The following is a 72,089-nucleotide window of genomic DNA, read 5'->3' on the forward strand; positions in this document are numbered from 1 at the left end:
CCTTTCTGTGGCCAGCAAGTGTTCACAACCATGGAAAAGTGCTGGCAAGCACCAGTACCATGCAAACAAAATGGATTGCATATAGGCAATGGCCAGTTATGAGCAGATGCTATAGGCCAGAGATATTAAGGGCAAGTATAGAAAAGCAACAGAACAAGGGGAAGTGAAGTGGGGAATTGTTACACAAAAATGCGCTATATTGAGTTACTAATGAGGGAAAATGTTTAAAGTGTACTCATATCCCCATAGGCAAATGTGACAAAAGTATATTAGAATCATTTCTGGCATAAAACCCACAATACTAATGTAATGACAATTAATTAATTAACTAATTTATTTATTATTAATTTGACATTTCTTCATCGGGAAAGTCCAACTGGGACAGAAAGTTTCCATTTTTAGCAGATGCCCCGGGAGAAAAGCTCCACAATTACAATCTTTCAAAAATCAATTACAGATATTTTAAATCAGAAAGTATCATGTTACACAAAGAAACATATGCGTGAAAAAATGTTGTAATGAGAAAAACATAGAACATGTGTTTCATAGTAGAGTGCAATGAAAAACAATAACAGGATCAGGAGAAAATATGTCAGGAAATACTCATTATTCATATTATTTGCTACATGGATTAGTATGAGATAAATGAGACCTGAGATAATTCTAATAAGATATTTAAGAGAAATACTAGCGATTGTATGATTAGACACAGTGAGGTGAAACTGAGTGATGCCTTTATATGAGTGATGGTGCTCATATTATGGTTATAGAAGGAAGAAGGATGGAGAGAAGGTGATTATAAGAAGAATGCAGGGTAGGGTATTCAGGTAGTTTAGGTGAGCAGGGGAGGAAAGAGAAAGCGGTAGAGGAAAGGTCTGCAGAGATGAAGTGGATAAGGTACGGTAGTGGGAAAAACAAAAGAAAGGAGTGGAGTAGGAGGCTGGAGAGGGTTGCAAAGTGTGACTTAGCTTGATGGGGGGTGAGAGAAGTGCAATGAGTAAGTTCAGCCAGGATTGGCACAGGAGCAAGTCTAAGATTTTGTAAAGTATTCTTTTAGGGAGCAATTAAAGGTGAGTAGTTTAAATGTAGTTCTGGTGGTTAGAGGTAGGGAATTCCTTTTTTTTTTTTTGCTACGGCTTTGACAATGGGATTTATTTGTTTTTTATGTTGAGAAGTTGTTTGCCTTCTGATATGAGAGTTCTTTTAGGAAATATATGTTAATTAAAGGGGTAAGAGCAGGGCAGGCTAATGGTTTGTGTATGATTCTATGTACTGTTGTAAGTTGAATGTAAGAGAGGTGGATGGGGAGTTCCAGCTAGCTAAGGGTATGCAGAGATGTACAGTTATAGGTAAAGGAGGATGAATTAGTGGCAAACTTGGCAATTTTGTTGTATCAGCTTTAAAGTTTGTTTTTCATGGAGGAGTGTAAAGTGGTTAGAATTGGGGCTCCATAAAGTAGACAGGGAAGAAGGTAGTGTAATTAGTGTGAACAGCAGTCCTGCAGTTTATATAATGGATATGCTAATAAAATATGTGATAGGGGCATAAAGCTGTAGTGTAACAAAAAAGGGGAGTAAAAATGTGATATACATGTTAATTAAATGCTGACTTGAGATAACAGTTATCAAGGGTAGAAGTTATACATTATGGGATGAATGTACAGAATGCAGTTATCGTATATAAAGTAAGTGATGTATGCAAGTTGACAAAACCATTGCATTATCCATCTCACCATATGTATGCAACAACAATAGGACCATACAGTTGTAATGTCAGGTAACTCATAAATGTATATGCATATGGATATGCATCAGTCAAATAGAATAATCAAATTTGCAGATGACACCACAGTAATTGGCCTATCAAGAAGGAAGATAAGGGGGACCTACTAGGGAGGAAGTGAACCAACTCATTCATTGGTGCACTGACAACAACTTACCACTAAATGTTGGGAAAACCAAGGAAATCATCATTAATTTTAGGAAGAAGAAAAGGCCACATATCCCTATCATCATCAATGGTGCCGCAGTGGAGAGAGTAAATATCACCAAATTCCTAGGGGTATACATCTTGTAAGAGCTAAGTTGGGCCACAAACACTTCCTACCTTATAAAGAGAGCCCAACAATGTCTTCGCTTCCATAGGAGACTTCCTAGAGCTAACCTCTCCCCACAAGTCCTACTCACCTTCTACAGAGCCATGACTGAGAGTGTACTGACAATCATCATCATTGGCTGGTACAGAATTTGCTCTCAAGCTAATCGGAAGGCACAGGGTAAGATTGTTAAACAAGCAAAAAAAAAATCATCAGGTCCAACCTAAAATTCGTGTAGGACATATATTCAAACAGATGCTATGGCAGAGGCCAAATACTATTGAGGGATATACACCATCTGGCTCATGGACTGTTCAAATTCCTGCTAACAAGGAAGCACCACAGAAGCATTAGATGCAAGACATCCAGATTTTATAACCACTTCTTCCCACATGCTGTCAGACTGCTGAATAACAAACCCATAGCCAAACGTGCTACATGGGTAAAACATTATTTGAGTGCAATACATCATTATTGTTTACATAAACTCACTGAATGCCTCACTTCATAGGTCTCTAGCTGTATTAGGAAAACTGTGAACGGTAATTTTATGGTATATATTGGTGGTGGGTAAGTTTACAAGTGTGCCTCTTATTTATTATAGCACTATTTTTTTGAATATCCTTATATTTCTACTGAGTATATTCCTGCTGTTGTATTCATTGTGTTTCTGGTGCAACTAGAGCTTTCAATTTTTTTTTACTTTATTTACTTTTCTGTATCTTTTTTATTTATTTTAATTTAATTCAATTTCATTTATTTATTAATTTAATCTATTTTTTATTTTTATTTAAGCTGTGAAGTGGATGAAGAATGGAAAGGTTGTTGGTCCAGATAACATACCTGTGGAATCATGGAGGTGTTTAGGTGAAATGGCAGTGGAGTTTTTAACTAGATTGTTTAATGAAATCTTGGAAAGTGAGAGGATGCCTGAGGAATAGAGAAAAAGTGTTTTGGTACCGATTTTTAAGAATAAGGGTGATGTGCAGAGTTGTAGTAACTATAGAGGGATTAAACTGATCAGTCACAGCATGAAGTTATGGGAAAGAGTAGTGGAAGCTAGGATAAGAAGGGAGGTGATGATTAGTGATCAGCAGTATGCTTTCATGCAGGAAAGAGCACTACAGATGCGATGTTTGCTCTGACAGTGTTGATGGAGAAGTACAGAGAAGGTCAGAAGGAGTTGCATTGTGCCTTTGTGGACTTAGAGAAAGCATATGACAGGATGCCTAGAGAGGAGTTGTGGTATTATATGAGGAAGTCGGGAGTGGCAGAGACATATGTAAGAGTGGTACATGATATGTACAAGGGTAGTGTGACAGCAGTGAGGTCTGCGGTGGGAGTGAGGGATGCGTTAAAGGTGGAGGTGGGATTAAATTAAGGATCAGTTCTGAGCCCTTTCTTATTTGCAATGATGTACAGGTTGACAGATGAGATTAGACAGGAGTCCCCATGGACTATGATGTTTGCAGATGACATTGTGATCTATAGTGAGAGTATGGAACAGGTGGAGGAAACCCTGGAGAGGTGGAGATATGCTCTAGAGAGAAGAAGAATGAATGTCAGCAGGACTAAGACAGAATATATGTGTGTGAATGAGAGGGAGGATAGAGGAATGGTGAGGATGCAGGGAGTAGAGGTGGCAAAGGTGGATGAGTTTAAATACTTGGGATCAACAGTTCAGAGTAATGGTGAGTGTGGAAGAGAGGTGAAGAAGAGAGTACAGGCAGGATGGAGTGGGTGGAGAAGAGCTTCAGGATTGATTTGTGACAGACGAGTACCAGTAAGAGTGAAAGTGAAGGTCTACAAGAGGGTAGTGAGACCAGCTATGTTAAATGGGTTGGAGACGGTGGCATTGACAAAAAGGATAGAGTCAGAGCTGGATGCGGCAGAGTTAAAGATGTGCTGAGGAGGGATGCAGAGTATATTGGGAAAAAGATGCTAAGGATGAAGCTGCCAGGTAACAGGAAAAGAGGAAGGCCTAAGATAAGGTTTATGGATGTGGTGAGAGAGGACATACAGGTGGTTGGTCTGACAGAGCAAGATGCAGGGGACAGGAGGAAATGGAAACAGATGATCCGCTGTGGCGACCCCTAACGGTAGCAGCTGAAAGAAGAAGAAAAATTTAATCTATCTTTCTTCTGTAATCTTTCATTCATATGATGCCAGCCAGAGTATCAACATTTTGTGCAGTAATATGCACTTTTTCCTCTGTGTTGATCTGTATGACAATAAAGTTTACTTTGACTTTGTCTTTATGTAAAGAAATGACAGTGGCACCACTAGGAAAGGGGTTCATCACCTACGAGCTTGTAATAGACAACCAAGTGTGGTATCATTATGTAAATGCAACATGCTAATCTAATAACAAATAGCATACATAAGTAACCAATAACAAGACAGACTGGATGACTTGTCAAGAGCCAGTTTTTCCCATTGCTGATATACAAACATGTCTGGCATAGTAATATTTGGCATGCTCATATGCAGTTACAGGGAACAGTAACATAACAGGAATTCAACAGCAGCAACACAATAGAAAGTGTTGTAACAGAGGACCAATCACAGTTTCTGATGGTCTCACTGCAACCCTTACAGTAAGCCATGTTTATGGAATCATACATCTGCCAGTAAGCTGTATGCTGTAATGGAAACAATGTCAGTATTAAACACATGTCTGAAGGAAGACTTGCAATACAGAGCACAATTATATTGTGAATAGGTAATGCATATGAGCAAGGAATGATCTAAGAAACATTTACATTATACCATTTCAGAATGCATGCCCCAACAGATATCAGAAAGATGATTTACAATCATGGGTGCTGCACATATATGCATATCGGTCATGTAATGAGAAATACCCTTGAAGAGTGTTCAGTATTGTCAAACCATATAAGGTGTATTGATGACCTACCGGATATAAAAATGCTTAAAAAGCATCCTCTTTTAAATGTGTGCAAGCCACTGTTGTCTGACAGACAGCTGTCACTAGATTCAGACCCCTGCCTATTATATAAGGCTATCACCTGATCCCTGTATTGGCAACATGTGCCACATCAGATAGCAATGGAGCTTCTGACAAATAACTGAACTGAATGTGTGTGTCAACAAAGGAGGTATGAATATAATATGAACAATATGATTTTTTCACAGTGTCAGAAAGGAGCTACACATATTGTCTTCACAGCACTGAACATTAAAAAATTACATCTTCTTTGACAAGGAAGCTGTTTCCACCATGTAAGACACACACTGTTGCAGAATTGTAGGGGTATGCTATAAAAAACAGTATTCAATGAATGTGCCACAGGACCACTGACAGCATGACATGCCCCAAATAAACATTTTGCTGCCATGCAGTCACAACCTCTGAATATATAGCATTGTCCCTCATAACAATGGATAACAATGGCTAGACGCAATGGTGTTTATACAATGACAGTACATTCATATCATGTTGCACCTTTTAGGAATCGAACAGCAGGCTGTGTGACTCTACTAACTAATGACACCAGGTTGAACTACAAGCAACATAACTGAAGTCTTACAATCACATGACAATCCACCTCTGCTAACTTATTACATCAGATGTATGTATGGTAAACAATCTCTAAGATGAAAGGGATGGAAGACTTTCACACTGTAAATGAACACATTATAAGTATGGTACATGTCATTCAGGCATTACAATATAAGGCCCCACAATGCTAAGAGGCACTGATTGTGGATGCTAAACACACGAACATTTGACAGCGGACAATGCATTATATTATAAAGGGTGAATGCACCATGGTAGAAATGCCAGTAGAATTGTGACATATGTACATGAAGCTTTTCTCCTGGGCCTCCATTGAAAAAGGGCTCATACTGGCCCAATCGACTTTACCGGTTAACAAACTGCAAAGAAATAATAAATAAATAAATAAATAAATATGTGGTTATGTGAAGGCATTATGTCACATTTTTTCTGCAAGGGATATGTGTGCCTGTAATTGTTGTACTACTTGAACAACAGACAGCAAAGTTTCATTCCCTCATGCCAGAGGATAACATATCCTACATCTGTTATGAAAGGAAGATGAACAACTGTCATCATGACTCTGAAAAAAATAATTGCTGAGTGACAAAATGTCCTAGCTTTTAGGAGAATGGATCAACATCTACATGTGTACACAGCAAATGTGCTTGGCAATAGTGTCCGTGACATATACAGTCACAATAAAACTTACACAATGAAGTCTGAGCATTAATGGATGGATTTCAAATAACTTCCCAACATTGCAAGCTAAATATCATTACCCGAATTACAAATGCCACATGACCATGTTTGGGTACAATTGAGAAAGTGCTGGGTTAAATGGATGACATCATCACTGTTTGTAAGCAGGAGTATTTGCTAAAAAGCATCTGAGGTGCACTGTAAAGTTACATATTACATATGTCTTAGCAGAATACTATGCACAGTATGAGGGTGAAAGACATATTCACATCTGGACTCAAACATCCTACATCTGTAGTTACACAATTTACAAAGCGCACTATCAAAGTCAATCAACACAGAAGAATGCACATTCCAAATATAACATAATGCATGTATGTTAGTATTATGTAATCATTATGTGGGCAAAAAGTTATTTTCTCTGTTGATGCTAGGATTTGCTATTATCACAGAGTGCCACTGTAATTCAGTCTCATAATTAAAAGGATACATAAAAGTGGTTGTGATGTGGCCAACAGTATATCATAGTAGTAACTGTCATGCTATTGAAGAATTGTTGGAGTCAAACAACCTAACTATCCACTTACATCTTGTATACAGCATATTAGCAAGCAGCCAGTGCCACAGAAGAACAATGACTACAATTGAGACATGGACCATTTATGAAGGGATGACATCAGCAGCATATTGTTAAGGAGATGTATCTGGCAGAATTATTACTATTGCAGTCACTCAGGGCTTGTAAAAGTTGTCACTGCAAATGTGCGTAAAACATTCTGGATTCCATTGTCAGCTACACTTGCAAGAGTTAAGCATGTCTGTATTTGAACATCTGACCTATATAGTAACAGATTATAAAGAATGGTGCAGGGCATGCAAGCACCACAGGACAAGTCTAACATTCAAATAGCTTTGGTTTACTTGCAAAACAATGACCTCATCAGCATGTTGAACCATGGATGTGGGCAGACAATATAATACTGCAATTGTGTGCTCTTACTGATGCCATACTAAACATCTACCATTTGAAGAAATGAATCAGTCTTCCCCACTCCACTTAACATGTTTGTATAATTTTCCCTATAAAAAACATTAAATGTATATTTTCCAGCCCATGGCACAATTATTCAAAGCATTAATTTACAAATGTGTGGACATAGTATTGCCTAAAAAGCAAAGTTTTCTTTAAGTAATGCATAGAAAAGTGTAATTATTACAGTGCAAACAGTATGCATAGCTACACCCTTGTGTTGCAATGTAGTTGTAGGAAAGGTGGTATTAGGGGATGTGGACATCTATAATATTAAAATATTTATCTAGAGTACAGGTTGATTGAGCACATGCTCACCTAACTTTAAATATCCACCAAACAAGTCTTCTGTGGTTAGTATTGAAACTCTTACTTATCTAATTGCATTATCCAGAAAGAATTGTACTACTCACAAGTGCCGCAGGAGAAGTCTGACTTTTAAAGAAAGAAATTGCACATTTGTCAGGATGACCTCATTAATGTGGTTCAGACTGGCTGTATATGTAAATATTGGTATAAGGCAGCTGTGTTCACATTTGAATGCATTATTTTCATGGGAAATGGAGTCAGAAACAAACATTACACACACACACACACACACACACACACACACACACACACACACACACACACACACACACACACACACACACACACACACACACACACACACACACACACTGTTCCATGCAGGACATTGAACCTCCTAACTATCTAGGTTAAACAATTTAGAAAACACTGCATTAGTCACAAGCAATAAATGCATATATGTGTGCAATGGACAATGTAACATCACTATGATTGTCACATCTAATGGCATACTTTTATAATGAAATTTAGATAGTTGTCCTTAGTCTACATTGTGTTACTGTAAGGGACATTGACATTTTCAACATAATGGACTGGCATACACATTGACTGTTGCACACCAGGGTATTATCGGTCAAGTTTGCTGTGACTTCATATTGAGGATGATTGCACAGTTGTGTCATAATTGTAATACGTGCATCGGTAAGACAAATATGCAAATCACACATAGGACAGTACATTGCAGAACGACATTGATCTAATCTGTGATAATAGTTTAACCAAGCTGGTAATACAGGGCAAGTGTAAACACTGTATAGCAGACATGTCACTTTAAACAAATGAATAAAGTGAGTCAACATCAGTCAGAAATCATGATCATCTTTACACAACAGTAATACAGACGTGCAAATGTTGTGCAACAGAAAACTATGCATCTTTTGATTTTCTCTCTCTTTTTGTATCATACTCTGAGTGCAGAGCTGCTAAGCTAATTTGCTCTGCTGAAGGTAGTGTTAGTACATGCACAATCATATCTTTAAGTACTGAACTTATCATGGTAATCCGCTGTACTCTGTGTTGCTCTGTGCAGACTAACGCCCAAAGTTCTTTACAAGACAGCCTTCACAACAGGCAGCAAGCAAATGAATGTAGCGGCAGGATAATGATGTGATAAGTAAAGGTGTAGCCAACACTTACAGATACAGTAGTCAGGCAAAACATCATGAAACATGTTGTCATATATATGTGTCTGAATATTTTCAGCATGCCAAGAAGAACATGTTGTTGTTGTGTCTTTCGGCTTTTCCCAGTTAGAGGTCGCCACAGTGGAACTCCGGTCCGCTAATGATTGGTGGCTGATTTTTACGTGCCAAGTTACCAGGCCTGATGCACAACCTTCAACGAAGGTACACCCATTCATACCTATCTCCATGCAGAAGACGCTCTAGCTGAGAATCGAACCAGACAGCGTCTGGCTGTGAGGCGACAATGCTACCACAGCACCACCACTGCGGATGCCAAGAATAACATGTACACCTGAACATTATCTTAGCAAAACACATAGAAATGCATCATTGTGATATGTAATATTCAACAGCAGAGCTCAGCAAAAGTGAATGTATGTATTCATCTTTGCTCCCCTACTGACCACAATAATCTGTATATCAAATTTTTCAACTTATTTAAAATTACATTAAACTGAATAAACATAGAATAGCACAGTGGCACAAAGTGAAATATATTAATGCAGCTGAAGGCAAACATATACAAATATATTGCCCTAAGCTGTGTACTTCCATTTAGCCTTCTTTACATATGTTTCTTGGCACCAGACATTACACACATGCAGAGATGGAAGAATAATCATACAGAAGGGACAAGGTACATTGTCAGGGTGACATATAGGCAGGGACAAAGCAGACTATCATGGAAGAAAGATAATGGTGGCTCACAACAATATGTAAACAACATATACACCTGAATTACAAAACTAAAATCATTTATTTACACTTCTCTAATGGCTGGACTAGAACCCTTGAAGTTATTCAAAAATCCTCCTACACATTTGAGTATAAGCACATCAGGCTACAAAAGAATTACTACTTCACAGCATTAATATAATACTGTTGAAGCACACTGGAAAATTATTGAAGAAGGACGGGTGAACAGAGACAGCATGAAACAGGTGCAGAGAGGGAAGGCAACCATATGTATTGTGGGACATGTAGGAACCTCTGTATGGTGTTTTCATCTTACTTTAAGTCCTCATTAATCTGTCATGCTCTGTACTATAAATAGATTGCTATGGGTACAAATAAGTGGTAGGAGAGAGCAATAAACATGAATACCTAACCAGGATAAGGTTTGCTTAATAAGTCTCCCTTTTGGGGCTGTAACCTCTTTCAAAATTATGTCTTACTGCACTATTCAAATGGTATGTTAAGGAAATGTGTTCTACTTTTATGTAGAAAAATGCAAATGTTTTTAATTAAATATATGATACTAATATGAACTGTCATGAAGTAATAAACTGATATACAGCTGTAATTGAACTCATAACACAATGCCAAAATGTCAGGCTACAAAATGAGTAATTATGTCAACATGCCAGAGAGGAACTCCTATTTTAATATATACTGTCTTTAGCATAGCTTTAATCGGTATTCCCATTTGCACAACCATAGCCATGCCACTGCAGATTCAACTGAAATCTTCAGCTTTTGAAATAAGAGGGTAAACATCATTCCCTGACACTCAGCATTGCAGTTCTGTGATAAACTCTGTGTAAATGCTGAGAACGTAAATTGAAGACTTTTCCATCAGCCATTTTTGGTTATGTCTGTTGTGTGTGTTTGTGTGTGAATTGATTTTTTGACCAGATTAAACATGTTAAAAAGGGGTAGATAGGTAAGTGGTGAAAATGGGGTTGGCAAGCAGAGTGTAGCACGCAGGGGAAAAGAATACAGGATTTTTCAGAAGGGTTGTGGTAGAGCACTATAGCAATCCATTTCTTCACAATGTCATTCACAACTGTACACACAATGTCATGACGTTGCAGAGTCACCACAACAGTGATGGGTGACAACATTGGAATAGGATTTTATGACTAAATGGACTGAATCAAATGTGTCAGGATGAGACAGGGAAAGTGTGTATAAGGCATATTTTTTTTGGTTGGCTTTGTTTTTGGGAGAGAGAGGAATTCTGGGAAAGGTGCTTAGGAATAAGATGGTAAGGTAAGTTATGAAGCATCCACAGACATACATGACATGCAAGACAGACAGGGATGGTGAAGGAGACAAAAGACTGGTGGAACACAATGATTGGAGCTAGGTATGTAGGGGACATTGAAGATGCACCCACATCCAGCTAGAGAACACTGTGAATATAGTCCCCACCCTCAGATTTGTTATCACTGTCTGCTGCAAACAGCTCCCTGGGCCAGTGCTGGATGTGGCTTCATCTTTGCAATGCCTTCACTACTTTTGATCCTAGGGGGCACCACTGCACCAGCAGCTGGGGCTGAGCTAACTGACATACTTTGAGCAGGTAGGGCAGTGATCGTGGAGGCAACACTAAGAGGTTGTGAACCTGAAGTGCTGGATGTCTGTGCTGCCATCTCTGGATGTATGGCAGGCTGAGATACAGTGGTCAGTGCACCTCTCTCTGCTGTTGATTTATTGTCATCAGTAAGTTATACAAACAGCAGATTGTTAAACAAAACAAATGGATGAAAAGGGGGTGGGATAAAAAAAGAATAATTATATAAATGGCATGTCACAGTACTGTGTACTTTAACAAAAATTTAGTTTGGCAATACATAAGCAATTATGATAATCTACTATTGCACACCTTTGCAACACCCATGTATGATGGAAAGGTATTTGTGTGTCACTAAATAAATAAATGTCACTGCTCTGACTTAAGAAACAACTGTTTTTATTTCACTATGACAAAACAGAATTATGCATTCTAAATTAGTAATTACAATTAACATGCAATTCTTCCTGACAAAGAGTTATTTCTGGGTACTGAACCCACACACAGTAAATCTGGTATTCTAATCACCTAATGCCAGCAGCAAGAGTTATTGGGGGGGTTGCATGCTTGAATGAAATACGCCTGCTTAAGATGGTCGTGCTTGAGGAAATGAAAATAACATTATGTTTTGAATTATTAAATAAATCATCCTTACCCCATGCCTCTCTGAGGCAATTTAATGCCTTCTGGTGCACCTCATAGTTTGCAGCTATCTCTTCTGCAACTGTATAGCACACAAAGAACTTAAGGATATATAAAGGTAAGAGTAACTATGTTGGCTGGATAGATAATTACTGCCATATCATAGTTAGGTTATGGGTCAGTATACTTACACAACTGGAAAGTGTTCCCAGCCCTAAATTCAGTCTCCCATCAGCTTAGGAGGTCCTGCTTGCATATTTTAGGGTCACTATAGTGTTGATGGCACTGTTTCCCATTGCATGGAATGCCAGTTGCCATGAAGGCAGTCTTGGGTGAGCAATTCCCAGTATAATTCTCCCTGCAGCAGCACTTCATGAGGAGTACCACAAATATCCTGAACTCTACAACACCCCACCTTTGTGTTCTAAATTTAGCAGCAATCTTTCACTCACCAGCCATTTCTACAAAAGACAAGCTAAGAAGATATGTCTAAATTAGCACCTATTTCATGTATCTCATATTATTAGTATTGTGCAAAGGTGCATGGCCTTGCCAACTGCATTTGCATAATCAAAAGCAGATGGACGTCTTGGAAGACACATTGATACTACTTATAGCACACAACTGCAAAGGTATGAAACACAACATCTATTTGTGCCATTTGTGATGCTTCACCCATTACAACAAATCCCAGTGATCAACAGTGGACTATCTACTGGCATGGCTTTTGAGGGTTGCACTTTGGAAGGTGAAAGATGCTGAATTCTTACATATTGTCATGTAGGGGCTTACCCAATATTAAAATATTATTGTAACAACTGGGAACTAAACCCATGAGATAAAGGACGCAAAAAATGCAACCTAATGCATTACCTGACATTGCCACAGGTTCCAGACATATAGTAATTTCTGAATGAATGGAGATACAATGCAGAGAGGCCTAAATGTGTGTGGTCATAATTATGTCTTGGAATGCATTCCTATGTAAACGTCATGCTTTCTGAAAGTAAATATGGTTCAGATTGATGTAGCTGAATGTGATGATTCAGGTCAGTTTATGTTACATCCATACTTCACAAGCCATAAGGGTCCTAAACACATAGTCAGGATATATGATGATTCATGATGACTACAACAAAAGTACTGTGGCCGCCATCCATATAGAAGTGAATTTTATGTGAAATATATTCATTGTGATGTCTAGAAAAATGGATATACAGTAGGTTGTGTTTATCTCAAACATTAAGTATATATGCTAAACAGCACAGATTAATTATGCGAGGCTTACTGATACATTAGTCGGTAACAAAGAGGTGACAAACACGGTGTTGGAACTACGAACTACAGTTTTATTACAAAATAATGAAACACGGTAAGCGCTTTCACGTCCAGTGATGACAGTTCATCAGACTTGGTCCTAAACGACACAATCATCATTAATATAGAGGAAATAAACTCTCTCATCATTCAATTAATAAATAAAATATGCAGAATCCTCATACATCATAGAGAAACATCATTTCCTGTTAGTCAAAAACTAAACAAAAAAACAAAATCTATACATTATCCTAGAACCTGCAGACATATAAAAAATGTATGCATAAAAATATGTACATATAAAAATACAAAAGCATAATGTTTGACTAATGTTAAATGAAACATAAGTGTAAAGGTAAAAATAAAAACTAATGAATGATCTTGTAGCAAATCACATTATCCAGCAGATGGCAACATATAACACCTTGTGTTCAAAAACTTATATTCTAATGAATGATACATATACAACAAATATAAAATCATGCCTGCATGAATGAACACCATATAGCTAGCTAGATAGATAGACAGACAGACAGATAGATATAAATGTACATATGTATATAGATATAAAAATACTGCTGTTGAACAAAACTGTAAAATGAATCATAAAGATAAATGACTACAGGCAGGATTCACGAAGCCTCCGTGTAAGAGTTACAAGGCTTACACGGAGGCTGCAGTTAAACGGTGTGACGTCAGCATGTCATGCATATGCATGAGGTCATGCTGAATCACACCTAAGGCTTACACGGTCAGTGGAAGACAGTAGGGGGCGTGTCCGTAGGCCGAGCCCTGCAAACGGACATGCCCCCAGAAGAGTAAAAGTCCCGAAAGTAAACCCCCACGACAGAGCCAGTGTAAATGTGAATAAATACAACACAACACATGCCCCCACAGACTACGAACATAAAATGTAGAAATGAACATCTTATAATTTTTTTTTAAATTGTAAAGATGTTTGCCCATGAGTGCGCTCGTTTATGTGGGCGTGCCCATAGCTTAGCTACAGTTAGCAGTCAGTGGAAAAGCATATAAGAACTAAATATGCAAAGTACACCAAGAAGCAATAGCGTAGTGGTAGAGACGTCGGCTGAAGAGCAGGCAGTCATGGTTCGAGCCCCCCCAACATCAATTTTTATTTTTAGTGAAATAAGCACGAAACAAGTCCCTGACATATATGTACACATATAAAATTATATTTTATGTAAAATGTAATGAAATGGGCCATATATTTTGAAGAAATTTGAGATAACAAAATAATAAAAAATGTCAGATGTGCCTATAGCTGAGCTACAGTTTAACAAGTTGAGTGCAACTGCCCGTAGGTAAGCAGTGGTTTAACAGGTATAAAATGAGTGCCCGTAGGTGAGCAATGGTTTAACATGCTGAAACTGTGTGCCCATAGCTGAGTTGAGCGTAACATGCATGCTGACAGCCAAACCATGTGTAAACCAGCGTGATCCATTTGTGCGGAGCTGCGCGCCGCGCAAACAAGCTAACCAACGGGCAACGTTGAGCAAGCTGTAACAAAACTGCCTTTACACAGACACACCTCCTAGCCTGTGTAGACAGTCATAAAATGTAAAGAGCAGTGGCCAGGTTCAAACTCAGGATACCATGCACCATAGTCAAGGTACTGAACCACTAAGTCATAACAGTTGCACTTAGAAATGCAGTAATAGCATATATATATATATATATATATATATATATATATATATATATATATATTATATATATATATATATATATAGGAATGAATAGAAAGAGGAGCATGACAAAGCAGGTTTTGTGAAGCTGATACAATTCCAAAATGGCTAATCACAGATAAGTGTGGGAAAAACGGCATATATAAGCCCCATAGGCGGGAATACACAGCATAACCGATTGTAGAACCGACTTGCAGTCAGAATGTCAGGTGTAGGTGAGGGTAATTGCTTTCGAGCACAGAGGTGGGGCATTGAGGAGTCCAAATATATGGTTTGGCTCCTTGTCCACAATCATGAGGCCCAACTCATGCAGGGCCAGGTCCTGTGGTGGGCATATAGGGCTGAGGCATGGGACCAGTTGGCTCATGATCTCACCAGTGCCACAAGGATACCAAGGACTGGTGAGCAGGTCCGTCACCACCATGCGGACCTGAAGAGATGCAAGCAGGACCAACTGAACCATTGGATCCAGGAGGCCCGGCAAATGCCCAACACCTCACTACTGAGTAAGTTGCATGTAATTATTTATGTAAGAAATTAACCTAGCTGATATTATGGAGATGTGTATTCCAATATTACTTTATTTATATTACAGTTGCAGGTGTCTGTTCTGCGAACCGTAGTGCCTATGGTGATAGGCTGGCGCGGTTGCGCCACCAGGCAGGTCAGTAATCCTCTCCCTGTAAGTGTAAATAAATATATAAGTATGACAGTTAGCAAAAGAATGCAGTTTAGTCACTAATTAATAAAATGTGCAAGTAACAGTGTAAGTGGGTTTGCAAGTATTGCTTGATTACAAAAGTGTGATGCAGTCTGTAATCCAAACAGAAAAATGAAACAACGAAATCCACCAATAAACGTCACCAACTATGAACAAAAACCACCTGGCTCCGTGGTAGGATGAAACAAAAGTCTTTATTAATTATAAAAAAGTTTACTCAAGGTAACCCAAAAGGTTTTACGTCACAGTAAGCCACCTTAGAAACTTGGTACTGCCTTGTTGTACTGGTAATACAGGTGAGCAAATGTCAAACGTTTCAAGTGTGATTTCAAACAACTTATATAAAACTAGCTGGTGTGTTTGCACACATTGTATAAATCCATCAAGTCAAAGCACACTCGGCCACAAAAAACACCTTTTCTTAAAAACACTAAGAGTGGCTGTACACATATAAAAGCCAAACAATATAAAAACTGGTGTATTTAAATAGTGCAGTACCTTTTCCTTGAGTAATACCAAGTTGAAACACAGTCTGCTTACACCAGAAGTGCACGCCCGTAGCAAGAACCACCAAAAAAATTGTCAAGTGGTTCCCTTAAACAAATGTTTAAAAATGTCAAAGTCCAAACCCACACTTGAAGTTCTTCAAGCAAAATCGCTGGTAAAAAGAAAAGTCTATTTCTCACCCCAAGCAAAAACTGTCAGCACAATTCCATGAAAGGTCCAATGGAGTGACTTGTTAAACTATTCTACCTGTGCTTAAGTTTTGCAGATTCCAACAAGACTGTTTTTTACAGTGGACTTTTTGTTTGGCTTTTATATGTGTACAGCCACTCTTAGTGTTTTTAAAAAAGGTGTTTTTTTGTGGCCGTGTGTGCTTTGACTTGATGGATTTATACAATGTGTGCAAACACACCAGCTAGTTTTATATAAGTTTTTTGAAATCACACTTGAAGCGTTTGACATTTGCTCACCTGTATTACCAGTACAACAAGGAAGTACTAAGTTTCTAAGGTGGCTTACTGTGACGTAAAACCTTTTGGGTTACCTTGAGTAAACTTTTTTATAATTAATAAAGACTTTTGTTTCATCCTACCACGGAGCCAGGTGGTTTTTGTTCATAGAAAAATGAAACAAGTCTGAAATAAAGATGTCCCACCTATAATATAATAGTACATAACCTGCAGCAGGCTGAAAAGTACAGCTGCAGAAGCTGAGTAAAACACATGTGTGAAATATATTCCTGTTGACATACAGAAACATGACAGAAGTGAGACTGTTGGAAAGGATTGATAGAACTTCAGGTAAAACATGTCAATAAAGCCTAGAATTAAGTACCATCCTGAACTGTAAAAATAAAACAAGTGAGAGAGTGTGAGAAAGAGTTATGAATCCACCAATAAAGTAGCAATAACTCATGAATAAAGTATACTGCAGTCAGTACAGAATGAAATGAATGTGATAAGCAGAACCAAACAGTAACATGTGTTGAAAATGTAACTGCAGCTGGAATGTGTATCCCAAAATCTGGATATGTTGCTCTCAGTCTGCAATATGCAGATAGTATGGTTGTCTGAAATACCAAACATCCACAGTTGTCTATAGCTATATAAAGCAAATGTAGCAGGATGATGTAGCTGAACAGAGCCAGATATGAATGTGTATGAATAAAAATGAAAATGTATATTGATGTAGCAGTAACATTCCTATCACCAACTTGAAGTAGTTATCACATAGGAAACTGTAGGAAGAACTGTAGTGTGTATATATCTGCAGCTATTAGAAATGTACAGCATATGTATTGGTATTTGAAGTTGTTAATTACATTTTCTTCACCCTACCCTATAACTACATATAATCCATTCCACGTGAAATTGGTATGTGCAATTACAATTAACACCCCTGGACATTTGTCCTGTTGGTTCATACATATTTGCATGTACGTTGAAACATCTGCCCTGTTCATACATCCAAACCTGATGGCCTGTTGCCATCAATCAACCCTGCATGTTGTTGGACCGTGTATTGCTGTTCAAAATATGCATGTGTTCAATGGTTTGAATATCTGGGTGTTTGGTTAATGGGAATACTAATGCATGTTGTTACAACTAATTGTGAATGGAATTGTATGTTACTAACCCAAACTGTCATGACATAATGCAAAACATAGGACGACAGGGAAGGCGGGTTCCAGCAGACCCACCTCTCCCTCCTCAGCTGGCGAGTGCACCTGGCAGTAGTGCCCAGGCCGGACCCTCCTCTGGTGGCCCTGTGCCACCTGCAGGTGGAAGCGCTGCAGGGGATGGGGCTCGTCCCCCCTCTGCAAGTGTGGCCAGAGGAGAACATCCACTCACCCTCTGTAGTGTCCGGACTGTGGTGCGTAGGGAGATCCAGGAAGCTGTTCTTGGGCCCCTACGCCGGCTTGAGGCACAGGTGGCACAACTAATGGGCGTGCCTGCTGCCTTGCCTAGACAGCCCCCAGCACAGCCCCGTCCTGGGCCGTGAAGGCATAGTGGAAACTGCCCATGGGTGGGGATATCAGTTCCACTGTTGCCATCTGTAGGCTCATGGGCTCTAGATATCCAAACATCCATCCCCGTCAATTGTGTAACCCCCCCATGTGTCATACACTGCCCCTGTATGCGTCTTGTTTGTCTTGTCTGTTAACCTACCCAACCTACCTCCCCAGCTATACCGACTTCCTGTACCTGACGTACCACTCTCACCTGAAAAAAAAAAAAAAAGGGCACTCTGTACCCACAAAAAAATTACGCCACATACATAGCTGCCCATTTCACACACATGTCTGATGGACATGGAAACTGTCAATTACAATTGGCTGTACAAGTATTATTGTTGTCCTTACACCTCTCTCAGGGGTGGAAGGTTTCAAATGTCACACCAAATTACAAACATATGCACAGCTGTTGCTGATGAAGAAATGGGCAGCTATGGGCCTTACCTACATCCCTCCTGCAAAACCCAAGCTTGTTTCCCTACTGTCTTACCCTCTTTGTGACCCCTTTTTCACCACTTTCCTATCTCCCCATTTTAATTTCTTTCAAAGAAATTAGCGCAGGTGTGCGCAAGAGTAAGCACTTTTAAGCGGTTGTAAGTGGGTGTGCGCGGAGATGAACACCAGTGCGCATGTGTGAGATCTGCGCAAACCAGCGCTAACCCGGTTACAACTGCTTAAAAGTGCCTTAGTCACTCTGAATGACAAGGCCTGTAGTCTGCTCAAAAGCGAAATAAAATCCTACTGTTAGTCCTTAACCCAGGACCTTGGAAACAGTAGTCTGCATGACTTATCACTAAGCCATGACTGTTATATAAGAAAATTGTGCTACAATAAATATATCATGCAATAGTAGGAATGAATGTAAAGGGAATATAGGATGTGTAGTACACAAAGCATGTCATGTATATTTACTGTCAAATGTAGTGGATTTCTAGAATAGTAGTGTGTGAACAGAAACAGCCATGCTAGTTGGTAGCTAGTAGGTAATAATGTCACTGTAGTACCTTGCAAGCCACACACATACTCACAGCAGGATAATCACTGCCCATACCCCACAACCTCTTACAGGAACACATCTGGACTAAGTAATAAAAAATGTGGAGCAAAGGCCCAAAAACAGGGACACATTCCAAATAATGCTCCAACAAACTTAGACAGTTGAGAGAGTAACAGGTTCTGCATTTTGTTGGATGTTTGGAAGGGTATGAAGTCTGAAACTGAAATGTTTGTCACTATAGTCTGACTTGAGCCCAGAGTGATTTGCCAGAAAAAGCTGTTTATGAGATATGGACCAAAATATGAGGCAAAAATGTGGACAACCTGCAAATATCTGTACACTTGAGAGGTCTGACACTGCCATATTTGAATAGTTAAGAGCCTAGACATAGCAACAGTGACTGAGTTACAGGGATGCCCCACAGACTCCCTGTGAAATGTACAAACAGTAGGCAGAAAGGTGTTGCAACACATGCAATGGTAACTATGAAGTACTGAAAGTATGCACCACTTGCATGTCGGAAATAGTGTAGTAATACATATGCTCATGCTAACCCACAGTCACAACTGCAGAATACCAGGCAATTTAATAGGTGTACCCCACTGATATGTATCATTCCATGAGGCAGATAAAAGATGCACCTGAGAGTCTCTGGGGCCAGCTCAGCAGCATACTCAAATACCCTAATAGATGTCAAGGCCCACACCATGGCCAGACCACACTGCATGCAGTAACACCCTAGCAGATATAGCAAGCATTCCAAGGTGTGAATGTACATGGAAAATAGGAAAGCCACAGCAACACACTACAGTCAAGACACCTAGCAGGCATGCAAGTAGTGAATGTAAAGGGCAAATATTGAAGCCATAGCAACAAAGTGCAAGAGCCACTGCTATATACCAGTTACACCACATGTCCCAGAGGAAAGCACACTCACCCACATTAACAGTAGTAGTAGTCTTAGGTGTCAGTGTACATACACACTTAGTACAGGAAACTGGAGAAATGAATGGAGAAATGTTAATCTACAACACAGCCAGAAATATGAGAGAGATACTAACCTTTACACTCACAGAACAGTGTCCACAGCATACCAGCATGGTCCCTGCCCTTAAACTCTGAAAGGGCTGTGCCTATCTCACATACCTTTTTATAGCACTGTCCTGGAATCACAGTGAGAACTGCAATCAGTACACAACTGACTGCATGCAATTAGCAAATGCTGGCTAACAATTGGTGCAGAGACCATAACATGGAAATATGCAGATACCTACAAAAGCATGCTGTACTCCCAGTCCACACATGCAATACTTTAATTGCACCCTGTGGAGGTAGGGAGAGACAGAGAGAGAGAGAGAGAGAGAGAGAGAGAGAGAGAAAACATACACAAACAAAACCAGTTATCAAAACCCACTCGAAAGCTGACAACTGCCAACTGGAGCAGCAGGACACCAAACCAAACGGCAACGCAAGCAGCTGTGACAAACACAGGTAATGTACTGTGAACCCTCCATATGTGTCATTGGTCTGTATCCATATGTATATGAAGATGTGCATAGGGCAGGGGACATACAGCAACTATCAGTGAAGGCTGTACATACATATGTATGTGAGGGCATCTATGTGCACATATCAATGTAGGTTGAATGTAGGTTGTAGTGCAATGTACAAAGTAGGTTTCACAGTTATGTATGTTTAGCAGTATGTTAGTGTGTGTATACAATTTTGTAAACAAACATGTTGATATACCTATCTATCATATGGATACGTATGTATGTCAATATATGTATGTATGTATATATATATATATATATATATATATATATATATATATATATATATATATGTATACTTACATAGAGAGGGATGTAGGAATACATAGACAGATGTAGATAGATAGAATATGTAGAAACGTATATATGTAATGCACACATACAGATATAGATATATGTAGATACATATACATAGACAGACAGATCTGACTATCTACAGATATGACTGTATATGACGATCTCACACTCCCCTGTCCCACCCCCTCTGTCACTCTCACCCCCTCTCTGTCACACCCACCCCTCTCCATATCTATAGCAATATATGTACATCGATATATATATGTGTATATGCATACAGACATATATATATATATATATATATATATATATATATATATATATATATATATATATATATATATATATATATATAGACATATATATATATATACATATATATATATATATATATATATATATATATATATATATATATATATATATATATATATATATATATATATATATATATATATATATATATATATATATATATATATATACATACATATATACATATATTTATATATACATATATATATATATATATGGTTCCATATCAGAAGCCTGAAACACTATAAGCCTGAAAATCAAAATCCTGAAAACTAAAGCCTGAAAATTCAAAATCCCGAAAACCCAAAATCCTGAAACTCAAAATCCTGAAAACACAAAATGGACATACTGACATCATTGTGGCTTTGCTATTGTTAGCCCTGTGGTGTTAGGTCATGCGTTGGGTTCAGGTAAGTGTGCGGTTGGCTTTATGTTAGGGTTAGGGGCAGTTTAAGTGAGTTAGGGTTAGGGCACAGGTTAGGCATGTATGCAATAGTGACAAATATTGGGGTTAGGGGCGGTTTAAGTGAGTTAGGGTTAGGGCGCGGGCCAGGTGAGTGTGCGATAGTGACGGACCTTAGGGTTAGGGTTAGGGTCAGGGTCAGTTGGTAGATATTAGTGTATTTATAGTGACATATTAGCATTATCTGTGTTTTCAGGATTTTGAGTTTCAGGATTTTGGGCTTTCGGGATTTTTAATTTTCAGGCTTTAGTTTTCAGGATTTTGATTTTCAGGCTTATAGTGTTTCAGGTTTCTGATAGGGAACCATATATATATATATATATATATATATATATATATATATATGTATAGACAGAGAGAGAGATGTATATATATTCTGAGTGAGGAACATGTGTACAGATGTATTGCAACAGGTGCCTGGTGACAAAGGCATGGAGTGAACACCAGTGTCGAAACTGGAGTACCATACCCCATTTCAAGTCACCTACACCAGTAACCACCAGATATGTGATTGGCTGCCCACCACTGCATGTGTCAGGGGTGAACAGGGTCATAAATGTGTACAATAGTCCACCCAGTGATAGTCACAGTGGCACACTATTCCTGGAATACCTGCACATGGTATGCGTCAGCAGACATGGTGTGTCAGCTATGGACATGTAGGTCAGTGTACCCCTCCACACCACACAATGGCTGCCATGATATGTACCTCACATGACAGCCACAGATATGGAGAAGGACACAGTGACATGTACGACCCTGTGACAATGCACTCAAACACATTACCAATGCACAGTGACTGACAACACCACAGAGTACACACATACTACCCACATAGAGGTTACCACTCCTGGATTTACATACTTAAGTCACACCCATGACAGATGTCCAACAACCATAGTAACACCTCACACCATCCAGAAACTAAATGACTGCTGTGTGTCGTCCGTGACACCGCAGTAGAGAGCACATGGTGGAGGTACAGGTTCCTACCCACAGATAAGACATACCCTACAATAAACCACACAGCATTAAGAAGCATGACTCCCCATGAGTACATGTCACACATACCCCTGCTGAATGTTAGTCAGATAGGTAATATGCCATATGAGTCACCCTGTGTAACTGTTTGACAGGAGCAGGTACCATCACATCACGTGTCACAATGGTCAGGGTAGCAGAACAGTATGCTGCTGTAGTCCCAGGGGCAATAGCATATTGTATTGTATTGTAATGTACTGTATTGTGTTGTATTGCATTGGTATGTAGAGGTGCCTCCTTCGTGGAGTGGAACCACTGCTGCTGTACGCTAGTGTACAGGTTCATATCCTGTAGTCAGGCTAGTGTTACATAGTACTTCTATATGTGTGTTTAGCTACTCTTGGAGTTCATGTAGCATGCAACCGGGGATACCATCAGGTCCCATTGATGCTGTGTTTTCTGCTTTTCTGAGGGCGGCTCTCACCTGGACATCTGTGATGACAGAGAGGTTACAGTCAGCTGGGATAAGTATGTCTTAGTTTGGGGGAGATGGAGGGGGGAAACTTGCACTGAACCTGTCTGCCACAATGTTGCCAATATCTGTGGGTTCAGTGAATTATTTGTTGTTGTGTACTAACTATGAGCATATTGGAGGGTTTCTGACCAGGTTACTAACATAACTGAAGAAGGCCTTATGGTTATCTCTAGTGTCCCCGTTGATTTCCCTCTCAAAGTTGCCCATGGATGTTTGTATGACAGAAAATAGATCTTTACTAGTGCTGATCAGACATGCCTTTCCTTTATGGAATTATGATCTGTCTTGCAGTAGCTTCCATCTTTTGTTATACAATCTGTCTATGGCTGGGGTCCACCAGACAAAAGTACGACACTGTGACAATGCACTCAAACACATTACCAATGCACAGTGACTGACAACACCACAGAGTGCACACATACTACCCACATAGAGGTTACCACTCCTGGATTTACATACTTAAGTCACACCCATGACAGATGTCCAACAACCATAGTAACACCTCACACCATCCACAACCTAAATGACTGCTGTGTGTCGTCCGTGACACCGCAGTAGAGAGCACATGGTGGGGGTACAGGTTCCTACCCACAGATAAGACATACCCTGCAATAAACCACACAGCATTAAGAAGCATGACTCCCCATGAGTACATGTCACACATACCCCTGCTGAATGTTAGTCATATAGGTAATATGCCATATGAGTCACCCTGTGTAACTGTTTGACAGGAGTAGGTACCATCACATCACATGTGTCACAATGGTCAGGGTAGCAGAACAGTATGCTGCTGTAGTCCCAGGGGCAATAGCATATTGTATTGTATTGTAATGTACTGTATTGTGTTGTATTGCATTGGTATGTAGAGGTGCCTCCTTCGTGGAGTGGAACCACTGCTGCTGTACGCTAGTGTACAGGTACATATCCTGTAGTCAGGCTAGTGTTACATAGTACTTCTATATGTGTGTTTAGCTACTCTTGGAGTTCATGTAGCATGCAACCAGGGATACCATCAGGTCCCATTGATGCTGTGTTTTCTGCTTTTCTGAGGGCGGCTCTCACCTGGACATCTGTGATGACAGAGAGGTTACAGTCAGCTGGGATAAGTATGTCTTAGTTTGGGGGAGACGGAGGGGGGAAACTTGCACTGAACCTGTCTGCCACAATGTTGCCAATATCTGTGGGTTCAGTGAATTATTTGTTGTTGTGTACTATGAGCATATTGGAGGGTTTCTGACCAGGTTACTAACATAACTGAAGAAGGCCTTATGGTTATCCCTAGTGTCCCCGTTGATTTCCCTCTCAAAGTTGCCCATGGATGTTTGTATGACAGAAAATAGCTCTTTACTAGTGCTGATCAGACATGCCTTTCCTTTATGGAATTATGATCTGTCTTGCAGTAGCTTCCATCTTTTGTTATACAATCTGTCTATAGCTGGGGTCCACCAGACAGGATGCTTTCTCTTTGTGGAGAGTGTTTTGGTCTTATATGGGATTGCATGATCCATGCATTCTCGGAGATGTCCGTAGAAACCATTTGTGAAGGAGTCAGCATTGTGGGTTGTGTCTTCCACTGGCCCAGTGGGCTTAAAGGATACCATGTTCGTGTTACGAAGTGTAAAGTTTGCATTAGAAATGTTATTCACTGTAGTCATTTTTGTGCTGATGGTGGAGGTGAGATATGTATATCCAGGGCAATTAGTTTGTGGTCAGATCACAGTAGTTGATGATGTACACCATACAGTACCTCGATACAAACCCCCAGAGTGAGGATGTGCTTTGGACCTGAATCAGTGTTCTGACTGCTGGGGTTTGGTAGTATGTCATATGGAGTGTGCCAGGTACTGTTGCAGAGTTGTTGGCTGAGCACTGATACCTGGCCATTTACATGTGTATCTACCAATAGACAGACAGATGCTATATATGTGAGATATGTTGTATCACAACAGTCAAGTAGCATGTGTAGTATGTGTGCCAAATTCTGCTGACATATTTTGCTGATATCATGTTATTTCCTTTTTTAGGACCATGGCTCACCAGTGCAATCCAGCGTACTCTGCAGCTGAGGATGAGGAAATACACCAGAGCCTGGTGCGGGATTATGCAATACTCTTTTCCCACACCAACCAGAATCAGCAGGAGTGGGCTGCACTGTGGCAAGACCTAGTCCATCGGGTAAATGACATAGGCACGCATAATAGGACATATGAGCAGGTACGACATCACTGCAGTGATTTTAATCAGAAGTGTCCATCAGCGTGCGTTGGATATCCACAGGCAACAGGTTGCCACAGGTGGTGGGGTGGCTACACATCCCCCACTCACCAGACTGGAGGGACTACTCATAAGTGTTGTGGTCCCAGCCCGCCAACAACAACAACAGCAGCAGACCTGCATTATGATGGAGGCTGGAGCCACCCACACCAAGACTACGAGCGTGCAGATAATACGCCATATGTATAGTTGACTGTTGTGTACACTGGTAGTTAATGCATGTGTGAGGTGTGTCCTTGGTTTGTAGCTGCCATCATAGTATTTAATGTGCAAGTGTGATATTCTCAATATCAGCAGCTGACCTGTGAAAGGCAACTGTTGTACTACTGACCTGTATCATACTCAGTAACAATGGCACAGTTGTGCCCACTGACATTAATTTCCTCACTTCTGCAGGTCCCTCCGGTGTAACAGCAATGCAGCCTATCCATGCTGGTGAGTGTGTATTAGCAATACTTTTAATAGTCTTGATAGTAATAGTAATATTAGGCTCACTTAGTAGTGCTCTGTGTATGCATGCAGGTGTGTCTGTGTCTGTGTGTTGATATCTCGCATACTGAGTAGTGTGCAAGTGTGCAACTGTGTGCAACTGTGTGCAAGTGTGCATGTGTGCATGTGTGCATGTGTGCACCTGTGCATGTGTGCATGTGTACATGTGTGCACCTGTGCATGTGTGCACGTGTGCATGTGTGTATGTGTGCATGGGTGCACCTGTGCATGTGTGCATGTGTGCATCATTGGTAACATTGTGTAGACATTGTAAACTGTGTTTCCTGTTTCCCTCCCACAGGTTCTGGTGCTACTCTGGTGTCATGCAGCAGGGAACCTGAATCAGATGCCACGGGTACTGATAATGATGACATCTATGTAATGGCACAGAAAGGTATGCCAGGGTCCGTCATTGGTCAGCCAATTGACAGTACACAGCTGTCAACCCCATCAATGCACACAGTCATCCTGCCAATACACCCTTTGTCACCAATGTCCCTAGGTGATGGACAGGATACAGTGGGCATTCACCAGGGTAATGTGGTATCTGTGGCACATGCTTCCCCACACAGCAGCCATGGGCATGGCCCTGAGATGGTACCACACAGACAGATGTCCAGGGGTTCTCATGGGAGCATCCGTGGGCATACTGCCCCTGTCAGACGTGCCCACAGAGGTCTTACAACCTCAGCTATGTTTTGGGCTGTCATGCAGGCACAGTCACGTATGGAACAGTACACCAGACAGGGCCTGAGGGAGCTGACAGCATGTCGCACAGCCATGACTGACAGTATGCGTGACATTGCGGCTGCCATCCATAATTTCACCGATGTCATAGACAGACGTTGTGGGGACATATTAGATCGGCTCCACAACTACATGTCCATGAGCCAGGGCAATGGTGGACGGTTGAGGCATTGATGTGGGCGTATGCCAGCAACAGCAGCAGCTGGCAGTCGTCACGGAGAACAGGGCCACGGCTGCACCCATAGTGCCAGCAGCAGCCCCAGCAATGCTGGGTCTGTGCTGTCATCAGACCGCCCCAGGAGACCACGTGCATGTGGCTCTGGACAGGCCCGACAGGGATCTGTGTCCAGTCAATGAACACCTGCTTCTGATGACAGTACCCAGTCTGGATTGGTACTGAATACGGTCCGTAGCACCCCTGCAAGACACAGGTACCATGTCAGTGGCCAGAGACACTGATCTGTATGACCTGGCAGGTACAGTCTGTGGCTGTCCACAAACACCGGTATATGGCAGCCATGAGGTGGAACTGTGTGCATCCATACACACATGCGAATTGACAACAACTAGGACTACTGCATACACACACACACTGCATCAACATTGCCCCACCTTGTACTGCTGTCCCTCACCAACACACATACACATACATGTCAATTGGTGGTATCAGTGGCAGACTCAGGCATACCAAGTTCACACCCTGTGCATATGATGAAACTGTGCCACCTCCTCAATCTGTAACATCAGTGCAGGTACAGGTTAACATGTTGCTGATGCACAGGGTGACTACATAGACGTATAGTAATAGTATCATGTTGTTAACAGTACTGTGTGCTGATATAATTGGGGGTATATCCCAGCATGGCTGATGCAGTAAGGGTATGATTGTCTTGTACTGTTGTCTACACCCATTGTAAGTACCATAGTGTATCATCTGCACATGTTTGCATACTGGTGGTAAGGATGTCAACAGAAGGCTACATACATAGGTAACACAGGGGATAAGGTAATGAAAGTATTGATACGCAATGATGGACATGTAAACTGCAAGTGGCATGTTGCCCACACTGGACTCGGCAATGCGGATGTTTGAGAATGTTGATATGTGTGCAGTACTACATGACTGGTACAGGGCACACAGGAGCACCCTAGCACTGCAAGCTCACATCTCATACCATGCTAGACAGCCCCAACACACAAAACTAACTTTCACAGGAGGGAGAGTTCCCATAAATGTCAGGGATACTGTGGTGGCAGGACAGATAGCATACATCCTAATAAGTATGGAACCATTGAGTGAAGGCTCAGTGTCTGTTATTTGACATGTGTATTACTGCAGGTATGAGCACCTGGGTTTCCATCCAGTTATTGTACATCCTGATGGTACATGGTCTGTACACTTGTGTGCGCTGAGACTGGACCCTAGCCATCTGACCTGTGTATTTCCATGTACATGTGTATAGTGCCTGCATATTTGCACTGTTACCTACTGGAAGTGGTACAGCTTGTTTGTTGTACAATGGACTACATGCAGCCCTGCTTACTGTAGCTTTGTTTGCATGCATGTTTGCTTGCAGTTACCCTGGAACACTGAGCCCACGTGCAATGCAGCTTTACAGAGCTTCTGTGAACTCCTAGTGACATCTGCATAGCTTACTATATGTATGTCCATGTCTCACATGACAGAACGTCACTGTTTGTCCTGTTCACATGTACGTTGCCTATGACACTTTGCATATGACTTACCAGGCATTTGACCACGTGAGCAGTCATATATGCCAGTGCTAACTAATCACAGGCACTACACCCTCACATACTCACCTTCTGTACCTTGTTCACCATTGGCCCTATGTGCTGTTAATCACCATGGCAATCACAATACTATGGCAGCATGTGCATAGGTCACTTGTCAGTCACCTCTATGGTACAGTTGTGGAATATGTGGGTCATGTGGCAATGTCACAGCTGCCACATGTACACAGTCAACCCTCTCCCCTACACATGGATGTACAACACATGTATGAGATGCAACCACATAGCCAAACTAGGGAGTAAGCACTATGAACCTAGTACAGGCATAACCTGTCAGGTGGCATGAAATACTACAGTGACTACAATACCAGTCTGATGTAGACCTACACTGACAGTAATCCAAACACATGAACACACTGGGCCATTCGTGAAGCCTCAGAATAGCATGCTGCCTGAGCAGCAGACACCTCTGCAGCTGGCACACAGGCACACATTAAGCCGGAACACAGCACGTGCAACACATAGCACACAAATCCTGTGTGCCAAACAGTCACAGCCTGTACGGCTAGACAACACACCTGCTACAGTTGTGTTAGGTACCTTTATTGTCTGGTACAGTGAGATCCCGCTCACCAGACTGGACAAGGTGAAGGTAACAGTGATATGCCCATGGGGCACTATGGTCCACCACATAATACAAGCAGACAGGTCAGTCAGAGGCATGGACACATATGACTCTGTCATTGTCCATGCCACTATGGCTGACCTGTGATGTACCTTCCTGGACTACATGATAGGGAACATAGAAGGGCTCTCTGAACATGTGGCACAGGCTGGTATGACCCTGACCTTGGTTGGCATCATACCCTCACCAAGAATGCTGAAGTATTACTGAATGCTGATAAATTACTGTAGCTACAACACCAAAGCCGAAAGGTTCCTAGCATGTAGTCACTGCATTGCTATGGAACAACTTGTTACCACTCCCACAACAGGTGAAAACATGCAACACCTGTTCATCAGCATGTAGACTATATGCCCCAGACCAGATGTGTATCCCTCGCTGCTAGGATGATACCATATACAACTCACACTGTATATACACATACCACATGCAGCGCCTGCACAGAAGACCACAGTCATAATGTTATCTAGTGCAAATACCATGTATTCACATGTGGCAGGCGTCAGACATGGGAACTACTGAAGGTCACAGGTACATATGTGTATTTGGCACACACATACATCATCTGTGTCCATTGCCATTACTGGTTTAATCGATGTCATGCATTATTGTGAACAACAACCCACACACATGGGCATTCTGTGTGACAAAAACACAAGTGGCATGTGTGGAATTCAAAGCCATAACTAACTGTGCTATGACAGTTGTGAGAGACGCAGTAGCAGAGCGTGCTATTTGCATTACTGGGAGGTTTGCCCTCTTCTGCTGTACTTTTAGGGTGCTGACATCATCTTGGTGTAGAGATTGGAATATGCACCAGCTGGTGTGTTGTACTGGTTGCCAAAAGGGTCATTTTTTTCACACATGTAATTGCATACACCCTACTTCTACTCCCCTACACACACCTACTTGCCATTTGCAAGATTCAAACCCCATACTCAACAATGTTATGACACTCAAGACCGACACATTAGCAGAGCGCGCTATTTATATTACTGGGAGGTTTCCCTTCTCCTGCTATACTTATAGGGTGCTGACATCATTAGTGTTTAGAAAGGGGAATGTGCATCCTGTAGTGTGTTTTCCCAGTTGCCAAAAGGGACATTTTTCTCACTCAGAATTGCACACACACTAACCTCTCTCACCCAAACACACACAGAGCATTTGTAGGATTCAAACCCCTTTTTAACTATGTTATGACACACAAGACGGATGCATTAGCGGAGCGCGCTATTCACATTACTGGGAGGTTTCCCTTCTTCTGCTATACTTATAGGGTGCTGACATCATCAGTGTTTAGAAAGGGGAATGTGCATCTTGTAGTGTGTTCTCCTAGTTGCCAAAAGGGACATTTCTCTCACACACTAACCCCCCTCACTCTAACACACACACTAAGCATTTGCAGGATTCAAACCCCTACCTAACTATGTTATGACACACAAGACAGACACATTAGCAAAGTGCGCTATTTGCATTGCTTAGAGGTTTTTCTTCTCCTGCTGTACTTATAAGGTGCTGACATCATCAGTGTTTAGAAAGGGGAATGTGCATCCTGTAGTGTGTTCTCCTAGTTGCCTAAAAGGACATTGCTCTCACACAGAATTGCACACACACCAACCCCGCTCACCCACACACACAGAGTATTTGCAGGATTCAAACCACTACCTAACTATATTATGACACTTGAGGGAAACGCATTAGCAGAGCGCACTATCAGAATTACTGGGCATCTATTCTGCACCTGCAGTATTTATAGGGTGCTGACATCATTATTTCTACAGAGGTATGTACATGTAGTACTACCTGTCAGGTGGGGGATAGCATATATATGCATTTGCAGCCACCTACTTCAGGGTCAGATATGCACATCAGCACTGGCAGGTTATGTTCTATACCATGCTTCGAGACCACAGGACCTGTAACACACAACACAACCAGTTCGGACCACCCCTCCCACATCCAGGACACACACTTTGCTTCCCTGGGAACAGTGCCAAGATATGAAGGTGTTCACATACACCATTCCAGTTGTTAACGTCAGGTACAGGTATATTGTGTGTGGGAACTACTCAGGCCTCTACAACATTACCCTACAGCCACTACAATTTGTGAGTCCATGTGCTATGGCAGAACCACTCATCACAGCCACAAGGGGGAATACATATTGCACCTGACCATCTGCAACATGGGTACTCACTGTTCCACACCAGAGGTAGACCATTGTTGATATCTGCCCATACCCACCTTTCCCTGGACATCCATATCCCATCCCCACCCCCAGGCAAGGTTGTCACTGCAAACAAAGTGTATTTATCAAAAGCAGACTTTACACTTGTGAAGACTGGGGTAGAAGACTTCAAAGGACCCATGCCGGGGGAGTATACAGGCCACTCTGCATAATCCTTGACAATTGCATTCTATGAGCATGTGGAAGGTTTGCATTGATCATGCTATCCCAAATATACCCATGACTCCTCCACAACAGGACACCTGTCAGGTGTACACCAGCCATATATGAGCTGTCCAACAAACAGAGTGAGCTAATACATTGCAGAGCAGTAGCCCACAGAGGGAGGACATCTCTGAACAGTACTGGCATGACACTTCAATCCCTCATAATCATCACGACAAAGTGTTGACAGTGAAATTGTCCAGACACTGCAGATAAGGCTCCCCTCAGTCTGTTATTGATGCCCACTTACTGTTAGAGGTCCTCACCAACCCTCTTCCAGCACACACAAACAACATGGATGTGGCTTAGCAATTTCAACCCCTGGGATCTCCACTGTGTCCCTGCTTGACAGAGGCACAGCACACTAGCCTCACACGGTGCCTTATGTGACCTACTTTACAGTGGCATAGTAGCCTACTGTACTGGGGAGGCAAACGCCAAGCACACTCTGGCTAAGCTGTCATTCCCTAGGGCAAACAGCCTAGTGTTGACCTCTACAACCATATGTTTAATTGTCAGATGCACAATATTTGTTGCTGATAGACTGTTTGCAGGTCTTTATTGCCATAGCATTCCCTGTTTCTATGAACAACTTGTGTATCTGTGGAAGATGTTTGAATATGAGAGGGATCCACTATATCACTTATGTCTCTGTAGTCATTTAACTGTGTGCACTGGGCAGATTGCTGTAATGTGGTTGGTTCCTGGAATAACACGTACAAATACCAGATATGTGTGGCCAACTGCTAACCTGAGATTTGGCCCAAGTGTGTGAGCATGCCCAGTTCAGGCTTTCCATGGCATGTTGTCTGACATATGTCTCAATTATCAAAGTTTGCGAGCATGCCCAGTGTGAGCTTTCCATATATTGAACTCTGCAGCCCACTACATTTGTAGATGAGTGTGAACTTCAACAATATATCACGTTTATGGTTGTGTGTTGTGTGTCATATTGTGTACTTACTGTCTAACTGCTTTGTGTCTGAACACAACAGGGATTATACTGTGCCTGCAGGGTTTGCATGGGATACTTTGCATACAGTTGTCAACATCCTTTCAAACTGACCTAACACTGTAGTACCGTTTAGTGTACTGGTTCAGTACTTTCACTGTTGTGGACAGTATCCTGGGCTTTAGTCCTTTCACTGCTTTACATTTTCATAGTGAGCACACCAGACTGGTTAGAGGCCAGTTGTGCACATCTGACCATGTTGCATTATGTTCAGATATGAGCTACTTAAACCAGGCTTGTCCAACATTGGTAGTGTATTCCACAACATAGGTGTACATTGGCAAACACTAGTGATGTGCCCTAGGCCATTTCTAATGCTAGTCGGAGAGTGTGTTTGTCCTTCGACACACATTGTAACTGGAGTTTGCCATCAAACACTTGCGAAACGTAAGGACACACTTTAGAAAACAAAAAGAGGAAAGCTCTGCAGTCAATACAGTCCCAAAGCCTAAACGCAAATTTATTGAAAAACAATTTAAATAGCGTTTTCGCTACTTAGACAGTGTAGCTTCTTCAGAGGCTAAAAACACAGTAAAAAAGGCGCGAACCACAATTTATACTGTGGCCGGCCTCATACAATTCAGCTGGAAAACATTAATTACATCACTTCCTTTAAAAACAAGCACAATATTTTAAAACAAAGCAAAATGTAAATAAAAGATAAAATAATACTGCTAATAAATATACTTATCTATACACCCTATGCAGTATGCCTACTGACCCTGAATCATATTCCCTTATAAGTTTAAAACACAAGAAATAGTACACAAATCTATATATGTGAGATATTCATTTAAATCTTTTATATTGAATATACATTCTAAAACCAATTTAAAAATAGGTAAATCTTCTAGTTTTGAACAGTGTAGGTCATGACATATATGACACATATAAAAAATCAACGTAGAAAAGACCTATATTTAAGCACAGGGGCTATATTACAACTCTCGTTTAACCCTGGCAGATTAAAGGCATCCAATTTTAGTTGCCATTGTAGTTCTAACATCTCTAATAAAAGAGAAATAGGTCCTCCCCTCACTGACTTTTGTTTACAATCTATCCCCATGAAAACAAAATTATGTCCAGGGTTTGATGCTACATGCTTTGCAAGAGCGTTTTCAGTTTTATTATTCCTAATAGCATAAATATGCTGGTATATGCGCTCTCTGAATTTCCTGTCGGTTTTACCGACATAAAATGCCTGACAGCATACACAGAGAGCTACATATACAATAGATTTGGTGTCACAGGTTATTCTATATTTGATAAGGAACTTCTTACTGCTACCTATACAAAATGAGTTACCTGTACGTAAAGTGTGGCACCAATTGCATGAACCACAGGTAAAACACCCTTTGTTCTGTGTGTACTCTGATCAGAAGGAATTGATTGTAATAGTTCCTTTAAATTGCTACCTCTCCTAAAAGTGACCTTTGGTTTTATACCTAATTTCTCAACCAGAAATGAGTTGGTAGTAATAAAGTACCAATTCTTGTCGATGATCTCTATTATTTCTTTTGAGTTCAAATTAAAAACTGTTGAGAAAGACAAAGTATAATCTATTCTAGTTTGTTCAATATGAACACCGGAACCAAGTCTTGTGTCTATAATACCATTAACTTGGTATTGGTTCCCCAAATTTGTGCTTTTTCTATCAGTTAATAAGGGACTAATAATTCCATTTCGTCTTTTGTTGGTCACTTCAAAGGTTAATTCATCTATAACTGAGAGTGGATAACCTCTGTTTAAGAAAAATTCCGTAAGAACAGTGCATTCTTTCTCAAATTCTTTAAAGTCACTACACATACGTCCAGCCCTAACCAGTTGTCCTTTAATAATGGCTTTTTTTAACTTGTATGGGTGGGCGCTTGTGTAGTGTAAAAATGAATTTATATACGTGTCCTTACGATAAATTGATGAACTAAACCTAAGGTTATCCGTATCCTTCTTAAGTTTGACATCAAGATATTCTATCTCACTGGTGTCAAACTTAAAGGTGAACCTAAGAAATGTAGTAGTGTTGTTAAAGTATTGAATCAACTGTTTTGCCTCCTCTTCATTACCCCTGAATAAGATGAAAATGTCATCAAGAAATCTTGTGTAATGACAAATTCTATCTTTCCAAGTCGGATGGTTCAAAACGAACTCTCTCTCCCACCGGGCCATAAACAGGTTAGCTACTATGGCTCCACATGGGGAGCCCATTGCTACACCTTGCCTTTGGATGTAGTAATCATTTCCAAAGACAAAAAAATTGGAAGCCAAAATGATGTCTAAAAGTTCTGTGACATTATTTATCTCATCTCTTGGCGCTTTTAATTCCATTAACAACAACTCCAACCATTCAGTAGCCTCTACGTGTGGAATCGAGGTATACAAGTCGACAACGTCGACTGTAAGAAAGTTGTAAGTTTGGTCGAACACTATGTTGTTAATGCTGGAAAGAAAGCTCCATGAATCATACAAACACTTGGAATGAATTCCAAGTATTTGTTTAAAAGGAAGTCTATATATTTGGCTGATGGAGTACGTGATGGAAGATCTCCCATCGATCAGAGCCCTCATAGGTGGGTCCCCAAGATTCTTATGAATCTTGGGAATATAAACATCACAGGAGTCCTAGGCTGAGAGATATTAATATATTCGAAGGTATCATGATCTATTCTACCTTCAATAAATAAATCTCTATAATATCCCTTTATCCTGTGAATGTTTGTGTTCATTTCGTTAATGGATGAATTAGAGTAAGCAGGTGTATCCAAAATCAATGACATTTTTTCGTTATAAAGGCTACTTTCAAAAACAACCAGGCCCCCTCCTTTGTCGGGTTTCATAACCCTGACAGAAAAATCTTTAAATTGGTTCAGGGCCTGTACTTGTTCCTTTGAAATATTGAATGTACTTTTTCTAGTCCCTTTAGTTTTGTCTAGATGCCTGATGTCCAGCTCACAGGCATTTTCAAAAATGCGTAGGCCCACATGCAAAGGGGGATTAAAAGTACTTGAGACCTTTAGGCCTTGTCGGACTTCATCACTAGAGTTGTTAAATAATAATTTTAAATTTAACTTCCTGACGAAGCATTTAAGGTCTATCAAAACTTTGACAACATCAAAATATTTGGAAGGGACAAAATTGTTGCCTAAAGAAAGTAGTTCTACTAACTCCGGTTCCAGAGTGAGTGATGAAAAATTGTATATTATAAAATCCCCTTTTCTATTTTTAACAATAGTTGGTGAGTTAGGAACCGCAAGGGGAACCCTCTCGGTCATTAATTCTACCATTTCTTGTTCTTCTTCCTGTTGGTTTGACTGGGCCCCTTCCCTAAAAAATGTTGATGGTCATTTTTAACATTGTTCGGTGGGTTACTCCCATTCATAGACTGAGTATCGGTTCCCTCTACTTTATTTTTATTTTTGTTTCTGTTACTCCTCCTTACCACATTCCAACTGCCTGTAGTATCTATGGGATTTGTCTTATTTGAAGACTCATTAGTAGACTCTTGGCCTTCCTCATCCTCAAGTGTAATAACACCCTCATTGGTTTCTAAATTCCTTAACTTAGGGTAAGCTATATTGGATGAGTAAGCCTGTCTGTCCCTAAACAACTTCCTTGTTTTTTGATTTTTTAACTTTCCCATATAATTATCAATGCTGGCGAAAATTCGTTCATAATCGAACTTGAACTTTTTGAAATTAGTATACATTCTAATCTCATCATCAATTTGGTCAATTTCTGCACTTAAATTATTAATGTGTGCAGAATAATGTTTAACAATGAGTTCCAAAAGTTCAAGCCCTTGTTTCTGAAACAAAGCCCTTAAATCGAAGAGAAAACCATTGTCCATGATCAAACCCGAGGGTGTAAAGTTGTTCCTTAACCCCTTGGGTATCATGTTCTCAGATATACATTGTTTAAAGTAAGCTACTTCCAGTTGAAGCTTATGTATTTTTAAAGTTTTGCATCCAATATTTTTAGTTTAGCTGAAATGTCAAATCCTTCTCCTTTGGAATTCCCTATAGGTTGCACCGGCGGTTCATCATTCAATGGTGGTAAAAAACAAAAAAAGTCACCTGTATTTTTCAGCCAGTCCACGGCTGAAGTTACGCCAATAAGTGCCTCTCCTAGTTGCCCTCGGTTAGTAGCGGGCAATTCATCCAAAGAGGAAGCGTTAGTGTCCGCATTAGAAGCACGTTGGGACCTTTGCTTTTGTGCAGGAGGTATAGAATCCTCCAAAGAGTTCCCGCTGTAACGGTCCTGTGTTTGCATCACAGTATGCACTGATTTTGTTGTAGTTCGTAGGTTCTGTGTTGTCAACTTGGTCACGGAATTACTTTCGGAACCCTTTTCCGAAACAGCAACGGCTCTCTTATGTCCCGCGGACTCAAGCCCAGGTACTCCACTGCTGTCAATGGGTGCGGATGCAGAAAAGCCGTTGCCCTTTTCAATATTAGTCAGCCTTAGATTAAACACATCCAGTCTCTCGGAAATGCTAACTAGCAAGGAAGCGACATCTGTGTTAACGGGAGGACTAGTCCCGAATAGATTCGGACTGGGTGGATTGCCTGAGCACTCGGAAGCCATCAAACACTTGCGAAACGTAAGGACACACTTTAGAAAACAAAAAGAGGAAAGCTCTGCAGTCAATACAGTCCCAAAGCCTAAACGCAAATTTATTGAAAAACAATTTAAATAGCGTTTTCGCTACTTAGACAGTGTAGCTTCTTCAGAGGCTAAAAACACAGTAAAAAAGGGGCGAACCACAATTTATACTGTGGCCGGCCTCATACAATTCAGCTGGAAAACATTAATTACATCACTTCCTTTAAAAACAAGCACAATATTTTAAAACAAAGCAAAATGTAAATAAAAAATAAAATAATAATGCTAATAAATATACTTATCTATACAATCTATGCAGTATGCCTACTGACCCTGAATCATATTCCCTTATAAGTTTAAAACACAAGAAATAGTACACAAATCTATATATGTGAGATATTCATTTAAATCTTTTATATTGAATATACATTCTAAAACCAATTTAAAAATAGGTAAATCTTCTAGTTTTGAACAGTGTAGGTCACGACATATATGACACATATAAAAAATCAACGTAGAAAAGACCTATATTTAAGCACAGGGGCTATATTACAACTCTCGTTTAACCCTGGCAGATTAAAGGCATCCAATTTTAGTTGCCATTGTAGTTCTAACATCTCTAATAAAAGAGAAATAGGTCCTCCCCTCACTGACTTTTGTTTACAATCTATCCCCATGAAAACAAAATTATGTCCAGGGTTTGATGCTACATGCTTTGCAAGAGCGTTTTCAGTTTTATTATTCCTAATAGCATAAATATGCTGGTATATGCGCTCTGAATTTCCTGTCGGTTTTACCGACATAAAATGCCTGACAGCATACACAGAGAGCTACATATACAATAGATTTGGTGTCACAGGTTATTCTATATTTGATAAGGAACTTCTTACTGCTACCTATACAAAATGAGTTACCTGTACGTAAAGTGTGGCACCAATTGCATGAACCACAGGTAAAACACCCTTTTGTTCTGTGTGTACTCTGATCAGAAGGAATTGATTGTAATAGTTCCTTTAAATTGCTACCTCTCCTAAAAGTGACCTTTGGTTTTATACCTAATTTCTCAACCAGAAATGAGTTGGTAGTAATAAAGTACCAATTCTTGTCGATGATCTCTATTATTTCTTTTGAGTTCAAATTAAAAACTGTTGAGAAAGACAAAGTATAATCTATTCTAGTTTGTTCAATATGAACACCGGAACCAAGTCTTGTGTCTATAATACCATTAACTTGGTATTGGTTCCCCAAATTTGTGCTTTTTCTATCAGTTAATAAGGGACTAATAATTCCATTTCGTCTTTTGTTGGTCACTTCAAAGGTTAATTCATCTATAACTGAGAGTGGATAACCTCTGTTTAAGAAAAATTCCGTAAGAACAGTGCATTCTTTCTCAAATTCTTTAAAGTCACTACACATACGTCCAGCCCTAACCAGTTGTCCTTTAATAATGGCTTTTTTTAACTTGTATGGGTGGGCGCTTGTGTAGTGTAAAATGAATTTATATACGTCCCTTACGATAAATTGATGAACTAAACCTAAGGTTATCCATTATCCTTCTTAAGTTTGACATCAAGATATTCTATCTCACTGGTGTCAAACTTAAAGGTGAACCTAAGAAATGTAGTAGTGTTGTTAAAGTATTGAATCAACTGTTTTGCCTCCTCTTCATTACCCCTGAATAAGATGAAAATGTCATCAAGAAATCTTGTGTAATGACAAATTCTATCTTTCCAAGTCGGATGGTTCAAAGCGAACTCTCTCTCCCACCGGGCCATAAACAGGTTAGCTACTATGGCTCCACATGGGGAGCCCATTGCTACACCTTGCCTTTGGATGTAGTAATCATTTCCAAAGACAAAAAAATTGGAAGCCAAAATGATGTCTAAAAGTTCTGTGACATTATTTATCTCATCTCTTGGCGCTTTTAATTCCATTAACAACAACTCCAACCATTCAGTAGCCTCTACGTGTGGAATCGAGGTATACAAGTCGACAACGTCGACTGTAAGAAAGTTGTAAGTTTGGTCGAACACTATGTTGTTAATGCTGGAAAGAAAGCTCCATGAATCCTTACAAACACTTGGAATGAATTCCAAGTATTTGTTTAAAAGGAAGTCTATATATTTGGCTGATGGGTACGTGATGGAAGATCTCCCATCGATCAGAGCCCTCATAGGTGGGTCCCCAAGATTCTTATGAATCTTGGGAATACCAAACATCACAGGAGTCCTAGGCTGAGAGATATTAATATATTCGAAGGTATCATGATCTATTCTACCTTCAATAAATAAATCTCTATAATATCCCTTTATCCTGTGAATGTTTGTGTTCATTTCGTTAATGGATGAATTAGAGTAAGCAGGTGTATCCAAAATCAATGACATTTTTTCGTTATAAAGGCTACTTTCAAAAACAACCAGGCCCCCTCCTTTGTCGGGTTTCATAACCCTGACAGAAAAATCTTTAAATTGGTTCAGGGCCTGTACTTGTTCCTTTGAAATATTGAATGTACTTTTTCTAGTCCCTTTAGTTTTGTCTAGATGCCTGATGTCCAGCTCACAGGCATTTTTCAAAAATCGTGAGCCCACATGCAAAGGGGGATTAAAGTACTTGAGACCTTTAGGCCTTGTCGACTTCATCACTAGAGTTGTTAAATAATAATTTTAAATTTAACTTCCTGACAAGCATTTAAGGTCTATCAAAACTTTGACAACATCAAAATATTTGGAAGGGACAAAATTGTTGCCTAAAGAAAGTAGTTCTACTAACTCCGGTTCCAGAGTGAGTGATGAAAAATTGTATATTATAAAATCCCCTTTTCTATTTTTAACAATAGTTGGTGAGTTAGGAACCGCAAGGGGAACCCTCTCGGTCATTAATTCTACCATTTCTTGTTCTTCTTCCTGTTGGTTTGACTGGGCCCCTTCCCTAAAAAATGTTGATGGTCATTTTTAACATTGTTCGGTGGGTTACTCCCATTCATAGACTGAGTATCGGTTCCCTCTACTTTATTTTTATTTTTGTTTCTGTTACTCCTCCTTACCACATTCCAACTGCCTGTAGTATCTATGGGATTTGTCTTATTTGAAGACTCATTAGTAGACTCTTGGCCTTCCTCATCCTCAAGTGTAATAACACCCTCATTGGTTTCTAAATTCCTTAACTTAGGGTAAGCTATATTGGATGAGTAAGCCTGTCTGTCCCTAAACAACTTCCTTGTTTTTTGATTTTTTAACTTTCCCATATAATTATCAATGCTGGCGAAAATTCGTTCATAATCGAACTTGAACTTTTTGAAATTAGTATACATTCTAATCTCATCATCAATTTGGTCAATTTCTGCACTTAAATTATTAATGTGTGCAGAATAATGTTTAACAATGAGTTCCAAAAGTTCAAGCCCTTGTTTCTGAAACAAAGCCCTTAAATCGAAGAGAAAACCATTGTCCATGATCAAACCCGAGGGTGTAAAGTTGTTCCTTAACCCCTTGGGTATCATGTTCTCAGATATACATTGTTTAAAGTAAGCTACTTCCAGTTGAAGCTTACGTATTTTTAAAGTTTTTGCATCCAATATTTTTAGTTTAGCTGAAATGTCAAATCCTTCTCCTTTGGAATTCCCTATAGGTTGCACCCGGTTCATCATTCAATGGTGGTAAAAACAAAAAGTCACCTGTATTTTTCAGCCAGTCCACGGCTGAAGTTCGCCAATAAGTGCCTCTCCTAGTTGCCCTCGGTTAGTAGCGGGCAATTCATCCAAAGAGGAGCGTTAGTGTCCGCATTAAACGTTGGGACCTTTGCTTTTGTGCAGGAGGTATAGAATCCTCCAAAGAGTTCCCGCTGTAACGGTCCTGTGTTTGCATCACAGTATGCACTGATTTTGTTGTAGTTCGTAGGTTCTGTGTTGTCAACTTGGTCACGGAATTACTTCGAACCCTTTTCCGAAACAGCAACGGCTCTCTTATGTCCCGCGGACTCAAGCCCAGGTACTCCACTGCTGTCAATGGGTGCGGATGCAGAAAAGCCGTTGCCCTTTTCAATATTAGTCAGCCTTAGATTAAACACATCCAGTCTCTCGGAAATGCTAACTAGCAAGGAAGCGACATCTGTGTTAACGGGAGGACTAGTCCCGAATAGATTCGGACTGGGTGGATTGCCTGAGCACTCGGAAGCCATCAAACACTTAGTAAAGCGTAAGGACACACTTTAGAAAACAAAAAGGAAAGCTCTGCAGTCAATACAGTCCCAAAGCCTAAGCAAATTTATTGAAAAACAATTTAAATAGCGTTTTGGCTATGAACAGTGTAGCTTCTTCAGAGGCTAAAAACACAGTAAAAAGGCGAACCACAATTTATACTGTGGCGGCCTCATACAATTCAGCTGGAAAACATTAATTACATCACTTCCTTTAAAACAAGCACAATATTTTAAAACAAAGCAAAATGTAAATAAAAATAAAATAATAATGCTAATAAATATACTTATCTATACAATCTATGCAGTATGCCTACTGACCCTGAATCATATTCCCTTAAGTTTAAACACAAGAAATAGTACACAAATCTATATATGTGAGATATTCATTTAAATCTTTTATATTGAATATACATTCTAAAACCAATTTAAAATAGGTAAATCTTCTAGTTTTGAACAGTGTAGGTCACATATATGACACATATAAAAATCAGCGTAAAAGACCTATATTTAAGCACAGGGGCTATATTACAACTCTCGTTTAACCCTGGCAGATTAAAGGCATCAATTTTAGTTGCCATTGTAGTTCTAACATCTCTAATAAAAGAAATAGGTCCTCCCTCACTGACTTTTGTTTACAATCTATCCCCATGAAAACAAAATTATGTCCAGGGTTTGATGCTACATGCTTTGCAAAGGCGTTTTCAGTTTTATTATTCCTAATAGCATAAATATGCTGGTATATGCGCTCTCTGAATTTCCTGTCGGTTTTACCGACATAAAATGCTGACAGCATACACAGAGCTACATATACAATAGATTTGGTGTCACAGGTTATTCTATATTTGATAAGGAACTTCTTACTACCTATACAAAATGAGTTACCTGTGTAAAGTGTGGCACCAATTGCATGAACCACAGGTAAAACACCCTTTTGTTCTGTGTGTACTCTGATCAGAAGGAATTGATTGTAATAGTTCCTTTAAATTGCTACCTCTCTAAAGTGACCTTTGGTTTTATACCTAATTTCTCAACCAGAAATGAGTTGGTAGTAATAAAGTACCAATTCTTGTCGATGATCTCTATTATTTCTTTTGAGTTCAAATTAAAAACTGTTGAGAAAGACAAAGTATAATCTATTCTAGTTTGTTCAATATGAACACGGAACCAAGTCTTGTGTCTATAATACCATTAACTTGGTATTGGTTCCCCAAATTTGTGCTTTTTCTATCAGTTAATAAGGGACTAATAATTCCATTTCGTCTTTTGTTGGTCACTTCAAAGGTTAATTCATCTATAACTGAGAGTGGATAACCTCTGTTTAAGAAAAATTCCGTAAGAACAGTGCATTCTTTCTCAAATTCTTTAAAGTCACTACACATACGTCCAGCCCTAACCAGTTGTCCTTTAATAATGGCTTTTTTTAACTTGTATGGGTGGGCGCTTGTGTAGTGTAAAAATGAATTTATATACGTGTCCTTACGATAAATTGATGAACTAAACCTCCACTCTCAGTTATAGATGAATTAACCTTTGAAGTGACCAACAAAAGACGAAATGGAATTATTAGTCCCTTATTAACTGATAGAAAAAGCACAAATTTGGGGAACCAATACCAAGTTAATGGTATTATAGACACAAGACTTGGTTCCGGTGTTCATATTGAACAAACTAGAATAGATTATACTTTGTCTTTCTCAACAGTTTTTAATTTGAACTCAAAAGAAATAATAGAGATCATCGACAAGAATTGGTACTTTATTACTACCAACTCATTTCTGGTTGAGAAATTAGGTATAAAACCAAAGGTCACTTTAGGAGAGGTAGCAATTTAAAGGAACTATTACAATCAATTCCTTCTGATCAGAGTACACACAGAACAAAAGGGTGTTTTACCTGTGGTTCATGCAATTGGTGCCACACTTTACGACAGGTAACTCATTTTGTATAGGTAGCAGTAAGAAGTTCCTTATCAAATATAGAATAACCTGACACCAAATCTATTGTATATGTCTCTGTGTATGCTGTCAGGCATTTTATGTCGGTAAAACCGACAGGAAATTCAGAGAGCATATACCAGCATATTTATGCTATTAGAATAATAAAACTGAAAACGCCTTTGCAAAGCATGTAGCATCAAACCCTGGACATAATTTTGTTTTCATGGGGATAGATTGTAAACAAAAGTCAGTGAGGGAGGACCTATTTCTCTTTATTAGAGATGTTAGAACTACAATGGCAACTAAAATTGATGCCTTTAATCTGCCAGGGTTAAACGAGAGTTGTAATATAGCCCCTGTGCTTAAATATAGGTCTTTTCTACGTTGATTTTTTATATGTGTCATATATGTCGTGATACACTGTTCAAAACTAGAAGATTTACCTATTTTAAATTGGTTTTAGAATGTATATTCAATATAAAAGATTTAAATGAATATCTCACATATATAGGTTTGTGTACTATTTCGTGTGTTTTAAACTTATAAGGGAATATGATTCAGGGTCAGTAGGCATACTGCATAGATTGTATAGATAAGTATATTTATTAGCATTATTATTTTATTTTTTATTTACATTTTGCTTTGTTTTAAAATATTGTGCTTGTTTTTAAAGGAAGTGATGTAATTAATGTTTTCCAGCTGAATTGTATGAGGCCGGCCACAGTATAAATTGTGGTTCGCGCCTTTTTTACTGTGTTTTTAGCCTCTGAAGAAGCTACACTGTCTAAGTAGCGAAAACGCTATTTAAATTGTTTTTCAATAAATTTGCGTTTAGGCTTTGGGACTGTATTGACTGCAGAGCTTTCCTCTTCTTGGAGTTTGCCATGACATATGTCATGGTTAGTATACTGTGCCTCCGTCTACTCGTGACATAACAGTGATACCCAGGGTAAACTTACCATCTCCCATCCACTCATCAAGATTCCTCTTGAGGAGAGTCGATGAGTGACTCTCTGGCTAACCTGTACTGGGAGTTTACTCAAGAGTGGGGGTGGCTTCTGTGTTATGGATCATTCAGCACAGCTTGTCCTATGTATGTCAGTGCTGGGGTTCAGGTCTATCATGTGCATAGCTCACTGCCATTCAGATTGTACAAGGTGCAGCATGTTCATTGATTCCAGCTTGGACATGGCTTTATACATCAGGCACAGCTTGCCTCTGGGTGGGCAATATGGCAGTGTGTGGAGCTGCAGTTTGTTTAATCAGGCAACACATGGCATCTTTTCAAGCTCTTTGATACTCCTGGTGAGGTACTTTTGGGGACTTTCAAGTTGATGGAGGTGTCTGCTGAGGTACATCCCACAGGGGCTAGTGTAGTCAATTGTAACGCTGATGAAGGATGACTGCAGAGCCACAATGACCTCCCCTGATATAGATCTGACAACCTTCATGATTAGGTGGGTATATGGTATGTTTCTGTAACCACTACAGCCACATGCTTGTCCAATGCAGGATATCTATCAACTTGTGTCCCCAGGTCTCTTATTACATGTTAAGTACTTAATGTGTTAACACCTTTGTGGTAATTGGTGGGCACTTACTGTATATCCACAGGGGTTGACTATACACTTTTCTGCAATTAGCTTGCTAACATGGCTATGGCACCAGTTGTCTGTTTCTATGTGGCCCTTTTGTGGGATGCTTGTGTCAGCTGGAGGGTCAGATATGGTGGCCAGTTTGTAGTCCTCTGCAAACTTGTTCAGACACAGTCCTTCCATGTTGGCCTGTACCTATGGGACATATATACCAAACGAGGGAGGTCCCAGGACCAAGCCTTGTGGGATGCCAGTTATATCTGGTTTGTAGTCTGACATGGCTGCAGCATTTCTGACCATGTCAGTTCTGTCCTTGGTCTGGTTTGCAACCCCTATACTGACATAGGGGTTTATATTTAAGCTGGTGAGCTTATCTATAATGAACACGTGGGGTATTGTATGGAAGCCTTTGCAAGGTCCAGCTACACTGTGTGGACCACATTCCCCTCATCAATGACCTTAATGACTGTTTCAAATGAGTCAAACATGTTTAAGGGGCAGGATCTGCACTTAAGAAAGCCACAGTGGGTAGGGTCCAGTGTCAGTAGGTCCCCAATATCTTTATGCCTTTGGTACATGCTGATCCTTTCTATAGCTTTGCAGACCAAGCTTGTCAGGATTCTGGGGTGGTAGTTTGCAGTATCCATTCAGGCAACACCTTTGTTGAGAAGGACCACTGTTGTTGTACATTGCTCTTTGGGTACATATCCTGTGGTAAGGCTGACATTGAGCAGTAGTGTTATTTTCATTCCATTCTTCTTGGAGTCCATGTTGGACTCAGCCCAGGACACCATCTCATACCATTGATGCTGTGTGTTTTGCTTTGTAGATGCTGGCTGTTACCTCAGCATCTGCAATGTCAGGGGGCCAGCACTCTGCTGGGATAGATATTTTGCATTTTGTTGGGGGGGGGGGGGTTTGTACTGCACCTGTCAGGTTGGATGTTGGCAATATGTGTTTGTGTTTGGTATGTTGTTTGTAATATTTGAGTGATTCAGAGCATATCTGTGAATTCCCAACAAGGTTCCTAACATCAGTTAAGAAAGCCTTGTGATTATCCTTAGTGTCCTGTACAGTTTGTATCTTCATAGGTTCATAGGTTCATACTAGGCTATCCGCCCTAGGGCATTTATAAGCCTAGCCAGAGTGTGTGTGGCTTTCGCCACCCCTTGTTATGTGAATATTATGGCCATTTAGGATTTACTTTACTGTGCCTCTGTCTGGACGTGACACAGTGAAGACCCCCAGTGTACATCTACGATCATCCATCCACTTGGCAAGATTCCTGTTGAAGAGAGTCAGTGAGGGGCTCTGCCTAACATGGAGTGGGATTCTGTTCCAGGGTGTAGGGAGCCTCTGGGTTATGTATCTGTCTCTCCAGCACATCCTATTTCATTATGTGTTGAGGTTGACATCTCTCACTCTCACAGCTCTGATGGATTTGGGTTTTCTGGGGTGGAGCATGTCCATTACTCCTGTGTTGGATATGGCCTTGTACAACAGGCATACAACGCCTCTGTGTAGGCAGTATGTGACTGCATTCAGCTGGGGTGTCTACAGCCAGGCAGCATATGACATATATTTGAGACCCTTTATCCTCTTGGTGAGGTATCTTTGAGGTCTTTCTAACTGCTGCAGGTGTCGGGTAAGGTACATCCCAAATGAGGCATTGTACTAGATTATGGGTCTGATATGAGAACAGTATAGGGGCACAATGACCTCTGTTGACGTAGATGTGAATCCTTTCATGATACGGTGTCCAATATAGACAGTCTTCCTAGCCATGTTGGCAATGTGAGTGTCACATAACAGGTTACTGTCCACTTGTGTCCCTAGGTCCCTGATTACTCCTTCCATACATAATGGATTAACACCTATGTGGTAATTTGTGAGTACCTTGTTTGGTATTTGGTGAGACATTCATACTGTCCAATGTCTTCAGGACAGCTGGGTGGGGTTCCTGTGTGTGAGAGTGTGGTCTGTAGCATGCTACAGACTGTACAGCAGTTTTGCCTACGGTTAGTTGCACATGGGTGGTCTCCGATGCTTCTTGCATTGTCAGTTACGTGGACGTGTGGGTGTCTGTGCTGAATATGGATACTCCCCCTCCTTTTATGTTTTGGTCCAGGTTTTGGGGCCATAACGCATGATATGAGGTATAACATGGTGGTGCTGGTGTGCTGTCAGGAGCCTTGCTGCAGGTTTCTGTCACTGCACAGACATCAATGTTCTCCATACTGGGGAGGGCCTCGGGAGTATGCATATTGAGGTTTACATGTCTGGCATTGGTCAGCATTACCCTTATGTTTCTTTCCACTTATGTTTTCTAGGGTGGTGGGTTAGTCTTTTCAGCCTTCCCTACGAAAGGCTCTATGGAGGTGGAAAGAGCCTTATCCAATATCCAGACGCCCAGGGGTACAGGTGCAAGCCATCCCTGGAACAGCAGCGTGGCTTGTCAAGCATGACATCCCAAGCAGACAGACATTGGATCCCCTTGGAATGACACCAGTAATTGTGCCACTTGTTAAAGCTGATCATTCTGTGTTTGTACTGTGGCATCATTCTTGGTGAGGGTAGGATGCTGCACACGGTTAGTGTCATACCGGCCTGGACTACATAATCTGAGATCTCATCTATGTCTCTTTTCATGTAGTCCAGGGAGGAACATCTCAGGTCATTCACGCCAGCATGGACAATGACTGCATCATATTTCTACTTGCTTTTGGGTGACCTGCGTACTTCTGTTATGTGGCGTATTGTAGCAGCCTACAGGCAGCTTACTGTACCCTTTCCCTTGTTCAGTCTTGTGAGCGGGACAGCAGTGTGTCTGACTATGCAGTCACCTATTACAACTGTATCAGGCATGTTGTTTCTCCTTCTGGCCTGTGACTGTTTGGCACACCAGCTTTGTGTACTATGTGTTGCATGTGCTATGTTTGGAGGTAGTGGTTGCTTGGGTGTCTGCTTTGGAGGCCTCTTTTGATGTGGTGTGTTTGTAATTAGGGCCTCTGGGAATGTTTTTCTGTGTTTATGTCTTTGGTTTGCAGTTGTGATAGGTCTATGTGAGACTGGGTTTGTGTTGTGTGTGGTTACCTTCTCCTCCTGACTAGTTTTGACAGTACTGAGTTGAGACAGCTCAGCCTCCGGTTTGGATAAATGGTTGCATCTCTCACATATATTTGTATTTCTTGGGGAGAGGTGAGGGTTGTCTGTGTACTTGGGGCAGGTGTAACATTGTCTCAAGATTCACAGATTCAACTTGTTGTAGCTGGCCTTAGTGGATTGTATGTGTGGACATATTTTATTGCCATACTACTGATCAGTGATTACTTCCCTTTTTATGTTTGCTCTATCATGTAGTAGCTTCCTCATTCTCTTGCATGGTTTGGTAATGGCTGGAGTCCACCATGCCAGATGCTTGCGTGTATGGCATTGTGTCTTGGTTTTAATTGGGATTGCGTAATCCAAGCATTCCTGGCAGTGTTCATGGAATGCCTGTATAACAGGTTCTGAGGTGTGGCCCATATTTTGCACCTGCACAGGGCCTTTAATGGATTCCACATCAGTTTGGAGGAGTGCAACTTTTGCTTTACCCATGTTTTTCACTGTGGTTTTCTGGCCAGGGACTGTGGTCAGGATGTGTATATCCGGTGTGATTACTCTATGGTCTGGTCTTACCAGTGAGGGATACACTTCTCATCTTGCCATCCAGTAACCATGTTGCTAATTATCACATCCAGTATGCTTACCTCTCTTGTGGGAGTGGTACGTTGTTCCTGGGAATTTTGGTTTATGGATTCTAGGTACTTTTGTCCTACAGTGTTGGAGCTAGTATAATGCTCCCAGTCTATGTTTGGGTATTTTCAGTCACCCAATATAATGTGTTTTGGAGGGCTTGATATATTCATGTACTCCAACGTAGGCCAAGTGCAGTTCCTGGTGTTAGGATGGTAGTCTGTAGCAGGCTATAAACCGGGAGGCAGTTTTAGCCACTGTTACTTGACCATGGCTAGTCCATGCTGCTTCTTGTTGTGGTACCAACATGGGGGTGTGGTTATCCTTGACAATTATTGCTAGTCACCCTCCTTTTGTAGCTTGTTCCATGTTTTGAGGCTGTACAGCACAGTATGAGTTGTAACCTGGTAGTGTTAGGGTGCTGTTGTGAGCCTTGAACCAGTTTTCTGTTACAGGACCAATATCAACATTCTCCATACTGGGGGAGTTTAGACTGCATGCATCTTGCTGTTTAGACTTCTGGCATTGGGTAGCATTACATCTAGGTTCTTATCCCTTGTGATACCTATGGAGGTGGGTTTGTGTTTTGAGCCTTACCTATTCAAGGCATGCTGTGGGTAACAACAGCCTTTGCCAGTATCCATAAGGCCTGGACTGATAGGTGCATGCCACCCCTAGCAGGTGGAGCATCATGTCATGCTCAGCATGTCATCCCAGGCTGGCACACATTGGATCCCCTTTGACTAACTGCAATACTTCAGCCAATTATTGCAATTGATCATCTCATCATCATATTGTGGCATCATGCTTGGTGAGGGTAGGATGTTAGTCAGGGTCATCAAGTTTGCATATACTACATGGTGTTACATTGCTTAACACATGGCATTCATGCCTCAGGTTGTGCTGCAGGGCTGCCTCTGTCAGATGCACATACTACACTCCCTGTACATGTTTGAGAGCAGGTTATGTCATTTTAGGCATCCCTGTTTGTATATGAGTGAGTCAGAGAGGGGTATCATTCCCAGGGTTCCTACTGAGCCAGTGTATGCGCTATGCGTTGCCTCTTTGCCAAGGCCAGGGCATACTGGGTACGCCTCCTTCGGCCTACTGGGGCAGGCTCAGGTTGTTCCTCCTCCGAGTCACACTCTGCCTGTGATGGCCTTGGCAATGGTGGGGGGCTGTTTGGCCCGGCCCTATGCTGGTCCTGCTGCAGCTGTTTTCGCAAGATCATATTATGTAGCATAGCACATACCATGACAATTTGGGTACATGTAGTTGGTGAGTACTGCAAGGCTCCACCAAATGTGTCCAGACACTGGAACCATGACTTGAGCAGCCCAAACACATGCTCTATTACATTATGTGTTTGTGCGTGTGCCTCATTATGGCGTTCCTGTTCAGGTGTGTGTGCATTTCTGATGGGTGTCATCAGCCACGGCTCCAGTGCATAACCTGCATCCCCCACTAGGTGTCCATGTGGGATGTCCCCATTGGCAAATGTCTGGTACAGCTGCGTCAAATGCCAGATATGGGAATCATGGTAGCTCCCAGGGCAGCCAGCACACACATTCATTATTATGCCCTGGGCATCACACATGACCTGGCAGTTGAGGGAGGGGAAGCCCTTGCGGTTAATGTAGGCCCTATCCTGCTCACCAGCTGGTGCTTTGATGAATATGTGTGTGCAGTCTATTGCACCCACTACCTCAGGGTATTCCGCTATTTGCTGGAAGAGATGCATATTGCTGGCCAATACCTCACGGGCATTGGGGAAATATACATGATCACCGACATGTGCTGACATGGCATCCAGGAACTAGTGCAGTACCCTGGAGGATGATGCCTGTGATATCCCCATCATATCACCAGTTGGTCTCTGGAAGGTACCTGTTGCTAGTATTCTTAGGCCAACACATACCTTGGTTTCCACTGGGATGGGTTCCCCTCTGTTGGTTCTGTGTGTGAGGCGTGGCCTGCACAGCTCAACAATTCGCTGCAGGAGGTCTCTGTCCACTCTATAGCGCTCCACTATCTCCAGCTCATGTAATCCATGGTAGGTGACCCTGGGCCTGTACACTCTTCTCCGTCTCCTCCCTGTGGGTTGTCTGGCACCATTTGCATTGTCATCACCCTCAGCAAGTAGCCTATGTCTCCTTATGACAGTTATGGCAGCCCCTAGCATTTCTGCTCTGAGTTCAGCTTTTTCAGTCTTCACTTCTAATAGCTTACTCCTGTCTTGCAGTGTCTCTTGAGAGAAACATCCTGCACTGCTGTTTGCAGAGTTTTAAGTGCTTGGCTGGGCTACTATTTTGCCTGTGTAATTGCCTGCTTCTAATTGTTTTCACCTTCTAGCTCCAGCAGTATTCCCTGCTAGCTTCCTACTAATTCTGTTGCTTCCTTTTTCCTCTCTGTTTCCTCAGGGGGAGCAACGCGCATACCAGCAAAAACATGCTCACAGTGGCTTACATGCGTGCACACATGCTTACATGGTTTAGAATCTTCTTATTCAGGTTAAAACGCGCGCACACCAGCGCAAACAGTCTTACAAGTCTGCCAACAGGCTCCCACATGCTCTGTCTGCCTTACACGTGCGCACACTGCCCTACTCGTGCCTCATGGTGTGCACACGTGCTCATGCATGCCCAGCAAGAAACTTTGCTGTAAGCAACAGTGTACACCTTCCATTTCTTGACTTTCCCATGCTTATCTTGTGGCACTCCTCTTTCCATGATATGTTTCTGACATCTGTCATGTAACACTGACCTCCAATGAACTGCATTTCTTTCTGCCATTCCCCCCTGTGATGCCACCTATCTCCTACTCTATTCCTCCCCCTTATGTATCTCTTACACTACTCAGAATGTGCTCATTTGCTATGTGACAGTGGAATTCAGTATCCTAACACTCATTTACATCAGATTGCCTACTAATGCTTAGTTACATGTCTTAGGCTCAGCTTACCCCCTTAGCAACCACTAAACGGTGGCCATGTTGTTTTTGGTCTGCTGGTCCCTGCATTGCAAATCCATGTATTGCATAAAACCCACATTTGTCGGTTTATAACCTTCATTTTTATGTTTTATATAGCGCAGCCCATTTGCACGGGGCTGTGCTGCTTTTAAAAAAATTTCTCATATTTGCATCGGGGTACCTTGCCAATGGCCACATATTTGGCCATTGGCATGCTGCCTGACACATATGCACCCTTTATTTGGAACTGACATGGCTCCATTGTGTTATTTGCAGAAAGGTACTCAGTTGTCAACTGAGTACATTTCTGCAGCTAAAACTGGCTGCAAGTAAGGTGATTAGCATATCCACGCCCACTTCATGTAAGAGACGTTTTAGCTGGTCTCTTACACGGAATTTCGGGCTGTTCCTGGATCGCGAGGGTTGCATGGAGTCTTACACTACTCTTAGACTCCGTGCAAGCCTTCGTGAATCCTGCCCTACATATTTATAGAACTAAGTCCAATACACAGCTAACAGCAGCACATGACTCCCTATCATAAAAAAATCCTCTTTTAATAAACATGTAGCAAATGGCATTTATACACTGTTTACAACCCCTGTATATGAAAATATCAAATATATGTATGAACATTTCTATGAAAACTATATATCAAATCTGCTCTGTTGCAAAAAATACATACGTATAACACACAATCAACATAAAAATAGTGGTAATACATATATTCAAGATGGAAAAACAACATTAACAACATTAATAAATCTAATGCCTCAAAGGTCTGTCTAATAAAAAAAGGTTAAGAGTAACTTTATCATTCAGTCCATAGGCCTTATCATCTTGTAGCCTAATTATTCACCTGGTCTCGATTTTCTCGGTGAGATTCTTAAGATTACCTAATCTAACATTTCGATGAATAAGTTCGAAAACCAAGAATACAAACCTATGAGAGATCCATTACTAAGGACATGCCTGGCTAAAGCATTGCTTTCATCTTTGTTATTAATGGCATACGAGTGTTCTCTAACATGCTTCCTCAAAGTGAGATTAGTGTTACCTACATAATAGTCAGGGCATTTAGTGCAATAAGCAACTGATACTAAATTCCTGGTTCTACAGTCTCCATAATGGCTAAATTCATAGACTGTACTGGTGGCAGCATGAATAAACCTATTACCATTGGCCATGTAAGGGCAATGTTTACAATTTATACTACTAAATGTTCCTCTCCTTTGTGATTGAACTCTCTTAATTTTACTACTGTTGTAGCACAGTAATCTGTTTAATTTTTTATCTTACATTTGTTTACCGGGAAAGTCCGACTGGACACAGGTCCGTTTTCTGGGGAGGCCCGGGGAGAAAAGCTGCAGACATTGATGCAGTTAAAGGAGATAAAACAGTCACATATAGTGAAACATAGTACAATATATGTTAAAAATACATTAAAAATACAGTCCAATTGAGTATAGGTAGGTCTGGAGAGAGAAGCTCCCAACACTAATCAAGTTCGAATGAGACATAAATAGTTCCAAATAAGAAAAACAGCATCATACATGTTCAACATATATAAGAGTATGGATAGAAGTGATTGACAGTGTCTAAATCTCTGGTGGCAAGCTAATACCCATGTATAATCATTGTACAAGTGGGACTTAGGGAGCAACCTTTTGGTGTTAGCAGAATCCTAGCAACAGTGCAGTGGTATGGCCTAGCCTTGGGAGTAGCACGAACAATGCCAATTATTGTTGTAGTGGGTTTTGAGAAGCTTTTTAAACTGTGAGGTAGAGGTGATGGAAGTTAAGTGACAAGGAAGTGAATTCCGGGTTTTGGCAATGGAGCTGGCATAGAGACATTTACCAGCTTTATTTTTATGCTTGATGACATCTATATGATTCTGAGAACTAGATCTTAAGGTTCTAGTGGTGGTGTAGGGGTGAATTAGATTTTGAAGTGCTGGGGTTTTGTTGGGAAAGTAGTAGAGCTTGTGAGCTGTTGAGAGTTGGTTGAGTAGGAATAGCTGGTGTAGTTCAAGTCAGTTAAGTTGCTATGAGAAGCATCGGTAGCTAGACAGTGATGGGATCAATGAGAAGCATCGGTAGCTAGACAGTGATGGGATCTATGAGAAGCATTGGTAGCTAGACAGTGATGGGATCTATGAGAAGCATCGGTAGCTAGACAGTGATGGGATCTATGAGAAGCATCAGTAGCTAGACAGTGATGGGATCTATGAGAAGCATCAGTAGCTAGACAGTGACAGGATCTATGAGAAGCATCGGTAGCTAGACAGTAATGGGACCTATGAGAAGCATCGGTAGCTAGACAGTGATGGAATCTATGAGAAGCATCGGTAGCTAGACAGTGATGGCTTCTATGAGAAGTATCGGTAGCTAGACAGTGATAGGATCTATGAGATTCATCGGTAGCTAGACAGTGATGGGATCTATGAGAAGCATCGGTAGCTAGACAGTGATGGGATCTATAAGAAGCATCGGTAGCTAGACAGTGATGGGATCTATGAGAAGCATCGGTAGCTAGACAGTGATGGGATCTATGAGAAGCATCGGTAGCTAGACAGTGATGGGATCTATGAGACGCATCGGTAGCTAGACAGTGATGGGACTTATGAGAAGCAGCAGTAGCTAGGCAGTGATGGGATCTATGAGAAGCATCGGTAGCTAGACAGTGATGGGATCTATGAGAAGCATCGGTAGCTAGACAGTGATGGGATCTATAAGAAGCATCAGTAGCTAGACAGTGATGGGATCTATGAGAAGCATCGGTAGCTAGATAGTGATGGGATCTACGAGAAGCATCGGTAGCTAGACAGTGATGGGATCTATGAGAAGCATCGGTAGCTAGACAGTGATGGGATCTATGAGAAGCATCGGTAGCTAAACAGTGATGGGATCTATGAGAAGCATCGGTAGCTAGACAGTGATGGGATCTATGAGAAGCGTCGGTAGCTAGACAGTGATGGGATCTATGAGAAGCTTCGGTAGCTAGACAGTGATGGGATCTATGAGAAGCATCGGTAGCTAGACAGTGATGGGATCAACGAGAAGCATCGGTAGCTAGACAGTGATGGGATCTAGGAGAAGCATCGGTAGCTAGACAGTGATGGGATCTATGAGAAGCATCGGTAGCTAGACAGTGATGGGATCAACGAGAAGCATTGGTAGCTAGACAGTGATGGGATCTATGAGAAGCATCGGTAGCTAGACAGTGACGGGATCTATGAGAAGCATCGGTAGCTAGACAGTAATGGGATCTATAAGAAGCATCGGTAGCAAACTTGGCAATTTTGTTGTAGCAGGATTCCAATTTGCTGAGTTCAGTGTGATGAAGGTTAGTGATGATAGGGGAGGCGTAAAGGAGAATGGATAAGAGGTGAGTCCTTGCTAAGGTGGCTTTGGTAGATTTAGTGATGAACTGTCTATTCCTGTATACGAGACCAAGCTTTTTGATGACTTTCTTAACTGTTTGGGCTATGTGCAAGTCAAATCTTAGATTATTATCAATTTCAACGTCTAATAGTTTTGTGTGTGTTGTTGGCGTGATTTGTATGTTATCTTTAGATATTATGGTAAAGTCATTCTTTAGTGGGGATCTACCAAGGCTAAAGAGAATGAGTTTGTTTTTTTTTTTGGGATTGAGAATAAGTTTTATATTAGTGAACCATGCTTCTGGTAAGGAAAACTTTTTCTGGGTTATGGTTTTTAGCTCCTGTAGGGTGGGCGTGGCACATATAATAGTGGTATTGTCTGCATATTACACTACTGAGGCATAGAGTGAGGATGAAGCTATCTGATTAGTAAACAGTGAGAATAGCAAATGCCCTAGTATGGACCCTTGTGGGACACCTATGCCTACATCTAGTAGGGGAGACAGTTGTTCTTGCCATAGAGCAGCCTGCTGCCGATTTGATAAGTAGTTATTGAACCAGGATATGGTGGAGGGGCTTATGTTAAGGGAAGATAGAGTTTCTAGCAGCATGCTATGGTTCACTATATCAAAGGCTTTTGATAAGTCTGAAAATATTGAGGATACAAATAGGCCATTATTTCTATAGTGGTTGACAATGTAGTTAAAGAAGAGTAGTGTTGTAGTAGTGCTATGGGAGGGACGGAAGCCATGTTGGGATGTGGATAGCAGGTCATAGTTAAGGAAGTACTGCATTAGTTGGGAATGAACTACTCTTTCTAGTATTTTTGATAGGGGTGATAGGATTGCAGTAGGGCAGTAGCTGGTAAGCTCAAGGGACTTACTCCCTTTGTGTAGTGGTATAATATGAGATATTTTCCAGGAGTGAGATACTTTATATTCTGATATTGACCTATTTATAAGAATGGATACTGGATAGGCTATAGCTTCAGCTGTTATTTGAAGGAAGTCTGCAGGTAGATCGTCAGCTGCTAGAGTGGTTGGTTTTAATTTTCTCAGGAGTTTCGCAATTGTGTTAGTGGGGACTGTGTCCAGAGAAAAAATGGAGAAGGTATATAGTGCCCTGAAGTTGGGAGGGGTCTCTGTAGATAAGAGGCTATTAGTAGTATTTTGAGTGTTGGCTAGGGCTTGGAATGTTTCAGTAAAGAATGTGTTAAATTGGGTGGGGATATTGTAATAGTTGTATGGTAATACAGGGGTAGGAGTGGTTGATTTACCTGGGTGCAGTAAGTTATTTATAGCGGCCCAGAATTTTTGAGGGTTGTGAGCATATTTTTCTTGTATGCTTGTATGGTAATTAGCTTTGTCACGTTTTATTAATTTTTTAGCTTTGTTGCGGAGCTCAAGATTTATTGTTTTTGTAGGCAATACTGGGATGGTTCCCTACTACACGAGTCACTTTCTCATCTAACTTAAGTATCTCCCAGTTCTTAGACATAATGTCTCGAACAAGCTTATTACTCGAGGAATACGGAATTGTAACCCTACCCTTATTAATGTAACAAAAATAAATCTCTGCATATCACTTAAGGTCCTTAGGAAACTTTAAAAACTCAGCAAAAATAAAATATCCAAATCGGACCACCATGGAGCTATTAAGCTAAAAGCGCTTATCCATTTTCTCTGCTGAAGCTGTAACTTAATTTATCTTTTTTTTCTTATGGTTATATTGCTTTAATTTGTTTTATTAAAAAGATTTAGCTCTATGATGGTCCAATTTGGATATTTTTTTTTTTGCTACACTTATTATTAATGTGGTCTAATTTAATATTAGTGGGTTTTATCATCTGATCCTATCTTTGAAATATGGTTTCCCTCTATGTAACCTATCTATAAAACCATCATCCCTTAAGGGGATGCATTCACTCTCTTTATACCCTCTATCCAAAAACTCTTTCTCCAAGCTCTTCAGGGCCATTCTATAGTTTGTATCTGAACTAGTAAGTCTAGATACTCTGAGACCCTGTCCTTGAACACCATTCTAATAAACATGTGGAGGATGCATGCTCTGTCAATGTAATAAGCTGTTCTTTCTACATGTTTTCCTAAACAATTCAATCTGTATTATACCTTCACATTTGGAAATGAATACATCTAAAATTTCTATCCCATCACTGGACCATTTGCCTGTGAATTTAAAAAAAATCATGGTGGAATTAATATATTCAATAAATCTCTCCAGTACAAATTCAGAAGCACTCCATACCATAAAGACATTGTCAACAAATATTTTGCAATATGGTATATCTGTTGAAAAACTTGTATTACTTAAGACAAAAGAAGTTTCCCAGTATGCCATAACTATGTTGGCATATGAGTTCACACATGGGTACCCACGGCTACTCCTTTGTTTTGTAGAAAATACTTCTCATCAAATGAGCAAATGTTGTTCTATATCAAGTCCAGCAGCATACAGTATAACAAAAGTCTCTCACTAGAAACATTATTACGAACTAAAAATTGCCTTACAAAGTATATACCACCCTCATTGGGTATTGCATTGAAAAGCGAAGTTACATCTAAAGTGACTAAAAAAACATCAGAAGTAGAGCGATCAGAAAACACATATTCAGAAAATGCATTTAAAAAGTGCTCAGTGTCCTTGATAATAGTGGTGGTATTATCAACAATAACACTTAGCTGCTTCTCAGCATATATAGATAATGGTTCGGTCAGCCACCCTTTGCTGGAAAGAATTGATCTTAATGGTGGATCCCCATAGTCTTCATGTATCTTTGGGAGGCCTCTAATGACTGGGACTAAAGGTGTTTCTACCAAAAAATAATACCTTTCATGAATAAATCATATAAATCAGAATGAACGTTCTTTATAATCTCATTCAGTTGTTGATTATTTAACTCAATATATGTATCCGTTACACTAAGCATGGCATTCATATTACTATTATACTTAATGATATCCATTACAACTACTGCTCTGCCTTTATCAGTGGGCCTGATGATAATATCAGAATTATTTTGTAAGTTTACTAGAGCTTGATACTCAGTTTTACTTAAATTATAAAAGCTTTCTTCTTCTTCTGAGAATGTATCAAATTTAAGAAATCCTTCTCACATACTTTCTCAAAAGCATCCAATAATGGATGCAGTGTAAGAGAAAAAGTAGTTGGCTTCCTAAAATCTAGGTTAACGCCACTAGTTTCACCAAATATTAACTTATGCATAACATTCCTACTAACATTTTATTAATCAACTACATCAGTCCGAGTGGATGGTATAAATGACAGACCTCTCTGTAGCAAAGATTCTTCAGCACTATTCAATAAATATCTAGATATGTTCACAACTAACTGTGATTCGGCTGATACCACATTCTTACTAATATATTACTTGCAATAAACAGGTTTAACATAATATGAAAATCCAAGACAAGACAAACCACGAACCAACACACTGGAAGGAAACACACAGGAGACATTAGAATGATAATAAAATAGCATTTTACTCAACCTATTAACGCTTTCATCCATGATACTGTGGAGTTCATCAGAATACAGTCCACGTAATGCACTTGGTTTAAATATGCTGCACACCCCTCCCATTTTTCCATTAATTATTTAACAAAAGTAATTAAAATAATTAAAACACATGCCTCAAAAATGTACCTTGTGCTAAAAGCAATTGTAAATTAAAACTTAAGGACCTCAGAAAAATAACAATATAATAGAACAGTAATAAATCAGCATATTAGTAAGACTGAATCAATTCTCAGTCAATTCAGGGCACATTGTGGGTGCTGTGAAGAGCACTTCTGGCTAACATCAAAGAATGAAATAATTCTAATTTCATGGATTTTAATCATACTTTGACTTAGGAATGGGGTGCATTGCCATCATGGTTATAGAAATCCCAAAGTCTTGGGAGAAATATATATATATATATATATATATATATATATATATATATATGTGTGTGTGTGTGTGTGTGTGTGTGTGTGTGTGTGTGTGCATTATTTGTGTGTGTGTGTGTGTGTGTGTGTGTGTGTGTGTGTGTGTGTGTGTGTGTGTGTGTATATACAATGTAGGTACAAATGCCAGTGCAGTGAGTTAAGCAATGTAGCTATAGACAATGAATCATGCAATTATTAATCGTATTTGTATTAACCGGGGACGAGCACTGATCTTCATGAACTTTTTCAGACTCAGCTGGGATACTGCTGGGTTACGTGACCTGTTCTGAGTCACACAGTTAGCCAAGGATGGCTGAGGGAATCAAATACTGGTCCACTGTATTAGAAGGTGCATAATCAGTGGAGATATTAATAACTGAGATGTGCAATAAGCTAAGGTTGAGTCACAAAGCCAAGAAAAAAATAACTTTTACAATTTAGGAAGAAAACAACAATAAAAAGTTGCTTTGAAAAAGTGCTCAGAGTAAATAATCAGAGGAATTAAACAACTTTTTCTGTACTGCTGAGAAGTCTAAACCCATTGAATAATAAGCAATAAAGGCACTTGGACTGTTAAAGATGGTTCATTTCTCTGCAGAACGGGAAAGAAAGGAAAGAAAATTCCATAGACAGGGGTAAGTATGACTTACGTCAACTACAACTCATCTTAGATGCAGATGATATGGTTATTACAACAGCCCCTTCTCAGCTCAATATCACAGTCTGTCAACTAACAAGAAGACTTTCGAAAACTCAAAAACAAAATCAATTACATACTGATCAGGGACCAAAAATCTGGACGGTTTCTTACCTGACCACACACACAGTAGGAATTGGTAAAAGTGTTCTGCTCCTGCAACTGAAATATGATCTACCTTTCTTAGCTGCCACCTCAAACAAAAATACAACAGTTTTGCAAATGCTAGCTAGCAAAGTTGCCACTTTCATTACTAATTCCCCTAGGAATGAACAACACTGCCTTAGTCTGGCAAAGAAATACTTGCTACCGGTACAACCCCAAACCAACACAGGAACAAAGGAGCATACTATTCTTGGCCCAATACACCTTTCAATAGTGAAACTTAAAAAGTTCTTGCCACCCTTTTTATCACTTAATAGTGCCCACCTCCCAAACTGAGCAGGGCATCTTCTCCAATGGCAATGAAACTCTTGGCACCCACATTAATCTACAATCTTAAAAGCAAAACTATGATAGGACCCATGTTCCAAACACTCTATCAAACTCCACATTTCTGATAGCAGCTTCTTTGCACTTACTACCAAACTATGGCAATAAATATCTCCCACACATATTCACTGGCATCACAAATTATTCTCATTGAAGGCCTGAATTCAAGCAGTACCTTACAAATCGCTATAATGCAATGATACATAAAATATCACTTAGCTATCAAAACGTTCTCCTAAATAAGACTCCTTGTCGTGTTCCTGCTTGCTCTGTTTTTTACCACTAACCTAATTGGAGCAAGCCTTCTGTAAATGTGTACAGTTTGTCACTTTGCCTCCACACTGTTCACTACCTCTTTAGGCCCAACCTGGTAAGATACATTTTTGTTACTGCACTGGCATATAACCCAGTCTCTTCACTGCAATCTGCAAATGTCTACACAGTGCCATTAACTACTTACTATTTTGAGTAACAAACCTAGTTTTCAATGCGTGCTGTTTTGTTTTGCCTTTATTGCTTTTCCCATTTTGTTGTACTTGCTCATTTAGTATTGTTACTGTTGCATGTAAGTTGGACTAAGCAGCAATTGGTCTTACTGAGATCAGTGTTAAACCATGGTTAACAAATGTAAATAAATTAAAAAAAATAATAAAAAGCGTGATAGAAGCATGTGATACACAAAATGCAAAGACAAAAAATAAATATGGAGCAAACCTAAATGGACAGTTGCAGAAAGATGTCTGCATTTGCACCCATATCACCTAGAAAAAAAATCACTACTATTTTATTCTTACAGCTCTTCAGAAAGTGTAAAATAAACTGTTGGCATTTTAAAGAAGTAATTTCAACACATGCTCCTTTGCTGGAAAGAGAGATGAACTAGATTATCTATCTATTATTGCAAATGCAAGTGCTATATCTCAGTAACTGAAAGTTAACTAAAATAACTTTTTGAGTATGTCAAATTCAGATGGAGCTGTCTGAATTTATCAAGAACGCATAGACAAAACAATATACATTTTATCAGAAACTTGTATGCTAAATTCCAAAATGCAGCAATCACATGGGTTAACAATACACTCTTCACTGCTCTATTCAGAGTCTTTCACATAGCAAATATGGATAATGCTGATCTTGTTATATGGAGTACCTCATTAGCTTGTGAACACATTTTCCACCCTGACTTTGTATTAATAGTAGTGTACCATGTACACCTAATAAGTCTCATAAGCACTGAATCTTGAAGAATCATCTTATTTATCAACAGCATTACGGGAAAGCTTACTATAGAAATTCCTTCCATAGAAACTGAATGCCACAGGGAAATGACTATATATTCTGAAAAATGCTGATAATAGAGGCAAGTGCTTTGTATATATGTATACAAATGGGTCTACTTTAAAACACCGACATGCTAAACACCGAAGACGAGAACACCGAGGCCGGACGATCGACAACTGAGATGACCTACAGTTTAAAAGCATGGAACTTCACATGCCTGACAAACCACAATCCCGGCAATCAACAAAACAAAACAAATACCTTTTCCGATAAACACACACACCACGCAAGCACAACAAAAACCTTAGAAACCTACTCTAAACCTTACATACACAACTATCTATGCACTAACCTTAACCCAAACCCTAACCCTAAGGTCCGGCATTATCGCACACTCACCTAACCCACGCCCTAACCCTAACTCACTTAACCCACCCCAACCCTAAAGTCTGTCACTATCGCACACTTACCTTACCCATACCGTAACCCTAACTCACGTAATCCCCCCTTAACCCTAAAGTCTGTCACTATTGCACACTTACCTTAACATGTCGGTGTTCTCTGTGTCGGGCTTTTAAACTGTCGGTCATCTCAGTTGTCGATCTTCCGGTCTCGGTGTTCGCGTCGTCTGTGTTTTGCATGTCGGTGTTTTAAATAAACCCATACAAATATATATGTTTGTGTGTGTGTGTGTGTGTGTGTGTGTGTGTGTGTGTGTGTGTGTGTGTGTGTGTGTGTGTGTGTGTGTTAGTCATTTTGATATTCATTACAGTTACAATACAGGTTTGCATAACAGTGAGATCCATATTGCAGACATTTATTAACTCATCTTTCTGCCTGTCTGGTCATTAAAAGGGCAAGTGAAGTAGGTTTTCTTGAAATATCTTCAGCAGATAGCAAGGCTATATAAATAAGTAAAAAATGAAATAAAATAAATATATGGGCAGGTTTGGTGTAGCTAATCACCAATCAAATAGCATGAAAGTGTTGAATTTAGGGAAACAAAACATGCAGGTAGGGGTGAAACATACAAACGTCACTAAGAAAAGGGCCTAAAGATCAGAACCAAATGTTGGACCCTGGAGCTATGAAGCAGATTTTGTTTCCAGATGAGGTAGCATGTTCCTTTGCTGTTTACCACTGATACAGGTTACAGTTTCCTAGGACTAGGTGTTTATATACACAGTTAACTGTAGCATGCAGTCTTGTTTATGCAACACATCAAAAGCTGACCATGTGTTCTTTTGTGCTCTAGTAAAGACAGTCTCAGTCATGCTCTTTTAGTGGTGCTTAGCTGGACGATATTATTTCCCTTCATGTCTTTTGTCAATTACTCCATCATAGTGAGATCTGTAGTTTGCATTTGGACCTTTGCTGGACTAGTACTTCCTGAAAGATTTGATGTTTTGTTTTACTTTGCAAACTGTTTAGAGTTCTCTGTTTGTATTTATTAACATTCTCTGTACATCACAGTTACATTACTTTGTTCTGCAGTTTTACAGCTCTCCAGGAAATGCCCTACCGTCTTAGAATTTGGCCAATATGTGATCTGCCTTACTGTCTTAAGTGACATTACTAAAAGGAAATATTGTAGTCTGACTAAATCTAAATCAAGTACCTCTGAGTACATTGATACCTTGTGTGATGCCCTTGCAGAGGCCCAGCAATCAAGGAGCCTCAATCCTCACCACTAACACCAGTGAGGGGCATCCATATAGGGAAAGGTTAATAAATACACACACAGTAAAGTACAATTTCCTTAAGAACACACAGAGATCACAGCCAGTCTGGGGCTGGTTTTCCCTTTCTCTCCAGGTCCCCAATAATACTCCCCACTGGCACAGCTATAGGGTCCAGATCTCAGCCTAGTGGGCAAGCTAAAACCTCCAACACCCTCTCTATCCAACCAGTGCTTCGTGTTCCTACCCAAGTAGCTGACACACACACACTTTGAGATGAGTTATATACAACCACACAGACACTCCTGGGGAAGGCTGGCACAGGTTTTCCAGCTGTGCCCCTTTTCTGCCCAGTCTAAAAGGTAGTAACAGCTGCCACCACCCACTAATATCAGCTACTCAAAGGCCCTTCTGAGAGAGTGTCCAATTATTACTGTGCAATATCATTATCCAAATGGTAAGTGTGATTGAACAGTCAAAGCTTATTAGAATGACTTGGTACAGTATCACTATATGCATGCAATGCACTCTAGAGCTTAAATTAACTCTACAGCACAGTTGGAAGGTTTAAAAATATTTAATAATAAATAAAAAAACACAAGACAATACTTCTTACTACACAGTGCTAGTCAAGAGTTCAAAGATCACAGATAAATACTTAAAATAACACAGCAGAATAGTTCTGACATCACAGAAAAAAAAACTATTCTACTCTTCCTATTTCCTAGCTATAGCTAAGAGAAACACTAACGTCTAAGATCCTACTTACATATAGATACAGGCAGTGCTGGTAATGTTGGATGTTCTCAAGACAAATGCCCTGAGCTCTCTGATTCTTTCTATTTAAATTGATAACACAGAGCTGCTTCACATGACATCATTCTTCACCCTTCTCTGGTGTTTCCAGGCTAAACGAAACTACATTTGCACATTCTTTACACCTGATAAAAAACCAGAGCAATAAAGGACATTTATACATGCAAATTCTAGCCATTAACTCTGGTCTTATAATAATAGGCAGGATGCCTCCCTCTAGACATATTGGCTCAGAATTTTAATATCAAAGACAGTCATGAAATGCTTGATTAGCTTTCTTACAGCAGAGTGCACTATTGTTACATTTTTGCAGTTTAATATCCAATGCAGTATTTTCACATTTAAGAGAACAAGCCTGTGGCTTACATTAATATTTACAAATAACAGAATTATCTACAAAATTCTATCTGGCTAGGCTGGCAGCTTTCACGTATCTTCACACCTTGGTTACAGATTGTAGATCAAAATTAAATCCAAAACAAACACTTCTTAGTATATTGATACTTTAGTTATACACCGCAGATCAAAAAGTTATCTACGTAAAAGTCTTAAACTAATCAATGCATTATTTATCCTAATCTAACATCACTCTGAGTTGTTGACTTATTTCTCATGTTAGTTGATACTGCTCTTAGTTTACATAGCCTTTCCAGGGGTCTATATTATATGAGCAATGGGTCATGCATTTTCCCTGTTGTTTGTGTTTTACTTTTTTTTTTTTTTTTTTTTTTTTTTTTCATTTTTTCTCTTCTTCTTCTTTTGCCTTCCTCTGGTTGTACTCTTTCTTTTCATCTGCATCATCCACTCTTTAGGCACTTTTGGCAGTCCCACCTTGTGACTTTTACTCACAAGTATGTATTTTTTCCCCAAAGTTTGGACAATGCAACGAGTAAAAAAAAAAAAAAAATGTATTTAGTAAAAAAAAAAGTTTTTATTTTGTAAAAATTAGTAGACATTAACATATTTTTTAATGTTCAATGGTTTTTATATGCAGTTGTGGCACACACTTTTGAGTGAGAGTACCTTTCAGCTTTCAGCTCTTTTTAACAAATTGAATGATGAATGACATTAAATAGTTCTTTTTTAGTTTTAATTACGTACAATTGTTTAATTCATGCAGCTAGCTATTTAGCTGATGTGTCTGTAATGGTTTATGAAACTTGAGAAAGCTAAGGAACATAAAAGCGAAAGCGCTGATGCGTGATTTTTGTACTTGTTTTTTACAATAAAGACCAACTTGTGGATTTCAGTCAATGGTGTCAGCTTCAGGTTTCTCTTTGTTCCTGGTCCTATCCTTTGGTTTTTGCTATATTATATGAGCGAAAGTTCATATGAACGAACGCTCTAATCAGCAAAAATGCAAGACATCGAATGTTATATTGTGGGGGGCTGCACCCCTGACACCCCCCCCGCTAAATATATATTCCAACTCTGAGATCGCACTACAGTGAGGAAAGGGCAAATATTCCTATCTTCATTGTACTGCGACCCCAGAAAAAACGTTTCAATGCCCATTTTCGCTCATTAGAGCATTCATTCATATGAACTTTCGCTCATATAATATAGACCCCCTTTCCAGAGACTGTGTGTTGTGACTCTGAAAATAAAAAGGAATCCAAGCAGAATTGTGTGCTCATTTGATCACTGCCACAAGCTGGAGAAACACTGTGAAAATAATTATTGTGGCTAAAAAGGATCCATCTGCCTTAGCTATCTACCTGGTCAACTGGAAATCAGTCAATAAATAAATTAGTAAATGTTCGGGCAACACTGACAGAGAATAACCAGTGAATTTTAGAGAGTGCATTAACAGTCGTAAAAAGCTAAAGTTTCTTCTGGTTAATACAAGGAACTGCATGTAAGCCCATGAGTGCATTTCAGTCAGAACAGAGCAGTTAGATACAATAGGAAGAAGAGCAGAGCGACCTTGTATGTGAAGGAAGCAGGCAGAGAGTGGGACTGCCACAGATTGTAAATCTAGAGTATGATTTGCTGTCAGTAAGGGTTCAATTCTGCTTTATGACTGCATAGGTCAGAATTAGAGTTTACAATATGGAGCAAAGCATCATAATGTTAATGAATATGTCAATGTTAAAGCCAAGAAGATAGTACTACAAAGAAACATTTGTAAACTGCAAATAATAGGATTAAGAGAAATGAAGGCAAGGAAGACTCCAGGAGAGAAAGAGGAATGTAAGACAAAATCATACACTTTCAGGTGACTAGATACTGCATGAAGTCCGTGACAATGCAAATGTTTGAGCTATAGCAAATAACAATAATGATGGATTTTATATCTATTGAACTGAGCTGACAAGTATATATGAAACTGCACTATTTAAAACTTGTTTCCCAATGTTAAGGAGAAAAACTAATGTGTTGCTGGTGCATGTTTGACTTACTGGAATGACATGAACAAGAAATGACCCATCTTCAAGAAAGCTGCAGTATAATCTGGCAGGTTATTGAAGGTAAGAGAAAAGTGAATTCATTGATAGGAAGAGTGTGCAGAAATGAAAGAGAGATGTGGTAAATGCCTAATATGTTTGAATTGACATCTGGTTGTGATGAGGCATTTAATATCACACGTCTGATATACAGATGTTCCCTTTAGAAGTATGGCTAGTACATGGATATTCCCTCTAATACAAATAAATTTGCATGTTTCTAAGAAACAATAACATTGTTTGTCAGCCTTTTAATTAAAATGTACTGTTTATGATGTGATATCGCTATAATTCGGATGCAGTGAATTCAAAAGCACTAAGGGTTACTAGGACAGCAGTATGTTCTCTCGATGTTTTTGTTCAGACCTGCTTGAGTATTACCTTTCTTTCCATTGTTCCTGAATGTTCTCACATCTTCCATCACTTCTTCTCATGTACCTTAGCTATAGTATGTTTATTCCTTGTAAGCAGTCATCTTCATGCAGATTGCATAGCACTATTGACTAACACCCCCCCACCTCCTGTTTATCCTTACTGCTTTTCCTTCCTCCTAACACCCTTACATTGTGATAGTAAGCCTCCTTACTTTGATATCTAGTCTTGTCTCTTCAGGTAATGACCACAGATTGCATATTTCTGTAATAATCAACTTGCTGAGACCACATATGTTTCCACTTTGTATATATACTAACTTCATGTTGTTTTTGTTATATTTGAGCATTTACTTTTAAAAACTACCTTAATTATAAGTTTGAATCTGTTCTTTTTTCTTGTCTTCTATATAACCGTCAAACCTCTCCTATGTAAATATGTTTCTTGTAATACTGCATTGTTTTTTGTAAACCATGTACTGAAGATCTTGATGTTTAATCTCTGTTGACAATGTATATTATTTTTTATATCTCTTTTGAATTAGTGGTGTAACTGGAGCTTATCTCCCCGGGCCTCTACTGAAAATGGACATGTATCCAGTTGGACTAGCCCGGTCAACAAATGTAAAATAAAATAAATAAAATTAAAAATAATTTGGATATTTCAGCACTCATTTATATGCCAAAATGGCCTGGATAATATTTCTTCAGTGACATATAACTGGCACAGCACAAAGCATCAGAGACTATCCATGTGCAACTAACAGTGGGTAAAACTGCCTTCCAGTTTATAGCCAGCTACAGACCACCCTCCCAAACCCAGGAACCCCACTCAGCCTTCCTGAGAACACTGAAAAATATGAAGGTCACTCCAAACACCATTATATTGGGCGACTTCAACTACCCAAACATAGACTGGGAGCATTACTCTAGCTCCAACACCCTAGCCCAAAGGTTCCTAGAATTTATAAACTCAAATGCTATGGAACAACATATTACCACTCCCACAAGAGGGGAAAACATACTGGACCTGATCATCATCAACATGGGGGCTTTATGCTCCAGACCAGAAGTGTATCCCTCACTGGTAAGATCAGACCATAAACTAATCTCACTGGATAGTCACATCCTGACCCCACCCCCTGCCCAGAAAACCACAGTGAAAAACTTCTCTAAAGCAAATTTCACACTCCTCAAAACTGAGGTGGAATCCTTCAAAGCCCCCGGGCCTGTGGAAAATACGGCCCAGACCGCAGAATCCTTCATAAACGCATTCTATGAACACCTTCAGGAATGCATGGATCATGTAATCCCAAATAAAACCAAGACCCAATCCTCCAAAGGCAGGCGTGCTGTCTGGTGGACCCCAGCCATAAACAAACTATACAATAGAAGGAGGAAGCTACTACATGATAGAGAAAAATACCAAAAAGGGAAGGCATCTCTGATCAGTATTAGCAAAAAACTACGGGCACTCATAAAATCGTCTAAGGCCAGCTTCAAGAGAAAAATTGCACAGGACACTAAGGATAATCACAAGGCTTTCTTTAGTTATGTTAGGAACTTGGGTGGGAATTCCCAGATATGCTCAGAATTAGTCCAAAATGACAAAAAATACACCAAACCCACAGACATTGCCAACATCCTAGCTGACAGGTTCAGCGCAAACTATCCCCCCCCCACCAAAAGGGCAAATATCTATCCCAGCAGAGTGCTGCCCCCCTGACATCTCAGATGCTCAGGTAAGAGCCGCCCTCTCCAAAGCAAAAAACACAGCATTAATGGGACCAGACGGTGTCCCGGGCTGCATCCTACATGAACTCCAAGAAGAGCTAAACCCAAACATAAAACTACTGTTCAATCTCAGTCTTACTACAGGATATGTACCCAAAGTGTGGCGTACAGCAACAGTGGTTCCTCTCCACAAAGGTGGTGCCTCAACAGATCCTGGAAACTATAGCCCCATAAGCCTTGACTAGCTTGGTCTGCAAAGCTATGGAAAGGATCATCATGGACCTCATAAATAAAGATATTGGGGACCTACAGACACTGGATCCTACCCAGTTCGGCTTTGTTAAGGGCAGATCCTGCCTCTTAAACCTGGTCAATTTCTTTGAAACAGTCACCAAGGCCATTGACGAGGGGAAGGTGGTCCACACAGCCTACCTGGACCTCTCAAAAGCCATCGATACAATACCCCACTTGGGCATTATAGATAAGCTCACCAGCTTAAATATAAACCCCTATGTCACTAGATGGGTTGCAAACTGCCTCAAGGATAGAACCCACATGGTTAGAATTGCTGGAGCCATGTCAGACTCTAAACCAGTTACAAGTGGCATCCCACAAGGCTTAGTCCTGGGACCTCTCTTGTTCGGTATATATTTCGCGGAGGTACAGGCCAACACAGAAGGACTGTGGCTGACCAAGTTCACAGATGACTGCAAACTGGGTGCCATAATCGACTCTCCAGCCGACAGAAGCATCATACAAAAGGGCCTCATAGAAACAGACAACTGGTGCCAAGCTAAACGCCAAAAAGTGTATAGTCATCTCCTTTGGCAAAAATAAAGTGCCCACAAATTACCACATAGGTGGTAATCCATTAAGTACGGAAGAAGTAATTAGGGACCTGGGGACCCAGGTTGATAGCAATCTCTAATTTGAAAACCACATGGCCAAAGTGGTTAGAAAAACATTTTATATAGCCCACCTAATCATGAAGGGATTCACATCTAGATCAGGGAAGGTCATCACACCTCTTTACTCATCCGTCATCAGGCCCATAATTGAGTACAATGCCCCTTTTGGGATGTACCTTACCAGACACCTGCAGCAACTGGAAAGACCCCAAAAGTACCTCACCGAGAGGATCAAAGGGCTCAAACAGATGCCATATGCTGCCCTGTTAAAAAAACTCCAGCTCTACTCAGTGGCATACTGCCTGCTCAGAGGCGATCTGTGCCTGACATATGAAGCCATGTCCAACCCAGAATTAATGGACATACTGCACCTCAGAAAATCCAAATCCCATTGAGCTACTTTGCTAGAGAGACTTGAACCTCAGCACTGAAATAAATAGGACATGCTGGAGGGACAGATTCATAACCCAGTGGCTCCCTTCACTCTGGAATAAAATCCCAGTCCAGGTTAGGCAGAGTGCCTCATTGACTCTCTTCAAGAGGAATCTTGATGAGTGGATGACAGATCATAGGTTTACCCCTGGTATCACTTCTGTGTCACCGTTAGACAGATTCACAGTATACTAACCTCGAAAAAGGGCATAGCAAAATTAATTTAAAATGGGTGGCGAAAGCCAAACACACTCTGGCTAGGCTTATAAATGCCCTAGGGCAGATAGCCTAGTATGAACCTATGAACCTATTTTCAGTCTATAGGTGATCACTGTTCAGTCTGGAGTTTAGCTTAAATTGACGATTACTGTTCAATGAAAATGTTGCTGCCAGTCCAATTGGTCAGTTTCTCTGTAAATCCAATATCCTTTTTTATGCACCTCATTCATGTTTAAAAGCATCATTCTCTTCTAGGCAGCATCATGGTGTAGAGGAATAAAACCCTCATTAGAAGCCAGGTGACTCAAGTTTCATCATTGGCTCAGGCATCTGAGGTGTCAGCATGGAGGGAGCATGCACTATGATGAACTTCGAAGGTGATACTTACTGGAGGGAGGGGATGCACAGGGGCATTGCTTCTAAGGGAGGCAGGGTAGTGTCCGAGTAACTAATAGCAAGAACTTTAATGGAAACTTAGACTGGATGCTTTTAGACAACCGGGCATGAATGAGGCATGTTCCATAGCCTGTATTTTGAAATTAAAAAGATTAATGAGATGAATTTCTCAAGTTCTAAACATGAACATTTCCTATTTTTATTTTTTTTTCACAAACAGATTTTTTATATATAATTTTGCCTGTGAGAATTTAATGATTTTTTTCATGTTTTTCAACAACACATGTATATTTTTCAACTAGGAGAGGTGTATTTTGATTACTTCTGTGTTAATTAGTCATAGAACCTATAGGGAGTCTGCTGATTAACATCATGTGATTACCTGGTGTATATAACGTTTTTACATTTGTGTTTTGTCTTGTCTGAGGAAGTATTGGCATTGTACTGTACGAAAGTGCTAACAATATTAAATTCCAGTGAGTTCTTTATTGTGCGTGCGTAGTTCTTGCCATATCCTTTTCTTTGGTTTTAGTAGTGTTTAGTTTTTGATTTTTAGTTTTCATTGTTTAGTGTCTGAGTAACCGCAGAGACAGTATAATGCTCCACCACACTCATTACATGTCCATTCCTAAGACCCGAGGGGGTATGTCCATTGGGGTGGAAACATAGGTCAACAGTGGGATGACACACCATAGTGACTCAGCCGCCTACCTGCATAGGTCAGATTTAGCCCACTGGTGGCTAATTAATGTTCAGTAGGTCCAGTGGATATGAAGAGGACCCTGTTGACAGCTGATGATCAGCCCTGGGTAGCCCAAAAAAGTCAGAATTTTCTAATAAATAATCCCCATGAGAAAAAAGCACTGTATCCTCCAATTCTGATTGGTAGGGAGAAACATGACACACTGACCGATAGTTTTCAACCTATTTAAAGACACTGAATTATCACACATATTGAAAACTCTAGCAAGATAGTCACCAGAAAGAAAAGCTTCACACCAACCCTCCAATCCCCTTATTAAACAACCACACAATTTGTCCAAAATAGTATTAAAAATATCTAAGCAATCATTTTTGTAAGGCATGGAGGGTACAAAGCTCTCTGCTACCATATTCCCTACTTACATATATTAATTTAATGACTGCATAAGCATGAATAAAGAGAAATAATTATTACTATGTAATGCCAACTGCTTCTTATTCTGATTGCTTGCACAATCTCCAATTGGACCACTTTGTCATGACTTGGTATTTCTCTGTGATCAGGTTTAATTATCAACAGCAGTAGTTGACGTAAAGGGCATTTGATGAGTAGGACCTTATTGGGGTGGGGATTCATTCATCAGATGCACAGGGAAGGGTCCTCTTCCCTTCCAGCCAGTGTTGGCAATCTAGCATGTCACTATATCACTGCAAAACTGATACTAACATGTAAGATATATAACTTATGTTCCTGTTAATTTGGGTTTCCATGATGTCACATTAATTACTTTCTTTGACCAGGTGCTAACCACCTAGCCAGGAATTTAGAGTGCTTTGATAATCTATATCTGTCTCACATTTCTTGCTTCCGCTCAACAG

Source organism: Protopterus annectens, chromosome 15.part0 (genome assembly GCF_019279795.1).
Source record: "Protopterus annectens isolate FY-2018-M chromosome 15.part0, PAN1.0, whole genome shotgun sequence".
Taxonomy (NCBI): domain Eukaryota; kingdom Metazoa; phylum Chordata; order Ceratodontiformes; family Protopteridae; genus Protopterus; species Protopterus annectens.